At 34.7% G+C, this 72089-nt stretch overlaps 1 protein-coding gene across 1 annotated transcript; it reads left to right on the top strand.

The window, feature by feature from the left end:
* The first annotated feature begins 38559 nt into the window (after positions 1 to 38559).
* SLC6A1 (solute carrier family 6 member 1) lies at positions 38560 to 60139 on the top strand. The gene is made up of 14 exons (XM_015831582.1): positions 38560 to 38797; positions 41012 to 41143; positions 42546 to 42646; positions 45241 to 45350; positions 45456 to 45588; positions 45981 to 46115; positions 46268 to 46371; positions 47453 to 47577; positions 50050 to 50162; positions 51443 to 51574; positions 52471 to 52573; positions 54364 to 54464; positions 58308 to 58475; positions 60035 to 60139. Exons 1-14 carry the CDS (start codon positions 38560 to 38562, stop codon positions 60137 to 60139), a joined length of 1800 nt encoding a protein of 599 aa, XP_015687068.1.
* Positions 60140 to 72089: the final 11950 nt, after the last annotated feature.

Below are 72089 nucleotides of genomic sequence, written 5' to 3'. Positions count from 1 at the left end.
TAATTTTATCTAATTAAAATATTTCAAAGTCTGCCTCCCATTCTGTTTAACCTGTGTATTGTTTATATTTTGTTAATCATTACAAACAATGTAATTTTATCATTAGATCATTATACAAATACAATTAAAATACTGGTAATGTATATTTTTATTCCAAAGATCATTGGATCCATAAAAAGCAGTATTATTTGTGTTCTATAGGCTAACATGAGATAATCTCAGAAAAGGAGACTTTTTTTTAATTTTTATGCTCCTGTCAAGTATAAATGGAACAAATAAACATTTTTATGTTGATTTGATTGTGGTGTTTATTGATATTATAAATCTCATGGGGAATTGCCTAGGCAGTGAGGAATATGCAAATAACTACAATACTCCTTCTACATTCCATATAGTTAAGTATGTGCTACACAAATTTTACCTTCATTATTAAGAAGACCACCTATTATAAAGATAAAATTAGCTTTTATCTGATTGTATCAATTACACTACCAGACCTAAGGACACTTAATTGCAGAATATATTCCTTTTCGCCTTTGCAGCCCCTGCTTTTGTCACAAATAAGTTCTGGGAGGTTTAAGCAATCTCTGGAACAGAGTTGGAATTGTTTGGTGGGAAGCAGTAAGGAGGAAAGGAAGTGGAATACCAGTTGTGCAACCAGAAGCCTACTTCCATGTCACTGAATATAAATAATTGTTTATTCTTCTCTAAAACAATTCTAATTGTAGATTTTTTTTTCTCAGTAACAATTTAAGATGACGATACAATAGTACAGTGTTGTTGTTCTTGGACTTTTCAGATGATTCTCATTAATCAGAATAGAATCCCCTAATTCAAACTTAAAAGCTGTAGATCACTGTTACTCTCTAATTAATTTTCAGATTTATACTTTTATAAAAATGAATGCTTTGATTGCCACTAAAAATATAAGATGATTTTTAAAAATGCAATCTACAAGCTCTCTTCCATTATTTGTTTAATGCCATTCAAAAAAAGATTTTAGAGATGATAATAATAATAATAATAATAATAATAATAATAATAATAATAATAATAATAATAATAATAGGGTGCTGGTAGCAACCCGTGTCAACCATCAGCGCCAGCCAATTTGAATGTTCAGTTGACTGAGGTTCATGTTTAATGAATAAAAGATAATAATAATAATAATAATAATAATAATAATAATCAACAACAACAACAACAATATGATGATGATGATGATGATGATGATGATGATGATGATGTTGGAAGGGACCTTGGAGGTCATCTAGTCCAATCCCCTGCTCAGGCAGGAAACCCTATATCATTTCAGACAAATGGCTGTCCAGTCTCTTCTTAAAAACTTCCAGTGTTGGAGCATTCACAGCTTCTGGAGGCAGGTTGTTCCACAGATTAATTGTTCTAAATATCAGGAAATTTCTCCTTAGTTCTAGGTTGCTTCTTTCCTTGATTAGTTTCCATCCATTGCTTCTTGTCTTGCCTTCAGGCGCTTTGGAGAATAGCTTAACTCCCTCTTCTTTGTGGCAACCCCTGAGATATTGGAACACTGCTATTATGTCCCCCCCTCATCCTTCTCTTCATTAAACTAGACATACCCAATTCCAGCAACCGTTCCTTATATGTTTTAGCCTCCAGTCCCCTAATCATCTTTGTGGTTTGGTTCATTCAGTTCATTCAGTGGAAATTATAAATTATAAATTTCCACTTAGAAATACATTTTGTTGAAGGACTGTTAAAAGAGATGCATTCCTTTCCCTAAGATATAACTAAACATGATAAAATTTGAAGTGAGCCAAAAGCTCATTCAGTAATAAATGAAAATATTCATTCCTTTTCTCAGAAAATAATCTTTTCTAGGAAAAAAAATGAATGAAAAGTACCCTACATATGGCACTATGTATTTTATGTGTACTAAGTATATTTTAAAGTGCAAAATTATGTACCAGGAATTAATATTTCCTTCAATAACATTGCTTTCAAATATGCAAAGTAAAATCTCCTTCAAATCAAATATATCTCCTGGTGACTCATGATCATACTCCTGCCCCTAAACATACACATTTATTTACAAACAAACAAATATTTACAAACACACAAACATACTATTGCTAATTTGTGAGACCAAAGTTAACTGTAATTTGCCTACTAAGAATAATGACTAATAGAAAAAAATAGTTTAGGGTACAAGAAGCAGGCAGTGACTTCACTTTGTCAGTCCATTGCATTTAATTGTAATTACTTTTGTTATTATCTTACAAACAAGCTTCTAGTGTTTTTCAGAAGTCAAACATTACTGGCCCATATAATTTAATATTATGTTATTGCTAGTGTCTTTATCTTGTTTCATTAAGTATCATCTGATGTGGAAAATAAAATATTGGTTACTCAGCTATACTGTACTTATCATGACCAATGGGATATTCCTTAATGTTTCCTTCCCCTGAGTCTCTTGATTGTTTTGGAAACTATTAAGTTAAATTACATTGTTAAAGAGATCCATGTGGATATTGCTGATAAAATGGAATAACTGATAAATTATGATCTCAGTATTTTTCAATGATCCTGGGATTTCTTTAAAAGACACTGCTACCAGGTGAAATATTTATAAATATGTTTAACCTTATAGCTAATAAAGTTTGAGATATTTGAAGTACCAGAAGATCACGGAATTCATATACTGTATATTTTCATAAATCAGAGACTTTTCTTGCTAGATTAATCACTAATTAATTGTTGCATTCCCATTGTTTATCTGTGTTCCTTTGTTCCATGTAAAATGTTCAATGGTGTGTTAAAGAGGATTTTATAAAAGCTTTGTGGGAGATGTGTTCCCTGAGAGTGTATAGCATTCCTTCATTGGGCAACCTTGCCTAACTGGGCTATACTGCTGAGTTTATCCCTTTTCCATATGTCAAAAAAGATGAAAATAAATGTAATTATAAATATTGGGATTTATATTCCCAAGAATGGAAGGTAAAAACTTTAGTGACTTTTTTTCCTTCTTAATCTTCCAAAAAGCAGAAACAGAAAAATTCCCAAGGATCAGTCAAAATGCTTTGTTGTATAAAAGTTCAGTACATTTTGGACAAAATCTTTTGCCATGGACACTATAAACAAAATCATATGAACAAATGTGCACCTATGTAAAATATTGTAGCTGAAAGGCAAAGGAGGTGAAGCATATTATTTATAATAATGCTAATTTTAACTGCAGTGCTAGAATAATATGCAGAAATCTAGAGCGGGTATAAAATTGTTTATGTAAATGAGAAATATCCATTGATGGTGGAAAGATTACATTTACAAAGAATCTTTCAAAAAAAAATCTCAGGAACTCAGGAACTTGTATCACTTTATTTCCACCATTTCTTTTACATAATGCCTCATGAATGCCTAAACATCTTTGCTATTAACCCAATTTCTAAGATGGAAGTAAAAAAAATGTACAGAAAATACAATACAACTATTACCTATATTTACTGACTTAAATATGTCATTTAACTATCACTTAGCTTCTAAGTTTTGAAGTGAAAAAAACAGGTGTAAATATATTTATGTGTGAACAAAATGGTGAGGACTCAGTATTTTGTTCAGCCAAATGAATTGATATTTTGTAAATAACAGTGGATACTTTTTTGTACAGCTATCCATTTAGTCTGGTTAACTAAATGGTTAAGATAAAGCAATGGAAATGTATCCAGTTTCGTCATGATTCTTAATCAATCTCAATTCAGCAGTGATCAGTGACAAAATCAAAAGGGTATGTGAAAAATATGTGCATGTTTACACATCTAAATTTTCCATATTATAGCTTTCAATATATATATATATATATATATTGAGACATTCATGAACCCCATTCTTAATGCTGACTGAAGCCCAGAAAAAACTCTAAGTGACAATAATAAAAATTAGAGCCAAGATATAAAGTGAAAAATGAAGTAAAAGTCATATTTCCAAAGAATCAAACTCAGCCTCAGTGTGATGTGGTACTATTGAGAGAAAGAAATTGTTCCATTAATATGGATGCTTCTACAATGCCATTCATTAGATAGGTGGGTTTTTCAGGCAGCAAAATTGGATATCATAGTAAGGCAACTAATGGTTGCGTTATTTTATTAAGTTTTTTATTTTAGTCATAGGAAAAGGTCTTTTGCTGGTTTTGTCTTATAAACCAAAGTAATCTGGATAGTTTTACATATAATGTATCATTATTTAAGTAAGATTATTTGACCAACATTTCTTGGGCCATTCTCATATATACATGACATGCTTCACATTTTTGAGTTGAAATATGAAAAATGCTATAAGATATCATTCTTATGTAAGGAGTTTTAATTGAGGCCGCTTGTAGGTTATAGTTTATACTTTATTGAAGGATTTTTGTCACGTGCTTTGCGTTATATTTATTTTGTACTGAATCATTTTAGTAAACTTGGTATACTAGGTATTTTGTTTAATTTCTTGCTTAAAACACTGGTTGTAAAGTTGAGGCTAAAAGTCCCAGGAGAAAGACTATATTTTGGATAAAATCCATCTGGGAGCTCAAGACCCACAACTCTTATTTATTGCTAGGTTTGCATCCTGTTTTTATTCCCTGAAGTGAAGATAGTGTATATAATACTTCCTCCTGCTATCTTATACCATTGGAACAGTATAGGATACGTTTGGCTGATAGACAGTGATTGACCATTTGTCACTCAGTAGGTATGGGTTGACTTGAATTTGCGTGTCCCAAGTCATAGTGCAATATCTTAAAATTATATCATGTTTTCTTTCTTATTACCAGGGTTAATCAAATTCAAAGAATGCTACAGAGTTACTTAAGTTTTTCTTATAGTAAAATTTCAAGAGGTAGTTAGAGGCAATATTATTCCTAATTTATTTCCTAAGGACCTATCTGTGCTGCCCAGTTGCCAGAATGGGCAGGCAAATAAGCAATTGGCATTTATTAAATCTCCATTCACCTTTAAACCCATTCCTAAACCTTAGGAATGCTCCGATTGTGAAATATACCCCTTGAGTGCTTCTGACTATTTGGGTAGGAACTCTTCAACTAGTAAGAGTAACCTTAGCAGTTTGTTTGCTACTTTGCAAAGGAAAGACCACCACTCAACTCATCCAATGTTTATTATGAATAATCGTTTCCAAGAATGACTCAGTCCTAGATTTTTAAATCCATTTAGAATTAGATTGATCTAAGCACAGAACAGGACTAGATCAAATGTACGTATGTCCTAGGTCACTCTTATATTTAAAACTTTGACAATTAACTAAGAGACTTTTCTTTTCTTTGAAAAGCAAGTTTGGTAGACCTGTCCAACTCTGTTTTGCTGTCTTCCACAAGTGATTTTGACAGCAGCTGTTATGTATGGAATCCTAAGCTATAGATATTTAATACATTTAGAACAAAAACATCCATTATTTTGGTTTCCCTTAACACTGAATATATTTCAAATGCTAGAATAAATGTAGCTTAGAAATAACTGCTATAGGTAATTTGACGTGGGTGCTTGTAAAACAGGAAATAATAAATTGAACTTTTTTGTTTTGGCTAAAAAAAACCTTGGTTAGTAATTAAAATGAACTCTATATTCTTAAAAATCATAATGAGGCTCTTACAGTACCGTCATATACAAATGCTTCGATATATCAGAAGGAAATGGACATATAGTTCTAAGATGGTGGCCACAGAGAAAGCTTGGTTACATCGTGGGAAGAGAAGTTGCTATTAAACTAAGTTATCTTAAACTAAGACAAAACGGTAGGAGAAAAGGGAAAGAGGGAAAGATAAGTCAGAAAAATAAAAAGACCGAAGAAGAGAAAAAGAGAAGAGGGATCTGCAGAGCAGAGAGAAGAATCAGCTGTGGGCGGAGAGGAAAGCCAGCTGAGGGCAGCGCAATGACCAGCAGAGATGAGAAATAGGAGAGCCGGTGAGATAGTGGAGAAGGGAGGAAAGCCAGCCAGGGAGAGAAGAGGAGAGCGAACCATCCAGGCAGCCCTGTTTGCTGAAGGAAGCAGAATACCAGTGCAACGGACCAGCAAACAGGAGCCACGTGGCCGTGGAGCTGTTGGTGGGGGTGATGAAACACTGCAGCACAGTAAACCAGTGCCTACAGACAGCAGCAGACCAAGTACTATGGATGGCAGTAGATCAGGGCCTACAGACAGCAGCAGACCAAGTGCTATCGATAGCGGTAGACCAGGGTCTGCAGACAGCAAAAACCAAAAAGAGAGATTTTCAAACAACAAACTCATGGAACAGGTGACTGATACTATTGTGGTATGCAATACATGTTCCATGTATGTGCTTATACCCAAAGAACACCCAAACTATGCATGCATAAGATGTAAACTATGTAAACTACTGGAGGAAAAAGTAAGGAACTTAGAGGCAACTCTTGCCAAACCCCAATCTATGAAAGAAAGTTATACCCAAACTGAACCAGTTAATGAACAAATAACTACCAGAGGATTTGACCCTACTGATAAACCCTTGAAGGAACACAAGTGGAGGTATGTCACACATAGAAGGAAAGACAATACTCAAAGAAAGAAGCAGCATACAACTAACAAACCCCTTCTGCCCAATCCAACCCAACCAGAAACAGCCCCACTAAAACTGAGCAATTGATTTCTCCCACAACCCCCCCTCAAGGAAAACATGCAGATGCCTAGCAAAGAAACAACTTCAAATATCCCTTAAAAAGTCACTTCAAATATCCCTTAAAAAGTCACATCAAGAAACACACCAGAGATAAACAGAAAAGCACTCCAGACTGCAGCCCCCAAAAAAGGAAGGCAAGTGTTGGTAATAGGAGATTCTATCCTCAAAGGAACAGAATCATCCATCTGCAGACCGGACATATAATCCAGGGAGGTATGTTGTCTCCCTGGAGCAAAAATCAAAGATGCAGCTGAGAACCTAAACCAAAATAATTAGGCCTATTGATTGCTACCCTTTCCTCCTCCTCCTCTACATTGGGACAAATGACACAACAAAGAACCTGAGTACAATAGTGAGAGATTACAAATAACTAGGCAATAAATTTAAGAAGCTAGGAGCACACGTAGTGTTCTCATCCATACTCCCAGTGAAAGGACAACACCCATTGAGGGGGAAAAGAATTCTAGAAATAAACTATTGGCTAAATGGTTGGTGTCACCAAGAAAACTTTGGTTTCCTGGATCATGGACTGCATTTCTTGCATGAATGACTCCTGGCAAGGGATGGGCTGCACCTCATGAAAACATGGATGAAAATCCTAAAGGGGAAAACAACCCAAGAAGCGTGTGAAACTCTGAAAAATGCGATCATAAAAGCCCATACCAGCACAATACCACTGAAAAATAAAAACAAGAAATTCACAATTATTTGCTGCACAAAGATCTCTCTGACAAACTGAAAGACAAAAAGGACAAATACAAAAATTGGAAAGAGGGGCACATAACTAAGGCTGATTATCAGCAGACAGCCAGAACATTCTAAGATGAAGTCAGGAAAGCAAAGGCTCAGAACGAAGAAAGACTTGCAACAGAAATCATGGATAATAAAAAAAAGTTTCTTCCAACATATTAACAACAAGAAAAAAGTCAAGGAAACTGTAGGTCCACTAAAGAGAGAAGATGGCAAGGAAATAACAGGCAACAAGGAGAAAACAGAGCTCTTAACTCATACTTTGCATCAGTCTTCACCCAAAAAGAAACTATAGCCCAACATAACAAAAAAAAACCTGCAAAAGACAAATTAGAATCAAAAATTAAAATAAGCAAGAAAATAGTAAGAGAATACCTATCCGACCTTGACGAATATATATCACCGGGACCTGACAGATTACATCCCAGAGTTCTGAAGGAACTGGCAGATGTTATCTCAGTACCACTGCACCACATCTTTCAAAAATCCTGGAGCACAGAGGAAGTATCTGAGGATTGGAAAAGGGCTGATGTGGTTCCCATCTTCAAGAAAGGGAAAAAAAAACAGACCCAGGAAACTACAGGCCAATCAGTTTAACATCAATACCTGGAAGATCCTAGAAAAGATAATCAAAAACCAGATCTGCGAACAACTAGAAGCAAACAAAGTTATAACTAGTAGCCAGCATAGGTTTGTTAAAAACAGATCATGTCAAACCAATCTTATCTCATTCTTCGACAAAGTGACTAAACTAACAGAACAGCGAAATACTGTGGACATAGTATACTTAGACTTCAGCAAGGATTTTGATAAAGTAGACCACAACCTATTCCTTGGTAACCTAGAAAAAGGTGGAATAGACAACATCACCACCAGATGGATCTGTAGCTGGCTGGCAAACCGTACGCAATGAGTAGTCCTCAAGGCACTACATCCACACGGAGAGAAGTAAGCAGGGGGTACCACAAGGTTCAATCTTAGGTCCAGTACTCTTCAATATCTTCATAAATGACTTAGATGAGGGAATTGAAGGGGAACTCATCAAATTTGCAGATGACACCAATCTGGCAGTAGTAGACAACACCCCCAGAAGACAAACTCAGGATCCAAAAAGATCTTGACAAACTTGAACAATGGGCCCTATCCAACAAAATGAGTTTCAATGTAGAGAAAAGCAAAGTTTTACATTTAGGTAGGAAAAATCACAGGTACAAGTACAGATTGGGCAAGGCCTGACTTAAAATCAGTAACTGTGAGAGGGACCTTGGACTCCTAGTGGATGATCACTTGACTATGAGCCAGCAGTGTGCAGCAGCAACCAAAATCTAATACAATCTTGGGTTGTATAAACGGAGGCATAGAATCAATATCACGCGAGGTATTAATACCGCTTTATAAAACCCTAGTAAGACCACACCTGGAATACTGCAGCCAATTTTGGTCACCATATCACAAAAAAGATGTTGAGAGTTTGGGAAAAATTCAGAGAAGAGCAACTAAGATTATCAAAGGCCTGGAGACTAAATCATATGAAGAACGGCTGCAGGACTTAGCTTTGGCTAGTCTAAAAAGAAGAAGAAATAGGGGAGACATGATAGCAGTATTCCAGTATTTGAGGGGCTGCCACAAAGAAGAGGGGGTCACATTATTCACCAAAGCAACAGAGGGCAGGACAAGAAACAATGGTAGAAACTGATCAAAGAGAGAAGCAACCTGGAATTAAGGAGAAACTTCCTGACAATGAGGACAATTAACCAGTGGAATAGCTTGACCCCAGAAATCATGGGTGCTCCATCACTGGAAATTTTTAAAAAGAGGCTAGACAGTCACTTGTCTAGATGGTATGGGTTCTCCTGTTTGAGCAGGGGGCTGGACTAGAAGACCTCCAAGGTCCCTTCCAGTTCTGCTCTGCTCTGCTCTGCTCTGCTCTGCTCTATTCTATTCTATTCTATTCTATTCTATTCTATTCTATTCTATTCTATTCTATTCTATTCATTAGTCAATAATTCTTTTTCCAAATATGAAAAGTTTTATGCCATTATGTAAGCCATACTCAGAGAGAATTATAATGACTTCCATTTTCATAATAGGAACATGAACTTTCAATATTTCAGGGAAAGCATTAAAAGGTAGGAGCTATCATTTCAAACCTATATTTTATTAATATATTTATTATTTGATGACTATACTGGTGGCTAATTAATTTTTCGCTGCAATAGATGTGCAATGAGATTTTGTCCTTAAGGTAATTATGAAGCAAATATGGTTGTCTTGTTCAACAGTCCTAAATATTTGCATGCTTATTCCTTGCAGAAACCTGAAAATCTGTGGTGAATTGTCATTACATTTATTTGGATTAATAATTATATAAATTGCTTCTTTCTAGCTGATTTAGTTTCCAAGATTGCCATTGGCATATAAGATTCCCTTTATTTCCCTTTATTTCAAAAATAAGATTTCTCACCAACATTTTTAGAATATTTTTAGCATCTGAACTTAAGGGTTATTAGTAAAAACCAGTTCAGAGTGATGGTGTGGACACCAAAAGCCTTAAAGCCTCTAATAGCCATAATAATAGAGCTGGGTGAAGGATACTGGTTGCCTTGGCAACGATGCACGTGCCACACAAGATAATGTAACTGCTCTTGTGCAGAAATCCGTACTGCATTGCGATTTCAGAGTTTTCTGCCATATTGCATTTTATCCTCCAGCCTAGAATTCTGAGATGGCAAATTATGTAGATAGCTAAACAAATGGATTCCTGTGATAAAAACAAGATAAAGGGCATAATGATTACTTGTTTGTATGTTTGAAAATCAAAGCGCAATTCATACGCTTGAATTTCCGTCCATTTATGGGTTCTGAATAGTTCTTTCCTTTTCGCCGGAGCACCAGCAGTTCAGTACGGCAAAATATGTTTTTAATATATCCTCGGTATTAGAATTGTGTTAAAAAGAAAGAAGGCATTTTGCTAAAATAAATAAAACATGCAAATCCAGTCTATATGTGGCAATAGTTTTCCTGGATTGCAGCTAACTGATTCCTATAAAAATTTATTCCATTAAAGATCTATGTGAATCCAATTTATATATGCATTTTAAGTCAAATGCCACCATTGACTTAAGGATATGATCTCACTCTGAATTAGTAATTTATTTATTTTTTTAATTAAAACATAATGCTTTGAATTCTTTTTTCATTTGTCTCTACTAGGACATTTCATAGATTCTTATGTCAGCCAGTTTACAGTGAAAATATTTTGCATTTATATGTACAGCATAAAATAAACATTCATTTTTAACAAACCATCTCTTCAGAGTCATTATGTTAACAGGACATTTGGGCCATAGAGCGAATTAAATGATAATGAAACTTATAAGTTTACTTTTCTTTATGACTATTAATAGCAATATTAAAGATCTGGAGTAACCCCACAACTTTTCTGTGGTAGAATGCATGTTTTATCCAATCATTCACCACAGGCTTAAAAACAAAGCTGAAGCAAAACCCAGTTTTTCTTTTCTCTTTGCAATCGAAGAAGGTGGGTATGAAAGCTGCTATTTGAAGTACAAGAAATTAAAATTCAGAATAAAATTAGACTATTGACAAACAAAATTTCACTTGAATACAATCAAATAAAGTTTGTATAGCAACAATTTAAATGTGATTCATTTACAAATAAGTAATTTGATTCTTCCAAAGATTTTATGATTCATTTGAGAAAATTAAGCTCTAGTTTTCCCTTATCCAATTTTATACTTGTAGGTGTCAACGCTGCTAACATCGGATGTTCTTGCTTTGACAACGGATGGAAACGTAGCCATCTTTTCTCTTTCGTTTTTAGAGTTAGTTGATGCTGGGAGGGAGGATGTGGATGAGAGTCCAGTTAGTCATAACAATAATAACTCAGCCATGGGAATCAAGGTTATTGCGCCCAGAGCTGATAAAGATTTGGCAGGCTGGAGAGCTGGGGAGAAAGCCCGCGCTTCAAGCTAATTGGGGAATGTGATTTATGACTGTTAATTGGAGGAGGGAATTGTGCTTTGCTATTTTGTGCCCAGGGGAGGAGAATTCAGTTTTTGACTTTAACTATGTAGTGCCGATACTATGACTTTAACTATGTAGTGCTCGAATAAAAGATTCTTTAAGGTAAACAATGCCTCAAAGTTCTTTTGAAGAGTTTCATCTGTCGGAACCATGACAGTAGGTTTCAGAGTATTTACTAGACCTGATCTAACCAGGTTTTTTTTTTAAAAAAAAAAATATTATTTTGGTGCCCAATGCCAAGCAAAGGGAGCAAGCGGCAAACTGAATAGTAAAGCAATTCACTTTCCAATAAATCCTTTCACATGGGTAAATTTATAGCCATTAATTAATTATTCTTAGGTGCAAACAATTTTTTCCATAATCCTGAAGGAGATGTGGGATAAGTAATTTGGATTATGTCTTCACCAGATGAAGAATAAAAATTAGTTGGAGCAATGGATTTATGCTAAATTGCTTGAATGTCATTCCCATTGAAATTAATAGAACTTAAAGCTATCATACATTTCCCAATATGCAGTTATATGTAACATAGTGATGTAAGTACAAAAGGCAGGACTTTGCAGTGTCATATTAGAATGCAAGCTTTATTTTTGCATCATGTGGCTAGCCATGGCAAAACCATGATTAACTTTGATTCCAAAGTTAACTGACTTATTTAATCTATTTTATTCAACATACTGAGTTTATCAACCATTGCTGGCAGCTGTTTTTGGGTCTCTCTCTGTGTGTGTCATTGCATTCAGGTGAGTATTATAATATAAAGAATGCAAGCTGGTATACTACTTACTTCATTCTGCCTCGGAATACTCTTGATCATACCAACTTATCTTTGTCCAAATTCTGGGCCAATGGGCACACATCCAAATAAAGTCCTGGAATGCAGCCAGCTACTATTTTTATTCCCAACCTAGAAATATTCTTGGAAATAAAGGTAGTTGTAAGGACTAGCATCTGTTTTGCAGTTTGGCAGTGTTCTTTAAAAGAAAAAAAAATGCATAAAACAAAAAAAAGTTCACTGAGATGGGCCAGAAAGCTTCATGGATGCCAAGGGAGTTATCCATAGATTAATGCATCGTACTCTTGCAGTGTGAATTCTGAGTTGTGTTTTCTTCCAATCTTAGGTTCCCTATGTTCATCTGCTCTAAATGTTCCCAAAACGGAAAATCAACTTACCTTGTATGCTTTTCAGTTCAATTTCCATGTACGTCCACTTTTTGATCCATAAATAAAGAACAAGAGTTGGAAAGAGTAAGATGGGAATAAAACTTCACAGAGGAAGTGTTACACTCTTACAATGCACCTGTTTATCCCCATTCTGTTCTGAGGTCTATGGTTTCCCAGGCAGCTGCTGGTTAAGTAGGAAGTAGGATACAGGCCCCTGTGTAACTCACAGCATGCTATCTAAGGCATTACAAACTAAAATGTGGGTGATAAAAGAATTACTTGCCAGTGCTAGTTCTTAAGAGGAGGAAACTGCTTAAAATGTAGATAGCTCTAATATTTTGGAATCTGCATTTTTAATTATAAAAATCAAGAAAAGTATTTCTATCATCTCTAGAAGTATCAGCTATAACATTGTTTTGTATTTCATTCCATTTAGGAGATTTTCTTTAAGAAAGTTAGTCCTTAGTATAGAAAATCATAAATAATAGTTTCTGCCATTATCTGTTGCATAGTTATTTTACTTTAGTTATTAATCTAAAGTCATAAGAATACAGGTTCCATATACTCTTCCCTTCCTTAATCTCTTTATCTTATACTTAAATACTCTTAAAGCTATTTGGAAAAGAGTCTATTTAATTTAACAGCTAATACAACTAGGTTACATTTTAACTTGCTTTTTTGCAGTCAAATGACATTTGCAGTGCTGAATAGCTACCAGGTAGCACTTTTACATTAGTCTTTTTCTCACTGCTACAAGTATTTCCGTAACACTGTCAAACTTTTGACTCAAAATAGATTAACTTTTTCCTCATAAAACAAATATGTGGAGTCCTGCCACCCCAAAATTGGATTCCAATTTCTGTTAGTGGATGGTCTTTACTATTTTACAAGAAAAAAATTATCAAACCAAGATTCTAGAAATTCTTATTACTAAGGTGACAGCTATTACATAATGAAATACAAAATCACTAGCTTTTCCAGGCAACTGGTGTTCCAATTTTTGTCCAACAATTATTTAAGGCACCAGGTGCAAGCTGAAATTAATTAATGCAAATGTTTTCCTATGAATAATGTTATTAAACTTTGGTATGTTGCTCAGAATCCTTTTTTATTGGAATTAATTAATAGAAGTAATAATAGCATGTGTATCTATATGTATATATACAGACATACATTTACACACACGTGTATATACACATTTACACATGTATGTGTGTGTATCTATAAGAGTAAATGTTATATCCACACCTATGCTATTATGCAAACATTTCATAGCTAAAAACTGACCTCCAGTTTTAGGGTAGTAAGGGTGCAGAATAAAGAATCATCTCATATATGCAATTAAGCCTGGGCTTTAATGATTTGTGCCTATGTTTTATGTATATACTAATCAAATGTATATAGCCATCCATCTCACCAAAAGTGGGACAGCATACCATCATGTTTAGGTTAGTTTATCAATTTAGAGATTGTTTAGCACTGTACATTTCTTTCCATCTCAAAATGGTGCAAACCTTTGCCAACTATTTTCAGCAAATTATGAGAATAATTTTTTTTACAGAGTGTGGGACTGCAAGGAAAAATCCTTTCTCATATTTATACTTATATCTATATCTTTGATTTAAGGGAATCGGGAAGCTGAAAGCATCTTCAAACAGCAGATTAGCTCTCAAGGAATATCACAATTTCTTGCAGGTTCTGAACAGCAATATGAAAATGCATATAACATTTCCTTTCGCAAGAGGAAGACACAGTCATGCCAAGGCAGCTATAATCAATAGCAATCCCACTAGGCAGGAAATAAGCTATATCCAAGAGTATTATGAGCATGCCAGCTTGATTTTTTTTTCAGGACTCGGTTTACTGCAGCCATGGCTATCATTCTGGCAGACAGTGGTGTCCTCTGCTACTTGCTGCTGATAATATTGTTGGTTATCATGATGAAATTGGGGGTATTGAGCACACCACATACTTTTCTATACCATCAGGGCACCAGGGAGAAGGCTCCCACTGCTGCCCTCCTCACTTCTCCACTATCCTTCACCTGGGAAAGTATGTAAGTCTGCTAGCATATTCATTTCAAATAGGTAACCCAATCTTGCAACAGCTTATTAAATGACCAAAACTATCTGTTTTTTTCTGACGTGTCAACACTCACAGTTAAATCACATGATAAAATTATTTTATTTGAAATGAATTGCATTTTCTTGCAAAGCTTTGGAAGAAGGTTTTTGAGAGCTCTGTATCATGAAACAATAAGATTGAAGGAAACCTTTCAAGAGATATGCAGGGTTTTCCATAACTTGGGTTACAATTTAAGAGTGTATTTAACACTTTTTAAAACCATGGTTTAGTACATAACTTCCCCTTTGGCACCAGCTCTTTTAACAAATGCTTGAAGTTTTTTCAAGTTTTCTGACAACCCATTACATCAGGCATGTCAAACTCGCGACGTCATGTGACGTCGCACAACATATCAGAGCTTTTTTGCCATTGCCGGCAATGGGGTGGGCGCGGCTCCGGTATGATGAAACTGGCCCGCGGGCCGGCAGTTTGACACCCCTGCATTACATGGTTTCCAAGCCTACATCAGAAAATATTACACTTGGAAATATAGAGTTTAGCTTGAGTTTAGGTTTTTTTATACTGATATTTAAGTATTGCATTTTGCTAGAGAATGATCAGGCAAGGAAAGCATTACATCTTCCTTTAGAAAATTTTGAATGTTCTTGAGTTTATATTAGATAATTCCTTCTTGCTCCTTGTAGCTACTGTATGTTCTACCATAATCTTGAGTCTCAGCCATCTCAAAATAGTATATATCTTATTATTTTCTAGGGCCTATCCTATTAATTATCAACACCAATGCTGCAGGAGTTTATTAAATACCAGCAGAATTGTTTAAGATCTGCCATTAAGTCTGAACCATCAATGCTTCTCTTGATAGTGCATTGACTACTAGTTGGCAGTGGAGCAATGACTGGATTTTATTACAACAAATCAGAGGATGGATCTACTAATTATCAGAACAAAATAAAACAGAATCATTTATATTTGCTAAAAGATCATCTACTCTCCAAAATAAATAATTGCCCATTAATGTTACCATAAAAGTGTTTTAAGGTATCAATATATACAAGTGCCCCTGCAGATTGGTTCTCTACTTTTTCAGTGAAAGTAAATTTGACTACTTAGCACTGCACCTATTGCTAAAAGCTTTATCTGTTTATTCTAAATGGCAAGTGCAGTACTAAGGCCAAGAAATTTAACAAAAATAACCACTTATTAGCCAAGGAGAAGCTGTCTTTAAACTACAATGAAGCTTTTAAAATTTAGTTTAAATGCAAACCAATAACAATTTGTCTAAAAAAGGATGCTGTAACACTAGGGTAATCACAGGTTTGAAAACCAGAAGAATGCAGTTCACATTCAGAATGGAGAATAGTGTTTTGAAAGCTGATTATATGGTTTATGCAGAGAAGGTTCCTTCCAATAAATGGATCTACAGAGGATGGGCAAAGGAAACTCATTCCATTCTAACCAAAAGCTGGAGTCAAAGGAGGAAATGCAGGATGATTGGTGCAGCATGAATTGGTCTGTTATGCAAAGATTGTTTATCATCCCTGTTTATGAAAAATGCAGGTGTTATATAAATGTCCCCCCCCCAAAGAAAATCTGCTGAATTGCAATAGGGAAATGCAAAGATATTAAAGCTAAGCTCTTCAGTTATCTAATGTTATTTTGGTAGAACACAAGAGAAGCTGGGGAAGAAAAAAGAAATTAGTATCCTTTTCCAGTGACTTATCCTTTCTCTAAATTGCACTGTAATTGTAATTGAACAGCTCCTGATATCCAGTTCTCTGTGATTAGATGATTGATCCTTCAGTCACTCTATCCCATTGCCTCCCTTCCTCTCTGCACTCAAGACTTTTTAAAAGAAAAGAAGTAAAAATAGCTGGTGCTCCTGATTTTGTGAAGATTGTTTCTGCTTTTCTGCAGAATTGCAAGGCTTATATTATTATCTATTCACAACAATGTGTAGTCACACCTGTCTGTATTTTACTTCTTATGCTTTGAATTCTTCAGAAGAACCTAGGATGTCTTAATGTAACAGCATAGTATATTATGATTTGCCATACAGACAGCCAGATATTTAGACTGAGTTAGGCATTTTTATCCACTTATTAAGACATCCCCAAGAACTTGGGAAAGGCAGATTTTTTGCTGATATGAAAGGTATTATTGCAAACTATAACCTATTCCAAGTAAAACTGCATTTTCCAATTGACTGGTAGTGATTTTGTCAATGCCAATGGTGTTCCAGTGGTGCTACAGTTGTTTTGGGATTTGTTTCCAAGGAGTCTACTACTATTGGTACAAGTGTGATAAAGTTCTAAAGGATATAAAACAAGTTTGGGGTTTCACATGTGCTCTGCATCCTCAGATTGCCCACCTTGACTGTGGTGTGAATCACTGTCTATTCATATGCTCAGACAGTGGAAAACAAAACAAGCACAACCTTTCAGTGACTCCTGCTCACATCTGTTATCATTATTGCTGCTCTTCAAGATTTCATTCACACAGCTGATGGATGAAAACATTGGCAAGCAAGGGAGGTGAACAACCTTTTCTTTATAGGTTATTGCAAATCCAATTTTCACAATGCCATGCCAAAGAAGAAGATATCAAGGAAGCAACAGGAGCTGCAGCAGCTAATTCTGCTGCTTGCCAATCAGTGGGTGTACTGCTGATAGAATAAACTATGTTACCAGCAGTGAGTGAGATTATCATGGCCCCTCTGGGATGCTGGGAATCTTGATGGCTGACCAGCAATGCTAATTCCTGAACCTTGAACCTCCATGGAGTTCTTCAAACTTCTTATTTTCTCCTGTTTAACTAGAAACTCAAGAAATACAGTTGTCTCTTAAGATTTAAAAAAAACATTATATATTTGATGTGAAATCTAAAGAGAATTATAAGCCAGAAGAGAATGGGACAAGTATTGAGCACTGAGAAGATGATTCCCCATGAAAACTCTCAGTAATTGTCAGTAAGTGTTTGACAAGGAAACACTTGTAAAGGAGAGAAGGCAATTCCCATCTTTGTGTTACATAATGGGAAACAGTACCTACGTGCTCCAGCTATCAAATAGGATTGTGCAAGCTGCACTGTTGCTGACTATAGTTGACCTGAATCCAGAAGTGATATTTCTTTCTGCAACAGTATTCTATAGTATTCTTCAACTCCTCACATCTAAACACAGCAAAAAAGATCCCATAAAATAACTCCATTTTTCCCTGTTGTCATTAAGTTTAAGGGTCAAAAAGAGTGTACATATTTGTATACCACTTCCTCTTATTCCTATCTTATCTATTTGCTGAAATGATGGAATACTAGCATTATGACTACAATATACAAGAAAGTTCAGTTTAATAATGACTAAGTTATAAATTATAATTATTATATAGTAAAAGTATACTTATTGTGGCTAAATTGAATAAAGGTTATGCAAATTAAACTATTGAATTATGACAAATATATGAATATATCTTTCACAAAGTATATTTCATTTTGCACCATTATTTTGTATTGATTCTTTTAGTTAACAAGCGGCATACACACGTACAGATATAAATCTATGAAAATTGAAATTATTTACAATCTTTATGGACTACTATGCCTCACTTGATAAATGTCTGCCAATTTATTTTATCTAGAATGGCAGTTGATTATTTTGATATTTGTTTTCTGCTGATAAATTGAAAATAGGACTGTATTCTTCTTATTTTCAGTGTTAACGATGCAAGAACCAAATTAGGAAATATTGGCTTTTCTTCCTCAAGACTGTTAATGTAGACTAATTATTTCCTCCATATAATCTCCACATATCTTATACGCATATCAAGATTGAGAGATTGCAACAGCATTGAGTAAATATTATGATAATAATACTTTAAAAATAAACTTTCTGGAAATTAAGGCTATGGATTTTGGTGAAGAATGCCAAAGTACCCATGACAGATTTTTTTTCTGTTCAATTTTGTTTGATACTTGGACTTTGCCTGATCAGACTGCCTGAACAAGTCCCTTCAGTTCTCTTGACAAGTTCTTCAGAAGTGGTTTGCCATTGCGTCCTCCTAAGGCTGAGGGAAAGTGACTAATCCAAAATTACCCTAAGGTGGGATTAGAATTCGTGGTCTCCAGTTTGTAGCTTTTCACCTTAACTTTTCATATTAAACTGGGCCTCGCTTGATAGATAAAAATTAAACAAGCTTATTTTTTATTGCTATTTAGATTTCACAACTTCTTTACTGACATTGAGACTTATGTAATATTTGAATGAAAAAAGTGTTGTCAAGATTATAGCATTTGATTAATGGTTACCAAATTCAGCCCATGTTGCATTTATTGAAATCAGAATATATGCCATTTTTCATTTAATAAACTAAGATATATGGTTTGAATATGGTTTTCTTTAATATTGGAACTAATATTAGGTAACTCCAGAGGCATCTATTCTTTTAAGGACAGAGGCTGCAATATGATTTATTCATTCACTAGTTATTTCTATAATGTTTAATTAGAAATCTGACAGATTAATGGATACATTTGGGGAATTCCCTGATGATCATGCAGGTTGCTTAACTTGGGATCTATGGTCTCTGGCATAAAGAGATGATGAGATGTTTCGACAAGATTGCTTCTCCAAGAACTTTTTCCAATTGCAAAGGTTCCTTGGTTTATTATTTAGCTTTGGAAAAACTAACAGATGAAAATATACCCAGAGCACTGATAGCATATGGCCACATGAATGTAACTGAGCACTGGGACATGCCCAGGTTCATGCTTATACAGTGATGCTATCCAGTGGTATGTTAGATCCATATCCCACCAGGGTATTTTAGATGGATGGTGTTGTGTCCTGGGCCTGTTGAGGAAACTCAGCAGGACCAGAAAAGTTGCAAATGGTCCCGGGCATTGTAAAAACTGCCCGGGACCAGACAGAGTGGCACCAGCCTTGAGCGCATGCGCAAGGCGTGAAAACGCTGCGTTCTTATTGGTTAGCACTGACTAGGTTCCTGACCCTGTAAAAGGCCTGCAAGCCTTTTGCTCTGTGCTTGGAGTTGGAGAAAGAGAATAAAGAGCTATTGTTTTCCACAATGCATCTTCATAGATTGCGTGCGAACTGAAAACACAACAGATGGGGGGGCAGGTTTGGTTGGATTCAATGAGTACCTCTTTGGAAGAGAGAGGTTTAGCACTTAGCAATAGCATTTAGACTTACATACCGCTTCACAGTGCTTGACAGCTCTCTCTAAGCAGTTTACATATTGCCCCACCAATCTGGCTCCTCATTTTACTGATCTCAGGAGGATGGTGAGAATCAAACTACTGGCAGCCAGCAGAATTAGCATATAATACTACATTCTAACCACTGTGCCACCTTTCACAGTTTCAAAGAAGCAGTGTCACATTCTTTTGAATATTCATCTGTATTGGATAACTTCCACCCTATCCCCAACGTTTTCTTTCTGGGGATCCCTTTCTAGTCCTGTTACAACTTCTTGGCAGCATTAAACATCCTGGCAACCTTCCATTTAAACATGGGGAAGGTCTTCCATTTTTAAATACACTTTCAGTGCCTCAGATGTGGGGGCCATTATGTACTTTTAGAGTAAACTGAGTTTCAGTGCTAAATGAGGCAACTGGACTGCCTTTTTATTGGTCTACACCAGGGGTAGTCAACCTTGGCTCTTTTATGACTCGTGGACTTCAACTCCCAGAATTCCTGAGCCAGCTAAGCTGGCTCAGGAATTCTGGGAGTTGAAGTCCACGAGTCATAAAAGAGCCAAGGTTGACTACCCCTGGTCTACACTGTGGTTTTTTTTTCCATATATTTTATTGATTTTTTAAAACATAAATCACATAATAGTTGGTAAATAGCGTGTTTGCTGGGTTTACATTTGTAAAGAAAAATCATTAGCAATTGGTTTCTATAATCCATAATCCACATAGTACATTTAGTTGATTTCCCCCTTTCCCCAAAATGTCTTGTTTGCAAACCTTGAAATAATACAGTTCTTATTATTTAATAAATAACAGTTACATATATGATTTTTTCCCAATATTCCTAGAAATGATGATCATACCAATATAATATTTCTTTTCTATCGAATCATTTTGGTTGCCTCATCTTATATCCTGTTACAGTCCTTATTTAGATTTGTTTCTCCCATAAAGTTCAAAGTATTCTTGCTGGTTAAGATTTTCTCAACAGATTTAAAGATTTAAATCCATTTTTCCCATAGAAACCATGTCAACACTTTTACATTTCTTAAAGAATAGGTAAAAACAGTAAAGAAAAGGAAAAAAGAGCAAGAGTAAAGAAACATAAAAAGTAAAATACTACTTAAAATATATATTCCTCCTAAGCTAATATATATTCATTCCCAAAATTTATTATTCTTTTTAACCATGATTAAAAATATATTTAATCTTTAAATATTCCATTTAATGTGTCTAGTCATCTAATCCTTTAACTCTTATTCAAAACTTTTTTTTCTTTTTTATATATTATAATTTCCCTAAATTCAGACACATTTAATTATCTAAAACATTTCCTTCATCTAGGCCATTTCAACAGTATTATATTACTTATATCAAGAAATAAAATAAAAAGAGGGGAAAAAGCATACAGTATTATTTAAGGAATTCATCTCTCTTAGAATGACATATGTATTCAGAATCTTTTCTATTTCTTTAACCATATTCAAACAAATGTTTCTTTTTAAAATATTCTCTCTGGTAGATCCCATCATCTATTTTCTTAATTTTCACTTTGATCTTTTTCCTTTGACCAGTATCTTTCTTGATCAATGTGTTTTGCTGAATCAAAAAGTTTTTCCATATATTCATGACTGTTGCTGTAGGTATAAGAAGTAAATTGAATAAAGTGTCTTTATGTGAGGCTTTTGCCTTTCCATGTTTCTTGAAAATATTTTTCTTTTTCTCCTTTTTTGCTTCTCTTATCACTTCCTTTCTCTCTGATGTTTTCAACATCTCTACATTCCATTTTATCCAATCTGTTTTTTTGTCCTCAGATTTATTTTGTAATCTTAAGGGATGAGTTGTTTTTTCCATTTCTTGTAAAAAAAATTCCCACTAGGATTAAATCATGTTTTCTTGCTTTGTTAAGTTCTGTCTTTGAGTCTCTATTTTCAATTTTATGTCCACTTATTTGTTTTGTCTGCTCCTTCTCAGTTGTTGTTTCGTGGAAGTTTTTTTGTTGTAAAGTTAACTTAGAGTTTGATTGACTTGTATATTCAAAGTTATTTTGGATTTCTTTGTGATTTGAACTCAGTGTTATTTGAATTAATTTCAATATACTATATATCTCCTTCTGAGAGGTATTTACGTTTTCTTGGTGTGTTCTGTCTACATGTCTCTGATCCATGATGGCCAAAAGTTGGAGTTTTCCTTCTTATCTGCAAATAGCTTTAGAGTCCCAGTTAAATAGATATTTGTAATCCAAAGAGTTTGTAGTATTACCTTCTCAGAGGCTGCCAAAAACCCAGGCCCTCCCAGCCCCGTCCCCCTGTGTCAAGCCCTGCAGTAATGTTCTCTAGGGGTTGATAAGATGTCTCTTCCAGCCGGAGGTCATGCAGAATTGGGAGGTAGCAGGCTCCTGTCATCAAGGAGGGGCTTCCAGGAACGAAAATAACCAGTCACGATAGTCAATGCTATGATGATATCCAACAGCCCAAGGCTGTTATAGCAGCAGGAATTAAGGATTCCTCAGCGGTCGTTCAGAGTCAAGTAGGATGGAGGAAAACCCCGGCTCCAGATGGTAGTAGAAACAACAACAGTCAGTGTGCTGTAGCAATAGCTCACCCCCTAGGGCAACTCCCCCACAAAGTCTAAAACCTGTCCCAGCAACAATAGTCACAGTCCCAATAGCCTCCAGGCTTCGCAGCACAGTAGACACCACCAGTCTCTCCTCTCCTTCTGTTGCTTCTTCCCAGTCAGGTCTCGGCATCAAAACCCTCCCGCCTTTATCTTTATTGCTAAAATCCAAGGCTAAGAGCCTCAGCCAAGTCTTTTCTACACACTCCCTCTTGCCTCTGTTTGAGATATTCTCCTTATGAAGGAAGCAATAAAATCCCACACCCCCTCACTCTAGCCTCTGCTTAAAATATCCTCCTTACGAAGAAAAACAAATAAAACCTCCACTCCCTTTTTACCTTCACCTGACGAACTGCAACAGCCACCCCATCCCTTTCCTTTCCTTCCCTTTTCTATCTTTTTCTTCCGCCCACGCCGGCCACACCCAAAGCCAGCAGCAGCTGTCCCAATCTCTCCCCAACCAAGCTCCTGCAAACACTCTCAGGCAGTCCCACTACAAGTTCAAAAAAGATTTTTTTTCTAAAGTTTAGAATTCTGTCTTTGTCTGCAGCCCAGATTGTTGTCTTTTTTGTCACAGCTGTTCTTTATTATTAAAGCTTTGAAGGTCACAAACACAGATTAGCTTTTCCCAGGTTTTGGCAAGTTCTCTATGGAAATCATAGCTGTCATAATCTTCATCCACCACTAGGTGTCAGCATCTATTTAGTTTTCAATATGAACAATGGTCTTTAAAATGAGAGTCTTAACCATTCAACAATCTTAAACTTGTCCAAAGTTAAATTTTAGATTTCAAGTTTATAAATTTATTTCACTATCATATATTTTGATCCTCCATAGAAATTTTAATTTGTCGCTTCCAGTCAAGCACGCTGTTTACTGTAGTGCTGGTTAGTTCTTTTGGACTCCGGTTGCAAGTAGCTTGGGCTGATCAATGAAATACAGCTTTTCTCCTGTCAGGTTAGAAGGCTTTCCCCAAGACGAACGGAATGACCGCTGTCATTCCAGAGTCGCCGGAGCACCCGTCTTTCTTCGCTGCCTCTCCAGGGCGGCTTGGACCCATTAGGGTCTCCAGGCAGGATGAAAGTTAGCCGCAGGGGTTTGGCGGTCCAGAAGCCCACAACCAGTCGCTACCGCACAGGACCGGAAGTCTCTGGTCTACACTATTGTATACAGTTCAGAAACCTGGGACTGGGCATCATAATTCTTTTTAAAAAATACAATACTTTAAAATATGTAGCTTCTGAAAAATCAAATTACAAAGCATGGTTTTAAATGAGGCTTGAAATATAAATACATCAACCAATGTACTTGCTAAAATTAAGGTATAATTTTGTTTGTAAATATATATTGTTTAATGTTTATTATATTTATTTATTGAATTTGTATACTGCTGAACTACCAATGACTCTGGGTGGTTCACAGTTATATTCTGGGCTGTTGATGGAGAGGACAAAGCATATTCTCCTTTCAGTCAGTTTACCACATTGTGTTTGAATAGAGAAATCAAACACAGAATTTGATAAATAAAAATCCATATTTTTTCATTCCTTACCCTCACAAGAGTAAGTGTTCTCTATGGAGACTAAGTTATCTAACCTTTGTTTTGTTTTATTATTTGAAAAATAATTGTTGAGATACTTGATGAGATCACAGACAATGTGGGACCAATGCACATTAAAACAGTATGTATATGATTCTAAGAAATATTGAATGCTTGAAGTTGGCTGTTTGGGCTTAGGTAAGGTATGCATTTAATTTGTTTGAAATGTGACTGGGTGCTTCGGTGTATAAAGGTTTGTTCCTTACTTTGGAAATAACTGAATTGAAATAGCAGAAATAAAACACTATTAGCTAAGTGAAACAAAAGAATTTGTTAAGATAACAGTGAAAACTTTAGCCAAATTCTATGTGGCTATAGTTAGAAAAAACTATATAGTATAATATACAGTATAATCCCACAGAACAGTCTAAACAACAAAGAGGGAAACATGAGTAAAGGCAACCAAACTTAAAGTGAACTCCTCTACAAGAAAGTTGCAATGGAGTTTCATAGTTTAGGGAAACACAAAAGAGAATATGATAGAATTGTATAAACGTACACATCATACAAAGGAAACAGATAGTATTTATTTCCTTGGGATAATGTAATGAAACTTGTGTGGAAGATTTAGGGAAGACAAAAAGAAGCAAGTAATTGTAACCTTCCATCCCCATGATTTATCAATTAACTACCCTAAAATGTTCTGTATTTCTCCATTATTAATCCCATATTTATGCACATTTAGCTTCAATAGAAGATTGAATAGACTTACCTAGAATTGCACAGTAAAGTACTAAGACAAAATATAAAAGGATTCTCACTCCACTAAGTACTTTTTGGGTAATGTCTTTATGGATCTTTTATATATATATATATCCTTTCCCTTTGGATCACACACTGTTTTAACTATGTCAAGGATTTTGAATGTTTCTCTTTAGCTTTAGCTAATCTATCTAGAGATGTGCTAATCTTAGATGTATTTGTTTAGAAAACAAAAGCTTCTTTGGTGAACAGCTATAATTTTACAATGTTTTTAAAAAAGCTTGAGAAAACATTGAGATCTCCACCACTGATGCCTTTATTGAAGCTGCTCAAGTCTCATGAGGATAGATAACCTTGTGAAATGCCTATTAATTAGAGTTGGAAGCATTGATAACTTAATAACTGATTTTAATTTAAACCAATGGACTCTTCATTGTGGTTCTACACTGTGAATCAACCTGAAAGGTATTTAAAAATATTCAAGTAGGTTAAATGAACTTGCACTACCACTTTGTCTTGGAGAAGACTAAACCTATAGTTTATATTAATTTTTGTTTCAGTAGGGCGCCTTTCTTATTCCATTAACTATTTTTAAAGTTCTAAGCTATCTGAACAATATAAATATTAAGTTATGGTCAATGTATGATATATACTTTTCTGCCACTCAATGAACTAGCCAATTAATTAACAGATTTTCTGTGCAATTCTAGCTACAGTATGTCTATTCAATCTTCTATTGAAGTTAAATGTGCAGAAATATGGGACTAATGGTAATTATACAGTAATCCTCAAATTATGATTACAATTGGGAATGAAACGTACATGGCTAAGCAATGTGGTAAGTTGTGCCCAATTTTACAACCTTTTTGCCACATGAGTTAAATGAATCTGACTTTCCCCATTGTCTTTGCCTATTAAAAGTCCCCTGGAAAGGTCACAAATGGAATCACATGACTCTGGGATGTTGCAATGGTTGTAAGAATGGGGACCAGTCATAAGTAACTTTTTCAGGGCTGTTATAGCTTCAGGTGGTCATTGAACAAATGGTTGTAAGTTAAGGACTAGCTCTATCTAAAAGTGACAGGTGTTTTTTTTTAAATTGGAAACTGTAATTTTTAACAGTTAAAGTTTTATTTAATAGCATAGCATATACGAATTGAAAAGTACACCAACAATACTCTGTGCTTATTTTATTATTTTTTAAGTTTTATTGTAGTCCTTTTATTTAAAACAAAGAAATACTTTCAAAAAAGATATCTATGAATGATATTTGTAGACCCCTAAGAGAGTCTTGGGAAATCCCCATAGGTTATTGGACTACACTTCAAGAAACTCTTCTATCCCAAAGGCCAAGTGTGGTTTGCAAGGCCTTTTGGTTTGACTTAACAAGCCCCCATCCCTTCTTTGGACATCCTGAACCTGAAATCCTGTTTTTACTCTCATGGCAAATGAGACAGAAAGTCTAGTTTAATGAAGAGAAGGACGAGGGGGGACATGATAGCAGTGTTCCAATATCTCAGGGGCTCCCATAAAGAAGAGGGAGTCAAGCTATTTTCCAAGGAGTCTGAAGGCAGGACAAGAAGCAACGGATGGAAACTAATCAAGGAGAGAAGCAACCTAGAACTAAAAAGAAACTTCCTGATAGTGAGAACAATTAACCAGTGGAACAACCTGCCTCCAGAAGCAGTGAATGCTCCAACACTGGAAGTTTTTAAGAAGAGACAGGACAGCCATTTGTCCGAAATGGTATAGGGTTTCCTGCCTGAGCAGGGGGTTGGACTAGATGACCTTCAAGGTCCCTTCCAACTTTACATAATAATAATAATAATAATAATAATAATAATAATAATAATAATAATAATAAGTGAGGAACGGAAACACGATTACCTTGTAAGACATCTCCAACCAACGAGAGAAGAAGGAGGGTCCGCCTACTTAAAGATCATGTATTTTTACACTAGTGGGTGGTACCCTTGCTTTACCTGTGGACGTCGATGGAGACTACTGTTTTATGCATGTTGTGATGATATCAGGTATAAACTCCACATTTTCATACTTGCATCTTATCATTGATACGTAAGTCATGAGATTTGTCTCATGCTGCAGAAATATGACATGGCATTATGTTCTTGCCCAAGGATAATGTGTCGACATTTAGAATTGAGTCATTGGGAGTCAGATGGAATACAAGTTTTATAAATTAAATGAAATATTAAATATACTCCTTAATCTTGAGCTGATAATTTTCCTCATCAAGGTAGTAACAGATTATTCCTCTTTATCAAATTAAATTGTATTTATGAGTCAAGAACAATCAGATACTGATAGAATGGACAAAAGAATAAAATGCAGGGAAACATTTCAGAGATTTAAGGTGATCTTAAAGTATTAATCGGGGCAGCAGTTGCCTGGATTTCCTGAATGGAAATAAAAGCAGAACTAGTCTGTACATCATCTTCAGCCTTGGATCTACAGCCTCTAAACCTTAAGCAGCATTGCTTCTACTAAATGAAAAACAGAGAGGTTTTTTTATGGTAGAAAAGCACCAAATTGCAGACTCAGGCTCATAAAACACATAGCCTCTTTGGCAATCAAAACCAGCTGAGCCTAGGAGGACCTGCAAAACAGTATCAAACTGAGACAGTGTTTATTTCAGGTGACCCTCTTGATTCCCTAAGTCCAGAACCTGTCGTTGCAAGCCATTTCTTGGACATGATGACTTTTCCTGAATCACAACATCAGTTCTACCCCTGACCATTCTTATATCACTGTACTTAAGACAATGAACCAACTTTGCTATGCCCTCCCTAAAGGACTGATGCATTGTCTTTTGATCTTAGCAATGTGTCCTCTCCCCCTTGGTTCTCCCCCTGGATATCCGTAGCTTTGGGATGAAGAAAACATTTTAAAGCTTCACAGTAAGTTAAAGAAATCAGGAACAAACTGCTTCCTAATTTAATTCCATATAAATCAATTCTATATTTGGCATATTGATGGCAACACAGAAATAGTCTGATAACTAACAGCACAGGCTCTGCTAGGACTCAACCAAATAGAATTCAAATGTGGTTCATAACCTTAAGAATTCATAGCTACTTCACTGTGGCTCTGAATTTCAGGCAGCAATAAAAATAAATATATTTTGCATATATTAAGTTAATTTGTGATTCATAATTACTGCATGATACCAACCAAAGATATCTATTTTTATCCAGCAAGACGGAATAATTCCTTTTTGTAAAATACAATAATGTGGTGCCTGCATTTCTAAAATGGAGGAAAAAAGCATAGAGTAAAAGAGATTAGAATAGTTTCTCTTTTCCTTCCAACAAAAGTAGCACTTATTGAATACAGTGTATTTTACAATATTCATCTTGCAACAATAATTGGTGCCATATAAATAATCTCCAATGCAATGCATTATTTAATCAGGTTTAATGAACTATGACAACATTTAATATTCTTGCTTCTTATTTTAAAATTCAAGTTTTATTTTAATGTAAGTCATTATATTAAAAAACAAAAATTAATGCTGTTCCATAATATTTTTTAAATAAGAATGGACATCAAAGAAGAAAAAGAAAGCTTTGTTTAGTATACAGATAAAAATATAAGAGTGAGTAGAATACGTGTTGAAAGTAATTCAAGAGAAGTGCATTGGACTTCCTACAATATCAGTATTTCTCTGAAATTTATTTGGTATGATTTTTTTCAGGCTTCAAAAAAAAGTCTGAAACAAGATGCAGGATGATGCAGCAACCTAAATTCTCCTCTAAAACTCTCTTAAGGAAGTATCTCAAAAGACCACATATATCCAAATAGCTGGGAAATCTGAAAAAGAAATTTAGCAGTTCCCTTATGTTTGCCACTGGAATAACTATGTTCAACAAGGGGAGGTATTTATAGTGAAAGTTACCAAATTATAAAAATATCAGTTCTCTAAGGAAGTTCAACTCTTGAAGAAAGTTTTAGGTGTACTACTTAGATAAGGGCACACATTATTCATGCATATGTTGAATCAACATAGAACTGTTTTCAAATTTTCACCTTCAGCATTTCAATTATGTTGATTTTCTGGATTTTCCTATAAGAAAGTGTAGTATTCTGAACACATCGCTTGTTATTTATTTGTTAATTTTATTTGTCGCCTATCTCCCCGTGAGGATACTCTAGGCAGCTTACAATAAAAAGAAAAAATGAAAAGAGTGTAAACAATAGTTTGTAAAATTGTAAAACAATATTTCTACAATAGTTCACTTCTATTCCTTGGGTAAGAGATAACAGCATTCTTTGATCATTAGACACAGATTAAATTTTCATTTTCAGGGCCTGCCAAATATTTATTTAATTTATATGCCCCACATTTCACTATCAAAGTGAAATATGACAGGAATCCTGACAAATGTATTACCTTTCCAGTGCCACAACAGCAAAATTTCTACAGACCTATCTCATACTGTATCTGATTTACAAGTGGCTTAATGACCAAAGTAATTTCATAACAGGAAATCCATTTTTGGTGCAAAAGAGCCAAGACTAGGCCACTGGACAATCTGTTATACTTCTGAATGCTGACTTTGGTGATTCAATCAAGCAAGTGATCACCAACCATGTACTCATTTTCTTTGTGGCCTTTGATCGGTTTATTCCTTCAGAGAGGATGTCTTGCAGTTCTGCCATGACAGCCAGCTAATTGAACATTTTGAAACATTTAAAATGATGCATCTTCCTCTTAAAGAGGATTATTGTTGGATAAATTAAAACAAAATTAAAACAAAACAAAGCTATGCTTTCTTTTACCATACTTATTGCCATGCCAGATCTCTCACTAACAGACCGGAATAGTCTAAACCAGGGGTAGTCAACCTTGGCTCTTTTATGACTCGTGGACTTCAACTCCCAGAATTCCTGAGCCAGCTAAGCTGGCTCAGGAATTCTGGGAATTGAAGTCCACGAGTCATAAAAGAGTCAAGGTTGACTACCCCTGGTCTAAACTATATATCATTTCCCCTCCCTACAGGCGAAAACTTGATATAGTGTTGCCTTGGATTTTATAAGTGATTTACTGTATGTTAAGGGCCTGGGTGCCGTTCCGGTAGTAGATGATTATTTTCTCTAAGATGGCATTTTCATTTTTTGTCATGAACGCCAATTCAGATTCAGAGTCTGACTTCAACTCTGACATTGCTCCAGGTGAGCCTCTGCATTGTCAGTCTCAGGAATCATCAAGCCATGATCAATCACAAGCATCTCCTGATCAGTTGGAGCAGTTGGATGAGGAGGGATGATCCCCAAGCTCCAGTTGTCAACACATAAAGCAGTGAACAGAGCAATGCTACTCAGTGAGACTCCTGCCTGGGCAAAAGACAAAACCTGAATTGTTTCAGCCAGCTGATAGATTTATGCAGCCATTTTCCTTTCAGACTTCATTGAAATCAACTATTTGGGATTCCAACATGTGACTCTTATTCCTTGTTTCCTTGCTCTCAACTCCTTGACTATTGGACTGGTTTACTATTTGGCTCTTCGACTCTTGGAATGAATTTGGACCATTCTTTTGCCACTTGAACTTCAAACGAAATTATTCAGGCAAGCATTCCTTGCAAATGCCTCAAATTATGACCTTGCCTACCATTATATGCCTAGCTGTAGTAAATAACTCAATTCTTTAGCTGTATCTCTTTGTGTGTGTGTGTGTGTGTGTTTGCAACCTGAATCAGATTAGTCAAGACCTCTTTTTTCTGGAAAAAGCTCATCTCAAGTTTTTCAAGTCTTGCTCAAGCATTTTATTGGATGATGAGTTCACCTGTCCTTTGCATACCAAATACAGTCAAATGGAGGAATGGAGAGAGAAATCATATTGTAGAATAATATATTTTATGTAAATTAGCAGCAAGGCAATTGGTCTGATTATTTGTTTATTGGTGAATTCACTTATAATAACTCAGTTGAGTTTAAGAAAAACAGTGGTGTTGCAATATATACAATTGCCCAGAGTCATTCAGCATACAAATTTAATAAATTATTATTGGCAGTGTTATTATCATGGATGGTCCCACAGTTAGCCAGATGTTTAGAACTGGATTTGGCACTTTTATCCACCTATCAAATCCTTCCAAGATCCGGAGTAGGCAAATGTTGATGTTTGATGATATTAGATGTATCATTGCAGGATGTAAACTGTTCCAAGTTAGAGCTGCCTTTTGCAATTGACTGATGGTGATTTTGTCACTACCAATGTGTTCAAATGCTTCTCCAGATGTTTTGGGATTGCATTCAAGATGCCTGTTATTATTGGTACTATGTTTGCTTTCTTTTTTATTTTCATTTACAAATTTCCTTTTCATCATTTTTTTCTTGGACAGTAGATGTATAGCATTTATTTCAGTTCTACGTCACACTTATATCATTTTCATACAAATCTTTAAAATATTCCTTCCAGTGTTTCCTAATTTCAGTTTAATCCACCATCTTTGCCTACTTTTATTTTTGAATATTATCCACTTTGCTGTTCAGCCCTTTTTATTCATTACCATTTCCTTCTAGTTACCCTCAAAATCCTTCTGCGTTTTATCTTCCTCTTTTATTCTTAACTCTTCTTTTTCTGTCTCCCAAATAAGTTTGTTTGTTTTTGGCTTTCCCCATATATACAAGACAATAGTTTTTATCTCATCTTATTATTTCAGCATTATTTTCTTATGTACACGTTATTTCATCCACGTCTTTATTTCATTATTCCACCAAACATTCCTTTTCATACTTCCCATTAATGTAACTTCTATGACACTTCTTTCCTTCTATGGCTCTTTTTAGTAAGTAAGTATCATTCTTAAGATAACAAAAAATTATCTATTCCATATTCAGAACCTCTCATCATCCTTGTATTTCTCAGTCTTTCATTAATCAAATCAGCCATTCCTTTACTGATAATAAAACAGAATTATAATAATTTCTTTGCCATGGTTACAGATGGATAGTCTGATCTTTAAATCACATATCTGAAACAAGCAGATCTTTTTCTAGGTGGAAACTTATTCATTGTTGGATCTTTCAATGTCCTTCTCACTTTTTCTGTATCCCTAATTTTATTGCTTTCCATTTTTTTTTATTGTTTGCTCTTCTCACAGTGTAAGTCACAATATTTCATCACTGCATGGGCCAAACCCTGATACCCATCACAGTTTTGGTCAACTGAATCTTTGAAATAAACATTTTTAATAATACAGAGAACGTATATACCAGCCTTACTTGTATGTATAATCATGATAACATAATAACAGCCAGTTTTGACACATAATGGCTTTGCCACTAATGCTGCCTAAGATAAGAATTCAGGTTGAATCAATAGTATAATCATGCTTGTGCTTATTTATATGAATGGAGTATTGTGTTCTTTGCTGTATTTCTCATGTAATATCCTTAAGAATGAAATTATTATTAGTGTGCCAATGCATACATGGTAGTGACTAATTGGTTTCAGAATTCATGCCAGAGAGCAAGCCAACACCTTGTACATACTATATAAATCCTTACCTTTTTCAGCTTCTTAGAATAAGTAGTATATCAAAGCTGCTCCATTCCTTTCTAGGATTGTGTTTACATTATGCTAATAGAACAGAACAAAACAGAACAGAATAGAATAGACCTTGGAGGTCTTCTAGTCCAGCCCCTGCTCAAGCAGGAGAACCTATGACATGTTCATGTTTCCCTTTGTAGTTAACTTGTTTCCTTAATAGCTGCAACAACAGTATTTGTGGTCTTTTTCTAGTGTATATACATGCTGAAAACTGTTCTTGATCAAATTTTACATAAGATCTGTATCACCTGTGGCTCTTCCTTTTTGTTGGGATGCACTACACGAGTCAGTCACTATAATCTGCTAGCTTTGGGCTAATAAAGCAATCATTTGTACCCCCTCCAATTTGTTGGTTTTCTTAATATCAGGGCTTTTTTGTCATAGAACGCCCAGAATGGAGTTCCGGCACCTTTTTTGGATGGAACCTTGTAGGGTAGATAAGGCGGGTTGAATGACATGTGTGAGTTCCGGCACCTTTTTTTTTTTCTTTTTTTTTTTTACAAAAAAAGCACTGCTTAAGATTACTGTTATCCTGATACCATAAGTGAGGATGTACATTCAGTGTAGTAAAACACACTTAGGACAGGACATGTTTATTTCCAATATTACAATATAACTGTGTTTATTTAATAAGTCTATTTTCAGCAATGTAGTGAAGGGTGTTTTAAGGAAATATTACAACAGCTCAAACAGACTGCAATGCTGAAACTATGACAGCTACTGAGAAAAAATGTATGTATCTTTGTCAGTACATTAATGAAATTCAATCAGCATGCAAAGCAAAAAGCAGACCATTTTCACTTAGTGACTTTTTGCAAAAAATAAAAACTTATCTTAAGCCCTTAGTTTTTGAAGTGACATGAAAGGCAATGCCTCAGTTTATCTCTTACCTTCAGAGCAAGCTTACCGATTGTTTACTCTTATCACTTCAAGCCAGAAACTTGAAAAGATTGCTAGACACTTCAGCAGCACACACTATTAAATTCCTGATTTGACAGGAGGTGGAGATTTGTTATTTCCATTTAAACTGCTTTCATTTCAAAATGCAATCCCATTTAAACGTAAAGGTTTTGATTGAAGCCTGAGGATCAAAAGGAAAAGGGAAAAGAATGTTAGATTTAATTTGAATTTGTAGCTATAAATAACAGTTATATTTAATTGCTTTTTCCTTACTTTGTACTCAGGCCAAGTGAGGTTATCTGTCTTCTTCTGTGTTCATAATAGGAGTTCATATATTTCAATCTATCATCACCACTGTGATCCAAAAGAAGGAACTATCTGTAGCTCAGGGATGAACTGTGGATCCTTGGGGCTCTCTGAACTTGCTTACTCACTTGCAGATGTTTCATAACCCGGCTAGGTAATCTCTTCAGTACTGATTAGCCATGATTGTTGAAAACACGCTTTCAATAATTATAAACCCCATTCCTCAGGCAAGTAGGACAACACTGGTCTATTATTTCAAATAATAAATGCATTGTTGTTATTTTAAATTTTTGAAAGAAAAATCAAGTGTGACATAATTGCGTTTTCTTTGGTAGCAAATATGTAACTATTGCAACAATAAAAATAAGTCCTCCCTTTTTACAACCCTATAGTCCCTATTCAGTGTAGAGTTGGGGTGACTGGATGAATCTGAGTGTTCACTAGCTGGATGCCCTTCCTGATGCCTATGCTGAGTTCACAGGAAATATTTTTTTTCTTTGCACCTTAGGAGAAAAATATCTGCTGCTACCTAGGACTGAACTCTCAACCTTCCAAGTGGGAGTATCTTCACCATTATGCCACCACACCATTCTATTACAACCAATTGATTGCCCTAATTAAAATAACAGAAGAACAGATTAAATCACATGTAATGAGCAACCCAGCCCATAATGTGCAATTCACTTTTTGTCTACCCACTGACAAATATGGACCTGGGAAAGAAGACCATAACTTTATCAAATAATTTTATCAAAGTCATGCCAATCCCATCTATCGGCTGCAAAACCCAATAAATGCAATTCTGTCCTCAAATTGTATGAAATCATCTCCAACTAGTCATCCTAACTTCTGCCCTGCCAGTCTGTTCCATTAAAGCAGATGTCTCCAAACTTGACAACTTTAAGACTTGTGGACTTCAACTCCCAGAATTTCTCATTGTTTGAAGAATGTGCAGTTTGCAGTTAAAATATGATTTTACAATGATTAGTTAAATCATTTAAATATGAGTAACTATATTATACCATGTATAGAGCATGGGGTAATTGTTAAAAATATAGACTAAATAGTGTGTGTAGGGTTAGGGTTAGCGTCCAACAACTCTGAAATTTGCTCAGAACTATTTTATGTCACTATAAAATCCAAAATGTAGTTTTAATAAAGTTTCCTGAACTCAGAGCATTTGAGAATGAATTTGGAATACTGGAAGCATTATGCTCTATATATGCTCATTTTTTTTTGTTTAAAGCCCTTTCATTGCATTGAACAATCAACATTCCTTGCATATTATATTGGTATCTTCAAGCAAATTAAAATGGAGAAACTGTTAGAAACTACTTCACATAATACATCAAATGCCTTTTTCCTATCATATAACTGCTTAATACTCATCGGGAAAACAGTTCACACTGAAAGTGGTATGTATACTTAAACTGGTAGTAAACTGCATTAATCATTAATTATACTATTTACAATTCCCACAATCAGTCCCACATACGCCAATCTTATCTGAACCATTTTACTCAAGTATTGTGCTGCATTAAGTGTTGTTTTCAGATTCTGGCCACACATAAGATACGTTGTTTTAATATGGAGTTCCCAATGGGTCAAAAATTATGTATTTTTCTTTTTTGTGATTAATATATTTTCCATCTTTGCAGACTGTTCAAGCACTTGATTTCAAATCATAGCTAACAGTTCACTGCATATTTCTATTTTCCTTCTTTTAGCTTTCTCAAGTAGACGTAGCCATTGCCTGAGTAGTGGTTAGCAGCTAGGATTGCAAAACAAGGCAGAAAATAAAGCTATATTTATGTCAGGCTTCCTACCAGGCTTAATTACAATCAACTGTCAAAATTCTTAACCCTCTTATTCAGAAATTGGCAGATTTGGCAGAAAATTCTGAGATGTAACTCTATCTGGATACCCTGAACCCATTAATGAAGATATACACAGACTGTTTGCCTAGAATTCTGCTCTAGGTTTAATTTTTAGATTTTTTCTTCCCTTCCACATGAATTCAAGGCTTTGAGTGCCTAGATAGTCTCCTGATGGGTTTCTGTCTTGCCTGCTTCATTTCTTAAATTTGTGATACATAGGAACCTCTTCTGGAGCTTTTTGTAATATTTTGTGGCCTACTTGTTCATTGTTGCATGGTCTAATCCAGCCATACCATGGATACCATGGCAAATCCTAGATACTAAAAAGTGCCATTTTTCCAGTTAAATATGTTATTTTCTGATTTCTGAAGCCAAAACATAATAAGCAATATATTGATATAAAATAGCAATACCATGTGTGAAGTTATTATTTTCATCAATAGATGGCGCTAGAAAATTATTCATTGGCTACTTCTGACATGTTTCTGGTGTTGTGATATAACTCCCCCCACCCCATCCTCTTGGCCTAGAAAGGAAACTCACATTGATTCTGCATAGTATTAGAAGCATCCACAGTATTCTTCAGGGACAAATAAGGATTTTGTATGTCTAGTTGATATATGTTTCATGAGTGCTGTATTGCATATCTAGGAGAAGGGAGATTACCTAAGACATATTTCAAATTTTAAGTTGGAAAAAGAGTTTTTTAAAAATATGAAATTGAGAAAACAATGCATTTATAGGGACCATACAATTCACTGCAACTGCGGGTTATATTCTTGCTTATAGTATGTTATATGTAAGATAGATGTTTGACCATTTCCAGTGAATAAGAAATAGACTTTTTAATTTTTAATTTTTTTTTGCTTTTTATTGAGTTTGATAAGGTGGAGGGAATCACATCTATACATGTACACAGAGAAAGAATATATTCATTTCAAAGTGTAATTGGCATTTCGGGGAAAAAATGAATTCTTTTCATGTTCTAACTTTAGCAGCACTCACAAATTCCAGAATAAATTATTCAGGTTCCTCAATCAAAAATTTTTTAAAGTTGAGTGGGATTGAAAATGAAATTCTGGTAATTCATCAATTCAGCTTAAATCAGTTATACTTTCATTTCCTTTTTGACTTAATAAAATAATATGGAATTGATCTGATAAATATTGAGTAGGCTAAAACTACCACAGAAGTTACACAGGAAAATAAAATGGGAGATCATAGTAAAATTACTTCTTTATCAAGTGATTATAATGGATTAAAAAATCCCTCAAACATTGAAGAGAACTGTTGACCAGGAATAGTATGTAGGAACCAAGTAAAAGGCAACCAAAAAGAAGAAAAAAACTGGTTCCTGTCAAAAACCACAGTGAAGAGTCAAGAAGGGGGGCACCTCCAGAGAACTTTTGCAAATCAAATAAGGATCTGAGATAGTTATAATAAAATAACTAAGTTAAAAAATAACAAAGGGAGCACAATGGCTTAGCAGTTACGGATGCTGAGCTTGTCAGATGGAAAATGACATGACAGGGCGAGCTTCCATCTTTGCCTCAGCTCTTACCCCCCTAGCAATTTAAAAGTGTGCAAATGCAAGTTGATAAATAGGTAGTACTTTGGAAGGAAGGTAGCAGCATTCCATGCGTCTCAGCATATAGTCATGCTGGCCACATGACTATGGAATTGTCTTTGGACAGTGCTGGTTCCCTCGGCTAAGAACTGGAGACATGCACTGCCCCTTAGAGTCGTGCATGACTGAAAAGGGAAACCTTTACCTTTCCATTTTATAATAAAATGGAAGGCTTGCCTTTATAAATCTTAATCCACTAGTTTTCTGCATATATATTTTTTATTATATAATATAATCTTAATAATATTCAGCAAGGATTGCATTGCAAAAGCAATGGCAAATATAAAAAAAGGGCTGGATGCCAGTAGCTGAATACAGCTGTGGACAAAAAGCATGCATGCTAAATTGTTTTTGCACCCTTTTACTTTATCCAGCAAATTTGAGGTGACTTCTGCAAGAACAATGCATATGCTCTGAGATGCAACTCTGGAAATAAAGTAAAGAACAATTTAGCTTAGAATGATGGAAATAGTACTGATAATCAAAGTCTCAGTTGGCAACATAGAAGCACGACAGTATTGCAAAGCTGATTATTGATTATTATAATTGATTATCAGTAATACCAGAGTGATACAACTTCTTAATACATTCATTTTTTCACTATTGTACTTGTACTAATTATCAGTTATTACATATTTGTGTTTATTATCTAGGTCTGTGTTCTATAGTTATAATAGGGTGTCAAACTTGCAATGTCACGTGACGTGTCGCGATGTATCACGACTTTTTCCCCATTGCCGGAGTTGGGGTGGGTGTGGTTTCGGCATGACACATCCAGCCCACGGGCCAGCAGTTTGACACCCCTGTTCTAGATGAATACTGAAGCTATTACAATTTATATTCATGTTGAACAACAGAAGTTTGAACACTGTAGATTTTCCCAGTTAATATTGTTACAAATTGTAAAATATTCATGAAATTTAATAGTTAAATTCTTCAGTCTCAGAAAATACCTTTCAGACAAGAAACAATTGCATGCTTTTTTTTTTGAATAAAAGTACAATTACTAGAATTTGGAATATTGGAATACTATTGATATAGTCTATAAAAACAGAAATTTGAAAGTCTGTCAACATTTTTCTTTCTTTCTTATACCAAAGAGAGTTAAGGCAGGGTGATCCTGAGTTTCTTACATTTTCCTGTTTTAGTTACAGTCACTGCATACTGTCTTTATTATATTGTTCTACTGCTTCTTAACAATTTCTATAGAAGTGCAAGTAAAATATATATTATCATTTGTATTACAGATTAATGCAGACACCTATGACTGGACATCTGGTCTGAGTTCAACACAACCAAGGATCACTTGTATTGGTCCTTTAACAAATCCATCAATCCTTAGTTTGGTCATCAAGAACCGCAAAACTGCTGTCCACGTGGACTGGTGCTGACGTTTCTCGTCCATCTGCAAGGGCCTCTCCATCTAAACCTAGAGACATGGCCACCAATGGAACAAAAGTAGCTGATGGGCAAATCTCCACAGAACTCAGTGATGCTTCAATTACTAATGATAAGCCCAAGACTTTAGTAGTGAAGGTGCAGAAGAAAAAAGGAGATATTCCAGACAGGGATGTCTGGAATGGAAAATTTGATTTTCTTATGTCTTGTGTTGGCTATGCAATTGGTTTGGGGAATGTGTGGCGGTTCCCATACCTGTGTGGGAAAAATGGAGGAGGTACATATTTAACTTATATGTAATTAAGTGTGGTAACTATATTGGATGAATATAGACAAGGGGCACATGATTAATATAACATACCTTAACCTAAGTATCAAAATGTATGACAGGAGTTTTAGCAAAACCAGCCAAATAAATTTTACACTTGAAAATGCTACTGCAGTTGTTCCACCCCTCATTATCTTGTTCCTAACAGGTGATCATCTCATTTCTCCTATTTGCAAAAGTATTTGATAAGTTTGGCTTGTGGAGAACTTGTGGCCCTTCCTGGAGAACAAGCCTCTTGAAAACTCATGTCCTTGTCACCTCTTTTATCTATTATTGCAGTGCACTCTGCTTGGGGCTACAGCTGATATAAAATACTGGTTGGGCAGAGCTAATATAGGTATTGTGACCTTTGCAATGGTTACCAATTGGCTTCCAGGTACCATTCAGAATTGTATAAGCCCTAGATGGCTTGACAATCAGGTACTGCATCAGCTGTCTGGTTCAAACTTTTGTATAGTGATGCTAAAAGAGTATCTGCCATAGGGAAGACTTGGAGGGGTAGAAACCAGTGCATTTTAATAGTAGCCTTAATTTCATGGCATACCCTTCTCTCTTGATGTTTAAAAAGGCCTTGAAAATACTGCTATCTAAAGAATCTTTTAATAATTGAGGATGTCTTGAACATAATAATGCATGTAATGATATATTGCTTTTATTAGTTTGTTGTATTAGTTGTTTTTTTATTGAAAATTTTATAAAGTTTTACAATATAAATCCCCCCTCCCCCCAAACCCAACCCTCCCTCCCTCCCCCACCCTCACTTCCCAGAGCCAATCACAGGATTAACAATAAAATAATCATAATCTAACTAACATTAATCAACTATTAGTCTAACAAATCTATAAGTTCCTTTAACTCTCTTTTAAAACAAATATACAATTATTAAACATCATTTTGACATAATTTTAAATATTAAAAATCAGAAGTTCACTCAAAAACCNATATTTTTTTGTTCCATATTTCAACTCAATATAAACAATCCATCTTCTCCAAACCAATATATATCTTTCTTGTGAGTAATCCTTCACATAAGCGGAAATCTTGGCCATTTCAGCTAAATTTGAGACTTTAACTACCCACTCTTCTATAGTAGGTATACCTTTCAATTTCCAATACTGAGCAATTAGCAATCTTGCCGCCATTATAAGATTTAACATCAACTCTGTTTCTTTTACATCCAAATCTTCCAAAATACCCAATAAAAATATCTGTGGTTTAAACTTTATCTTTTTCTTAAAAATATTTTGAATGATTTGGTGTTGTATTAGTTTTTATATTGTAAATACTTATGAATGAGTATACTTATGAGTGAGCATGACAGTGGAAAAAAGCAATAAACCAATCAGCGATACTGCACCTTGGAACAAATTTACATTACAAACAATGTATTTGAATTATTATCTATGTTTACATCTTTCAGAGAGGAATAGAAACAATGCCACCAGTAATCAAAATAACAGTAGCTGTATAATAGTGGCTTTTTTTTTTACTCTTTGTCTTCCATATCATGAGGACTACTGTGGCTGCTTCATATAATGATATATAATTATCATGAACAGCAGTTAATTTGTGTCTTGTTTATTCTGGAACCATCTGCTATAGTCTTTTACCAGAAAGCAAAACTAGACTGGCAGAACTGATTTCTGAAAATTAGAAATTGTGTTGCTTGGGGGGTCAGGATTAAATTGGGGTGGCTGCTCAAAGCTCATCCTCAATGTGAGAAAAGCAGTGTCCTTGTGCCTGCTAACTACTCTTGTTTTAAACTTTGCTCCACTATTCTGAATTGAAAAAAAAAACTGGAAGGGAATTCAGATACTAGGTTTCTCCAATTTGAAACATAAGTGTTCCATATGTAGGGGGAAGTTGTATCGAAAAAGTCTATCATGATCATGTTATCAGTTCGAAAGCTACAGTATATAATCCCAAGCAGTGCCTCACGCACACAAAAACTCAATGGATCTAGAAAAGGCTTATTTTAGTTGCATGGTGCACAAAATAAAAATAAAAGGAATGAGTTCCCACATTCCATAACGAGATGGGAAAAGGGAATAATCTAAATTGTATAAGCAATATTTTTTTATCTGCATTTAATGTTAATGTTCTTTCAATAATTTTTCTGCCTGGTATTTTTCACTCTTAAGAGCCATTTTTGTATCATTTCAGGGGCATTCCTGATTCCTTATTTCCTTACTTTAATTTTTGCGGGAGTTCCCCTGTTTCTTTTGGAATGCTCACTTGGCCAGTTCACATCCATTGGAGGTCTTGGAGTCTGGAAGCTCGCACCAATGTTCAAAGGTATAATTTTGTATTATATGCATTCCTATTAACTCTGAGATGGACTTGCAAATCTAGGGAAGACCAGCTGTCATTGGAAATGAAAAAAACATATTCTAAAACCCTTAATGGGCTGCAGGAATGGAGCTGAATTCTTCAGCTGAATTCTTTCCTCTCAGGAGGGGGAGTATTGTGATATTTCAAGATTTCAGAATAGTGTCCCAAGTTTTCAGCTCTGTTGCTGCAGGCTGGTTAAGGATTTGCTCTCCATTACAGTATTTAAGAGAAAAGGGCTGCCTGCCAGGAGGATTTCAGCTCCATGTGAAAGAGTCCACAAGTCTTAAAGTTGTCAAGGTTGCAGACCCCTGATCTATACAGATCAATATTATGCAGGCATTAATTTTCCCTTGATGCTTCATAGAAGTGAAAGTTGAAAAAGCAAGACAGAAAGAGATTGATGCTTTTAAACCTTTATGATGTTGGAGAAGAAACCTGAGTATACCATGGATAACCCAGAAAACAAGTAGGGTCAGGAGCTCTTGCTTGAAGCGCAAAGGACTCTGCTGGAATTATCATATTTCAGATGCATCGTGACAGTGGTTCTCAACCTTTTCTTCAGCACAGACCTCCTTTAAATACTCTTTGTGGCCATGGCTATGGACTACCAAGACTTAACTCAAGATTTAAAGCACTAGACTGCATCAAGCCTTCGTGGATCCCCTGTGAGGACATTGTGGCCCACCCAGGGGTTCCGCAGACCACAGGTTGACAACCAGTGCATTATGAAAAGATTTAGCTCTCTGAAGATGATTTTAATTCTGGGAAAGATGAGAGGAAGAGGACAACCAAGATTAGGATGAAAAGACTCCGTTGCAGCAGTGATGGATAAACCATTAGGATTATGCTAGAGACATGCCTTCTGAACAAAATCTATGTGTTTGCTAAGAGTCAACATCAACTTGATGGAACATAATCAGAACAAAGAGGACTTCAATGTAGTTCCCACCCAAGAATCTCTAGTCATTCTTTCAGAACAACAAACTATTCCCTTTTATTTCTGGTAGTTCATAAATGTCCAACCAGATTTCTGCCCACTTTCATGTGATTACTGAATGTCATTTTATAAATATTCATTCCCTCTTATTCTCTTCAGTACATATAGTCTCATTTAATTTATCTAGCCCTTTTTTACTCTTTGAACACAAGCAGAAGGTGGAGTTTAATCTCATTAAGATGTTTTGGAATGGTAATCTAGATACTGTTCTGTTAAGAATGGCTATAATATTCAATCTTGATCTAAATATAAATGTAGAAAAAGAAACTATTTTTTAAAGAAGAGTCTTATAAAAATAATAGCCTTATGCTCTGCTATTAATAATGAATAAATAAATAAACAAATCAGTAATGTTAATTTTTCCTACAGGTGTGGGATTAGCTGCTGCTGTTCTGTCCTTCTGGCTTAACATTTACTACATTGTGATTATTTCCTGGGCCATATATTACTTATATAACTCTTTTACTACAGTAAGTGACCTTTCTTCTTTTATTTTAAAAATAACTGTTTAAAAACAGCTTGGTTTGATTCATACTGCCTTAAGGTATGTTAAGTTACAGACTTAGATCAAGGAATTATATTTCTATCCATGTTGAACTTGTCTATTTCATTGCTTTAGGCTAGATTTAATCAAATAATGTTAATTGCCATGAATCAGTCCAGATAATTTTATTTGTCTTAGCAATAATATGTATATTTACAAAAAGAAGAGAAGCCATACTAAAGCACTACCTAAAAATGGCAATCAGCAAGATATAAACTAAACAAATAGTATTACCCTATTAAAATATTCACAGGCTAGGCAATATTAGAACATCATTTAAAATGGGATGGCTAAGTGGAAAATAAACTTCTCAGTCTATCAGCTATGTCTTATACACAAGCAAGATTCAAGTTTATATTTCTAACACACACAGAGATACACATACAGACACAAACACAAACACACACTCATCTGCTCTTAGTCTGAAAGTCATGCTTGTGTTTATTCATTCATTTATGTAGAGTCCCAGTGACACTGAAATTTGCTTTTGGCTGCTTGCTGAGAAAGTTATTATGAGCAACCAAATAAAAATTGGCATCCAGCTTTGACCCTTTTGCTCATGCTAATCTTTCCTGCTGAAAAGGTGAGGGGTAATTCATTGCCCAAGGCCACCTAGTGAGTCATTTGCTGACCTGAAATTTGATTAACCTGTCATTTTTGGGCCCATACAGAACTGAAAGATATTTTCCTCATTATAAAGAAGAGTAAATATATTTTGGTGGCAAAATTGTAGCTAAGTTCAAAAAAAAAATAGTTTGGAATAAATATGTTTTAGAAGTGATTAGAATAATACAACTTTTCCACTTTCTCTCTTCAGTGAGTTTATTGCAAAACTGTATTTGTGCAGAGACAAAAAATAGGATGTACCAAACACTTATGATTAATAGGATCTATGCTGCTTATTTATCCATTCATTCAATAAGTATGGCCGCCCATATCAAATCTAGGTAGGTAACAATATTTAAAAGCAATATAAAATCCACCAAATCAATTGTAAAAAAAAACTATAAATACTGAGAGAAGAGAATATTTGTAGCTCAAGGTTGAACTGTGAGTCCATGTTGCTATCTGAGCTTGATGGCTTTCTTGCAGGCGTCTATATACCATTCAAAACAGGTAAAAAAAGACCAAAACACCTCCTCACCAGCCATCAACACCCATAAGAGCAGAGATTAACACCAAGAGTAGCACTAGACCAGGGGTAGGCAACCTTGGCTCTTTTATGACTCGTGGACTTCAACTCCCAGAATTCCTGAGCCAGCCATGCTGGCTCAGGAATTCTGGGAGTTGAAGTCCACGAGTCATAAAAGAGCCAAGGTTGCCTACCCCCTGCACTAGACCAACAATCAAGAAATAAACAATATCTGAATTAAGGAACCACCAAGAACATTCCCAGCAACAGTGACAGGGAAAGCTACTAATATATAAGAATAAAAGCAAACCCCACTCCCTTCTAGCACTGATGATGTTACCTACTTTATTAATGAAAAATCTGCAAGAAAACCACCAAGGTCAGTGAGGATCAAGAACCCCACAAATTTATAAATGTTTATAATTATAAATATTTTCTTGATTACTGAAAATTCTATTTAATTGATTGAGGGTCCACAAAACACAGAATAAAGAATAAAATAAAATCTATTTTTTTATCTACAGAATCAGTCTACAGTTATACCCAACACACTTACAGACACTGAGGAAGGTCCCATTTTGGTACACGTCCATAAATAATTATGTTTTAAAGTAGTGGAGTAAATAAGTTTCCAAATAAAGGAACACCTTTAAATTATGAAATATTGCAAGAGACAACTGTATAGTTGCACCCTGTTTGGCAGTGACTAAAAGGATGGATGGATGCTCTTAGGTAGCCCCAATCTTTCAAATTAATATATGTAAAATGCAGAAATGTAGAAGAAAAACTACAATATAATCATGAGCTTTGGAAAGAAAAAGGTCTAATTCATAGATGTGATGAATTTGGGGGAGAATTTGGCCAACTCAGAAAATTCCCAGAAGGACATCTGGATCGAGATCACGCAGTCCAGAGCTGGAGAGGAGAAGAGGGAACAGGTTCAAGAAAGCCACACTCTAGAACAGTGTTTCTCAACCTTGACAATTTTAAGGCATGTGGACTTCAACTCCCAGAATTCCACAGCCAGCATTGCTGGCTGTGGAATTCTGGGAGTTGAAGTCCACATGCCTTAAAATTGTCAAGGTTGAGAAACACTGCTCTAGAATCTCTCAGAATATATCTAGTAGCTTAGAAAGTTATAACTTTAATTTGACAAGATTTTGTCAAATTAGATGTAAGCAAATAAAGGTTTTATTTGACTGGATCTTACTGTCTCATCTCTGGGCTTGATCTAACACTGGTGAAATAAATGCAGGACTCCATTATTGCAGTAATTCATCCTTTCATCTTGGTTACTATTCTAGAAAAGCAGATAAATTTAAGTTATGTTGTTCTCTCAAACACTGTTTTTATTCTTCTGTTCCAATTCTCTCTGTTTTTTAAATCAGACTCTTCCATGGAGTCACTGTGATAATCCCTGGAACACAAACCAGTGTTTCTCCAACTACAGCATAGTAAATAACACCAACATGACAAGTGCTGTTGTGGAATTTTGGGAGTAAGTCAAGAAGTCTACACCTTTTTACTTTCTATAAATGTCCATTGTCACTTTCTCAAAACCAAATAGAATATAATTTTTTCTATATTTGTTCTCTGCTTTTAGGCGTAACATGCACCAAATGACAGATGGACTGGAAAAACCAGGCCAGATTCGATGGCCATTAGCAATTACTCTGGCAATTGCCTGGATTTTAGTATATTTCTGTATCTGGAAAGGAGTAGGCTGGACTGGAAAGGTAAGAGAATATAAAACATTGCATTGCAGACTGAATCAACACAGTATTCTGAAAAATAGAGGTACAGGTTCTCTTGATGTCTTTTGATGAGACATCCCCTCAAGAGATTTACACTGTATTTTAAATGCTGTAGCATTTTTAATATTTATTTTCCACATCTATAAACGTAATTAGTACATATGGGTTTCATTTATCATGGCATTGTATTGCACAAGGTGATACTATTGATATTATTGTAGATACTTAAAATAGTATTGTATCTTTCACATATTTCAAGTCAGAAAATTAGGAACATTATGTATTGTATTTCTTAAATCCAATTTTAAATTAATTGAGAGAGAGAGCTTAACATAACAATTACTTTCAAGTTATTCTCTTATTCTTTACATTAGGTGGTATATTTCTCTGCCACATATCCATATGTCATGTTACTTATCTTGTTCTTCCGTGGAGTAACATTACCTGGAGCAAAAGATGGTATTTTATTCTATGTAACTCCTAAGTTTGAGAAGCTTACAGACTCTGAGGTAAGTGGTCCCACAAATAATTTTGTTATAACTATTACTGACAATCTCGTAGCTATTCCTCCCACTGTATTCATCATTGACATTCTTTCTAATTTTGAATGATTAGCTACCTATCCTAATCTTATTGGAATGGCTTTATAATTCTTCATTAGGTCTGGTTGGATGCTGCCACACAGATCTTTTTTTCCTATGGTTTGGGTCTTGGCTCACTGATTGCCCTTGGAAGTTACAACACATTCAAAAACAATGTTTACAGGTAAAACAATTACCATTCTGTACTAGCCTTGTGTCCTAGATATTAAAGTCACAGGAAATTGATCCAATTCATAGAATGTATAGTGTCGATGATCTACTCTAGTTATTATACACAAGCACTAGTGAATTCCCATATCAAACGCAGAGCCCTATTGAATATGAACCCTTGTTAAATAGGAAAGGGAAAAAATTAAAATAGAAGGCAAAGTTGTCATTCAAATGTTGCTCAATTGACCACCATAATTGTTGTTATTTCTGCTTGGCCCCCTTTAAAGACAAAAGTCAGTCCATACATACATACATAAATACACACACATCTATATATACATACAAGGGACAAAAATATAAGCAAAATCAACATTAATGGCAGCATTAACAGAATATACTACCAAATAAAGGTCATTTAATACACTAAGAGAAAGCTTCAAGAGGATGGGAATAATGAAAGGTGACTCTCCCCCACCCTATTTTGAAACTAACCTTTAGTGATCAATGAACACACAGGTCTGAAAATGTAACTGGCAACAGGCAATGTGCAAATAATGTGCAATTATTTTATTATTTTATTTAAAATATTAAAGTTGACTCTTTATGCAAGTTTTTGGAACTCAGGACATTTAGAGGAATAATGACAGCTTTGTATGATGCAATACCTTGGCTATTCCTGGGTGAGGTTCATTATATTAAACCTGTAATAACAGATGAGTAGTGCATGTTTTCTCCACAAGCTTTAAAAGTATGGGGGCTTTTTTAATAGAAAAAACTTCAATAAAGATTAAACAGGAATACACTGCAGATTTTTAAAGGGACCAATTGAGGGAGATTCACTCCTTCAGTTCTTCAACAAGTTGGACTAATTGAAGTCAATGAAGCTTTTTATCATATCAAATCATTGTAATTCATCTTCACCTGGCAAACATTTCATAAGTTTAAGGTCCCTGCAACTTTCACACTCCTATTAGAAAAATCATCATCCAGTGTTGCACGCTACAGATAATCTTCCCTGGCAGTAGGAATATGAATAAAATATCTGGTTTTTGAAGTGATAATATCCCTCCATCCCTCTCTCACTTTTCTCTCAGGGATTCTATCATAGTATGCTGCATAAACTCTTGCACAAGCATGTTTGCTGGTTTTGTTATTTTCTCCATTGTTGGATTTATGGCTTACGTAACCAAACGGCCTATTGAAGAAGTTGCAAAATCAGGTATGTTATTCCTTACTCTGTGTTATTGTTTTAGTGGTAAAAAAATTGGTAAACTGAAGTTTTCTAAAGTTTGCTAAGTTCTTCTAAGGGACTATGGTTCAGCATGTGTTTTTCTAACCAGGTAATGTTAAACTAGCTGACTGTTCAAATGTGGAAGCAACAAAATGAACAGGCAGGATCCTAATCTTAAAACTCTACTAAATTGGAGAGCAGTGCATCCCAGATTTACTTCAAAATATCCCTTAGACCGGAATCTTCTCTTTGAATACTTCCTTCTACAGAAACTGTTTTACTATACTATGCAAGAGAACTAATGTTTGATAGTTGAATGGAGTTATAAGAATGAAGACTCAGACTATGTGCTTATTTATTGCCAACTAGGACCGCTTTTATCTGCATAAGTGGAACATCAATACCGGTTGCATGCCTAGCAAAATACACAGTTCATATTGACATGTGGCATCTTGGCCATCAAACTTCAGAGGTCTGAAAGCAAAATGTCAATCAATTATTCAGTAGGGATTCAAAGATGAACTGGGAAATAATAACACATCTCAGGAAGAATATTGTTGAGAATTGGGCAGCATACAAGCTTAATACATAAATAATATAGGATGGTGGATATATCATTGCCCCTTATATGGATCACAGTTAAAGGAGCTAGAAGGAACTTGTTTGTTTGCTTCCAGGGGACAAAATAGTTAGCTTCTACTAACTATTAACCTACTCAGTTCAAAGGCAGCATGCATTAATCCAGTGTTTCTCAACTTTAGCAACTTGGAAATATGGTGACTTCAACTCCAATAATTCTCCAGGCAACATACTCCAGCCAGCATACTCTAATTTCATCTATCAGCCTGGCATCCACTGTTATTCAACAGTAATATGTGGAAGAGAAGATCAGTCATTTATCATAAACTGTAAAATTAAATAATGACTTACTAGTTGGCTTAAACCAGTGGTCTCCTTCCTTAGCTTCCGTCACACCTCATTTCTTTTCTTTCATATGCCTTATTAACTTTTTGTAAAAAATTACAAGCTTCTTTTTGCCAAATTATGTGAATTATTGGGAGAGATAAAACTAAAATAAATCAAATTAATAAGTGATACAAAGTCATGCACCAAATAGTACAGTTACTCTTGGAAATTATACCAATTACAGTTCTGGGTGCAAATGTAGGTTTTGAAAAAGTTTCCCAAAGTTTTAACTATTTTTAATATGCAGCTGTCTTACCAGGCCCCAAAATTATCAATAGTTCACAGGCATACTCTTATCTAGTGGGAATAACACTGGTTATTTAATATTATTACAGACTTTAGGTTTCTAATAGAGAGTAACTTCATAAAATGGAAAACTAGAAGCCATTCTGGTGATGATACTGCACTGCAGCATCAGTATTTAACATATTATCTATTGAATGAAAAAGCTCTTTAGTGATCCCCTATAATGAACTTTATTTTGGTTAATCATGATATTGCAGCTACTGTAATACTCATAAGTATTATATAATGGAAACATAGTATTAGGTGGCATCTTTCCAACCAAAACTGAATCATGAATTTTGTATTAAATTTATTTAAGGAACAAAAGTGTTCAATACTCACAGGTACATAAAAAAATTAACTTTGCAAAAAGTTAAAAATGAACATTTTCCATAAATTCAATCAGGGATGAAATGGAGTAAGACTAACATGATACAGAAGTGGAATGTCTCATCTCTCATCTATCTCCGATTGCCAGGATTTAACTGTATATCAAGTTAGCTGCAGATGGAATATGGATTAATGTAGTCAAACAGTTTAGAAATGCGTGAAATAAATGAAATGATTAGATTAAACTGCAGAGTATTTTTAATTAAGATTTAATAGCTGTTTTGGATAACCCAAAACTAATAGTGATTATAAAAGCAATGATTTGGTTCACATAATGCTAAACTATTATTTTTATTTAAACAGTATTGAAATAGATTGGTGAAGGTTTTGACTTGGTATAAAGTAGTTTTGTGGGTTGATATGAAACAACTTCATAGAATAGAATAGTGTAAATTATATTTACAGAGTTGTCCCAAAGGTGCTTTTTCCAAAAGGCAACTAGAATTGCCAAGCCATAAAGCCAAAAAATGGTTTTTTCTTCAAAAACATTTTGTTTCTTATCCAAGAAACTTTTTCAGTTGCTTTTGGAAAAAGCACCTTTGGGACAACCATAACCTGGATGATTGAAAATCTCCATAGATATTTACAGTGTTGTTGTTACTATGTGAACCTTTGAAAATTTAAAAATGAGCTCTGTAACATTAACTGCATTCTGCTTTTGTTTACATTTTAATTTGCATGCCATTAGTCACTTATTTCAATTCTAATAAGTAAATTTATCATTATATTTTGAAATATACTAAAAAGAATAATAAGGTCAATAAGTTTGTGTTCCAAAAGAGAACTTCAGAGACAATGAATTTTTCCCTCCATTACTAGGTCCAGGACTTGCATTTTTAGCTTATCCAGAAGCAGTGACACAACTTCCCATCTCTCCATTTTGGGCAATACTGTTCTTCTCTATGTTGCTTATGCTTGGAATTGACAGTCAGGTAATATTTTTCTTCTTCTTTATTATTATTATTCATGGGCCCATTGTATATATTCCATCTCATGTAATTATTTCTGGGCAATTTATATGACATTTCAAGTAAGATAACCTTTGGCATAGAGACTACAGGCAGCCTGAGAATGAATGCAGGTGTTCACATTGATGAGAAATTTAATAGACCCTTTCCAAAATAATCAACACATGCAGTCCCACCAACCAACACAAAAGAGCAGCTTCTGCCTCTATATTAGAAAATTCTGAGAAAATAGAGAACCTTCTGAGAACCTTCTTGTACCTTTAATCTGAGAGACTTGCTCAGAGAATCAATTGAGATTTAATTAAAGAGAAATTAACTCTTTCTGCCTATATTCCTACAAGACACGCTGATACGGAACCTTTCACAAAAAATTCCAAAATGGGGTGAACTGCAGAATCTCTTATGGGAATGTTATTATATTATGGCTCCATACCCAGCAGTTTTCATCTGCTAAACCAGTGGCCCCAAACCTTTCTAGTTTGGTGTACCGGGGGGCGGGGAGAAGAGAGTGGATGTTTTCATGTGAGAGGCAGGTGCACACATTTGCAGCTCCGTTTGCGCAAGCGGCTCCATTTATGCAAGCAGCTCCACGGCCTGGAGATTGGGGACCTCTGTGCTAAACCATTAAGAAAAAAAATGAATTAAAAATTTCCAAAACACTGAAAAACTACAAAGCAGGATTGTCCATGTGGATGTCCAGTAAACAGAAACAGTGGCACCTGGCTGAGAAATACCATGATAGGTTAATCAAAGTTTAAATAGACAAAAGTAAATACCTGTTCCCACTTCTAGAAATTTCATTTCTTGCTAACCAAAATTCTCCATAGAAATTGTTTTATCAGTATTAAAACTTTCATTAAAAATCAATAAAAATTAAGTAGAATAAAAATCATTACACTGCCAAGAGACATTTCCCATAGAAATAAAGTTTGTCTCATATGCCAGATTAGAATTATACCCTTATTTTCTTCTACCAGTTACTTTTTAACATATGTATAAAAGTTGCCCGATAAATAAGCTTCTAAATGGTTTAAAAATATTCTTATACTACTTATGAAATAGTCAAACATTCATTTTATCAAAATATAGGAGAAACAAATTAATTGATCAGCTACAGCACTACAAAAACTAACAGTCTATACCCCAAAAGCCTTCCTAATGTCAACCCAAATTAAGGTGAATGTTTGTATACCTAAATCTAGTTTCTTTGTTTGATTTGTGTGTAATTTCTACTTCCATTTTAGTTCTGTACTGTTGAAGGATTCATAACAGCACTAGTGGATGAATTTCCAAAACTGTTACGCAGTCGAAGAGAAATTTTCATTGCTCTTGTGTGTGTTGTGTCATATCTAATAGGATTGTCTAATATTACTCAGGTAAGTCATATAGTGGGGATTATCTGTCACAAATTTGATATAATTGCATTTTCTCCTTTGAACGAAGAGTTAAGAGTTACATTCATGATTTTTAGATGAAGTTTTTACAACAGAAATCAGGATCAAACAGAAGAGTAGTTGAGAAATGGGTGAAATAAGCAAGACTTTCCAATTCTAGTTCCTCAGAGTTATAGGAAAGTCCTTGAAGCCTGCAAAGCTCTTTCCTCACAATACAGAGATCCTCTGGCGATATGGACCTTTGGTCAGCCCAGAGTTTGTTAATAGGAGAGATTTCAGCTTTTAATATTATCTAAAGAATTTGAGATTAGCACAGTGTAGTTGGTTACAGTACATTGAAGCATATTTTATTCAAAAACTAAACATGTTTCACAAATCCTATTCTTAGTAAGAGGACTGCAGCAAAATCATTTCATTATTAGCCAATAAAGTCAGCTAGAAGAATCACATAAAGGCCTTGTTATTATGAATACTGTAAATTCTCCCATTGCTTAGTTTGAGAATAATATAAAATATCAATTTCTTGTAGCATGTTACATAATCCAAAGTAAATACTTCTTATATAAATATAAAATACACAAGTAAAATCATATTTACCTTATTTTCAAAGACAGTTCTGTCTATTTGCTTATATTAAAAGCCATAATCAAGAATTGGGTGGAGAGGAGAATATACATATAGAACATTAAGCAGCATATAATGAAGTCATATATTTGGGAAATCAAACAAATGGGTGTACTTGTCTATGAATAATAAATAAATTATTGTAGTCCGTACTACAAAATAACATAAAAGGAACCTCAATGAAAAGTAAGCATAAACAGAAGTAGACATCTTAGAAAACAGCTTATGACTTGATTATCACTTTCCCATTGTAGGGTGGACTCTACGTGTTCAAACTTTTTGACTATTACTCAGCAAGTGGAATGAGTCTTTTATTCCTTGTGTTCTTTGAGTGTATCTCCATATCCTGGTGTTATGGTATGTCATGTTTAGTGTTTTATTTGATTAGAGTTCAAGGCAGTACATAAGAGTTTTTCAGTCATTTTATCCCTCAAACAATCTTATAAATCAGCCCAAATTTTGAGGGGAAAAATGTCTGCCCTTAACTTAGTTCAATAGAATACCTGAGCATGAAAGGCAATTTTAGTCTATTGCAATTATTGATTTTCATTCTGTTCACCCTCAAACCCAACATTGATATTACCTGCCCCAATGCATGAAAATATGTGTAGTGCATCTCTCAGGATAATATCTCATATATCTAAGGAGATGTATGACACACCACTGCAGCAGACCTCTGATGGACAAGCAACAATCCCATCTTACGAGGGTTCAATTTAAGCCAGGTTTTTCCCATTCCACTCAGACTCTCACATCCTGCAGGTGCTGGGAAAGGCTGCCCTGAGGTAATGATGTAAAAGCTGGGTGCCATCAGTGTATTGATAATACTAAATTCCAAATTGCCAGGTGACCTCTCCCATTAACTTTATGTATTTAGGAGAGGGGAGAAGACAAACCCCACAGCACCCTGCAAAGGACTAAATATTGGGGTGATCTCTCTTTCCCCACCATCACCTACTGAGGAAGGAATGGAACCGTTGCAACAAATTGTGCTAAATCCCCAACTCCTGCAGATGGTTAGGAGGATACCATTTCAATTATTCAGATCCAATTGCTACAGTTTAACTTTGTCAAAGGGCTATAATCAAATGCCAAGATTATAGCCCAGATAGTTTTTATGGTCTGTCAGATGCAGAAGATTCACAAACAGTGCAAAGTTCTTTTTCCCCCAAAACACTATTTTCAGGGCATCTCCAATAGATTTTAATGTTGCATTTGTTGATTTCTCTGTTTTTGTAATATAAATGTATCTTAGATACATACCAAAAACTCCATTTTCTTTAGAGAATGGCTTGCATTTGATCTTGCTTATATTCTCTCTAGACAGCATTGTATTTACAAAAAGATTTTAATATGGATAACAGTTCCTAATGTTATTGCCCCTAAGGAACTCTGTTTCTAGAACACTGGACACAAATTGTTGTTCAGACTACTATATGCTGTAAGAAAAGTTAGCTATATATTAGATATTATTTGGACTGCTACTCTTCATTTCTTGCCTCTTTACAAGGCACACATGTCTTCTGTCAACTCTACAATGAACCTGGCTGCAACCATTTTTCTCTTCATTCTAGGTTGCTACATAGAATGGAGGGAGGGGGGCTTGCCCAGGTGCATCACTAGTCAAAATAATTTTCTGTCCCATGGGAACCAAGGTCATCTACTGCTCCCATGATCAGCGACTGGGCATTGTATAAGAAAGCTCACCAAATGAATTTATTGGGAATCGTAGTGATGGCATAGTTTTGTGGGTGGGACATTATACTTTGTAACTGGGAAATTTTTAGTGGGAATTTCAGACTTGGTTTCACTTTTGATCGTGCCGATACTTTGTAACTAATAAACATGTTCTTTGAGGAATTTTCAAGTCTCGGAATTCTGCTTTATTTGTCTCTGTCTGTCGGAACCATGACATCTTCCATTGTTAAAATCAATCCTCCCTTCAATCGTGTTCTTTTCAGCAAGATCTTGCTGAAAGTTGCTCAGATATCTCCTGGGTAAACATTTAGTTTACTGTATAGATTACATGGGAACTACTGCTACTATAAGAGTTGCTATAAAGATTCTATAATGTATTGAATTAAGCAGATACACATACATTCATTATTGAGGACAACTAATATTTATTTGTTATTTTATTTATTTAGGTGTAAACCGCTTTTATGACAATATCCAAGAGATGGTTGGATACAGGCCCTGCATCTGGTGGAAGCTTTGTTGGTCTTTCTTTACTCCAATCATTGTGGCAGTAAGAAATAAAATAATTATTTTATCATATGAATGCTAATAATTTACCTTACCATTATGCAAAAGTATAATTTTAAATAAACCTCTTTCTATAATTTTGTAACTTACAGAACATTCATATTCAAAATATATTAACTGAAGAAGGATATAAGAACATCTCCTTTCTAAAATAATACGTCATATTTCATGACTGAGTGATTAATGTTTAAAATTCTTTGGAAATAATTATGTGTTCAACAGAGAAAAGATGACACCTTGATATTCTCCTCTTGCACGGATGAGGATTCACTCTTTAGATATGTACCATAAATGTAAACGTAGAATTCATCTTATACCCTAATTATGCAAACAGGAGAAAAGTATCTGTGGCCATTGTTTCTTCTCATAGACTCCAATATTCAACACCATAGCAGAATTTTGTTATAGTTAAGATTTAAAAAAACAATCTAGCCTCCCAAAACCCTTGGAACTTTGCCATAGTAAAAAAAAAAAAGCTCTTTTTTTAACTTAGATCAGGGGTGTCAAACTGCCGGCCTGCGGTCCGGATGCATCATACAAAACCACGCCCAACCCATTGCTGGCAATACAAAAAAGTCACGATACGTCGTGACACATCACATGACATTGCGAGTTTGACACCCCTGGCTTAGATAGTAACATATTACTTACTTACTAGAAACATTGATAAATTTGTTAAAGGAGCCACAAATAGGTACAGAGAAAGAAGGTATCTTCATATTATCCAAAAAGAATTTTCAGCCTTGGAAAATAAGAGCTTTATAAATTGCATTAAAGAGTTTATTATTTTTAGTAATATTAATTCCCAAGTTTTAATTTGTGTAGAAAAAGACAAAAATCTAGTTTTTCTTCATGTGATAAATGTATAAGCATAACTTCATATTTCATATTAATTTTTAAATCAGCTCTAACTAGGCAATTATAAAATTGACATAGAACAACATTTTGTAAAGGAGAACTCAACCTGATAGAGATTTCATTGGGTTCTGTCAACATGGCCAATTATGAGGCATTATGAAAGTTTCCTATTTTCCAACTAAACCCCAACTTTCAGGGTCTAGAAATACAATACAAATCTTTCCAGTAAGGTTTAGGCAGTCATGAAGTTTATTATTCTACCAGAAGTGATGGAATCCTACCCCTTGCCAACTATTATCTGCCAGAGTTTTCATAGTAGCTGCTATTCTTTTCTTCCTTTCTAAGGCCACTTGGCATGTGAGCAAATAGGTCTTCAGAGATATGAAGCAAGGAGGGACTAGCTTATCTTACTTAAATCAGTTTATAAAAGTCTGGGTTTTTTCCAAGCATCAATTCTGTGCTTATGTCTTAGGCCCCAAGTTTGAATATTCACAACAATCCTAAAAGCATTACAGCTTCCATATCTAATATAGAATAATATACAAGGTTCAGTTCACTTTATAAGAATCCCATTTTTCTTTTTCATTTGGCAATATGTCTTTTTACAAAATATTCCCATCTCTACAAGTCAGGGGTGAATATTGTTAATTCACATTGATATAATATATATATATATATTGAAATTTATAACAATAATTTAAAAATTATTTGAAAGACACAAATCTAACATGATTTTGCTCTTCAAAATGAGAGATATTAATCATTAATATTATAGCACACAAAAAAGAGTTGCCAACATACAATAAAAGCAATAAATAGATATTTGATGCATCTCTTTGTTCTCCCCCATACACATATACATAGCTATGTTCTACTGATGTATAAAGAACAATAATTTAAATATCATGTAAGCCAGGGGTGTCAAGCTGGCAGCCCGTGGGTCAGATGCATCAGGTACAGGCCATGCCCACCCCAACTCTGCAAAGGCAAAAAAGTCACAATACGTCACACGATCAAGTTTGACACCCGTGATGTAGGCAAACTATTGATAACATTAAAAAGAATGTTATAGTTTCCCTGAAAATATCAGAAAATATATTTTAATATCAGATGCAAAGGAAAGGCCATGTAGATTTGAATATAAAATATGTTACATTTTTTCTGTTTATAGAAAAAAAATATTTTAATAAGGACTCTCTAGGTGGACAAAAATGCCTAATCCAATCTAAACATCTAGCTCGGAGGTTCCCAAGCTTTTGAGCACCAGGGGCCGGTTACCTGGAGAGAGGTTTTTCCATGGACCGTGCGGACTGGTTGCTGGCATGCCATGGACTGGTACCGGTCCACAGACCAAGGGGTTGGGGACCCCTGATCTAGCTGACTGAGACTTGGCACTGGCTAAGTGTAGAAAAGTTGAAGAAAGAGACAGTGTGGCTAATTCTGGCTGCATAAGATCAAGTCTTAAAACAAATGCATGCAAAGGTAAAATTGAGAAGACAGCAACAGATAGCAAGTGCTGCATCTACAAAGAAGCTGAAGAAACAGTGGACCACCTGGTTAACTCCTGCAAGAAGATCACACAGACTGACTACAAACAACAGCATTTGCAAATAGCAACAATGGTGCATTGGGAGATCTGTAAGAAATATTATTTTCCTGTAAACAAGCACTGGTGGGACTATAAAATAGAGAAAGTTATAGAAAACGAAGAAACTAAAGTGTTCTGGGACTTTAGAATTCAAGCAGACGGGCACCTGACATAGAACATCCCAGAATTAACAGTTAGCAGTAAGAAAGACAAAAAAGTCTGAATAGTGGATATGGCAGAAGGTGAAGACAGCAGAATGAAAAAGAAAAAACTGCAAATAGAAGACCTGCAAATAGAATTAAAAAAATTTAAAAACCTGTGTCAAAAGAAAGCAAAGGTAGTACCAATAGTAATAGGCACCTTGGGTGCAATCTCAAAACAATTGGAACACCACTTGAACACCATCAGCATTGACAAATTCACCATCAGTCAATTGCAAAAGGCAGTTTTACTTGGAATAGTTTACATCCTGCGATGATACCTGTAGTGCCATCAAACATCCACATCTGCCTATCCATGGTCCTTGGAAAAGATTTCATAGGTGGATAAAAATACCCAATCTAGTCTCAACATCTGATTGATTATGCAACAAACCATAATAATAATAGTAAAGAAATGTTTAATTATTTTCTTTCAGTATTTACAACACACATTTGGTTGAATTCAATCTTCCTCCTCCTCCTCCTCCTCCTCCTCCTCCTCCTCCTCCTCCTCCTCCTCCTTCTCCTCCTCCTCCCTTACATGAGCCAAAACCAGAAGACAAAAGGCCTGAAAATTGAAAGAGGAATTTCAGCTTGTGCAGCATTAATGGATTTCTTACTCCTTTTCTGTAGCAAAATCATGTTGATAATTGGCTTGTGAACAGATCATTTTGTGAACAGATGTTAAAAGATGACAATCTTATGCAAAAAAACATACACTTTGGGAAATCGTACTCTTTGAGCACAATTACCTAAGATGTTATGCTCTGGCTTCCTGCTCCCATTTTAAAGTCATAGCATGATTCTGAACTGCAGAGATTTAATCCCAGAAAAACCAGACATTCCATGGTGTATGGTAAATAATATGAATAGTTCCTTGATTGCTCTGTTTAGAAGAAATATTAGAAGCATGGAATTTAGGGTCTGCAAACCTAATTTTTCTGTTCCTGTTTTTTTTCTGCTATCACATTGGTAAAATTTTCCTTTTTCCTTCCCCCCCCCCTTTCTCTTGATTCCGTCATTTGATTGAGTGTTTAGAATAACGGAAATAGTTGGTGTGAATTTGTCCAATTCTCACCATTTAACTGTTTCAAACAAAACATGATACTATATGAACCAGTGTATCTCTAAATTCTAAATAACAGCTTGCATTCTAATTAATTTTTTGAACATTTTGCAGGGTGTGTTTATCTTCAGTGCAGTGCAAATGACTCCTCTCACTTTGGGGAATTATGTTTTCCCGAAATGGGGCCAAGGTGTTGGCTGGTTTATGGCTCTCTCTTCTATGGTGCTGATTCCAGGCTATATGGCATACATGTTCCTTACTTTAAAAGGTTCCTTAAAACAGGTAAGCTGTCTTTCACACAATACTTCAAGATTCTAGATTTAGTGAGCACCAACTTCTATTATTTTTTTAATAAAAATATGAAAATATAATATACCTGTTACAATGTATTTTGGTCAGCTTTTTCCCTTAAGCTAATATTCCTGACCAGTAAAATAATAGTAATGATGAATATATTTTCTATGAAATAATAGTCAAATACATATTTTGATAAAATTACAGATACATATTCTCTATAAATAGAAAAAGTCGTAATTAAGCTCAAAGTATGTTACAATATAGAATGCCTATAGGTGTTCATTCAGTTCCTTTCCTTAGTAATTGACTTCTGAAGGCGATTGTGCTGAAATTGATTTAGTTAAACTAAAACTGTATTCCCATTTTATCCACAAAAATAGACTGCAGTTGAATGCTCATTTAACTTAGTCTTGCTTCTTTTCCTTCATTTGTTGGGATACCTTCCAGCAGATTATGGCACCATTTCCTCATTTCTTAAGAATCTTACATCTTTACATTCCTTATCCTAGTCCATCAAAACCTCATGGCAACTATCAAACATTTATACAGCCTTTCCTGATTCAGATAAATAGGAAAGGTAGATTAGAATATGCTCCAGAAACTGATTATTTCAGATCCCTAGATTATCATCCCCAGTGATGTTTATAAGCATTTGGGGGGGGGGGGGAAATGTGACATTTTAAGAACTGTCGTAGTGCCACGCTCTGATGGCAATGCTTAGGTAAGAGTCACCATAATCCAAATCCTCAAATTTCCATCCCATTGAACTGCTCCAGTAAATGATGAGATGTCCAAGGTTCTAAGAAGTCCAGAAGAATCAATATTATAGCACTTTGCATTTCTCTCATATGAACATCATCAAGTTGATGAATCAAGCCTGTTTCCATGCTACATATACATGTGGAGCCCAACTGAAATAGTTATGGAAAGTTGTCCTGCAAGCATGCTTGAAGTGCTTTGTCTAAGAAAACTCTTGTCCAAGAAAACTATATTTACATAATTTAGAAAACCGTATTTCCAAAATTTTGGAAAATTTTGTTTTCCAGAAATTTAGAGACCAAGATGTACTTCCTCAAGAAAAACCACATTACCATCTTTTTCATTTTAAAGACATATTGATCATTCCCTGGCCCTACCCTGCTGATTTTAACAGTCACCATAGAGCTGCAGTCTCTAGGGTTTTTGTGTTTGCAAATTGCCAGAGCTATACAGACAAATATACGTGGAAGTGAAAATAAATACGCATAACCAAAATTCACCTCTAAATACCACTCTAAATATTAGCACATGAATACAACAATTATTCTGATCATATTTAATTTTGTAAATCAGTTGCTGGTCTGGGACCACTGTTGCTTTACGGCTTCCTCCCTTAAAGAAACTCTAGTCTAGAGTCATCTATAGCAAATTGCTGGTAAAGTATTTCCTTGTTCTATCCATCTGCCTGAAGAAGGAAGCGAAAGCATATAAATGAAATTTAAACTGAAAACATTCAAGTAATAAATAATGACATTGTTGTATTTCTCTTTTCCTATGTATGTTAGCGTATCCAAGTAATGATTCAACCAAGTGAAGACATTACTCATCCTGAAAATGGACCAGAACAAGCCCAACAGAGTAATTCTGCAAACAAAGAAGCATATATATAAAATCAGTCTTTGAAGTGATTCTTCTGGGGGCAAATACACAAACACAAACACACACACACACAACAAATACACGAAACCCATGGTTGAATATTACCACAAATTTATGTCTGAGAATAAAATAACCTACCTCTAGTGGCACAAAAGACCATCACCACTATATAGGAAGCAATGTGGTATGATCAAACCATTTTGTGGGCTTAGTTGTTAACAATGTTTTGTGTTTCTGGTAATCCATAGACTGTTAACATTTTTATTCTCTCTCAGTAAGTGTGGAGTATCTGGAATTTATTAAAAGCACACATATGTAGATCATTTTTAATCTTTACATTTTAGTGCAACAATTTGAACTTTTGTGCTAGTTTTTATTAATAAATTTCTTACTATTTGATTCCCAAGCTGTTATTTCTGAGAACAGTTAAATTGGAAAGCTGTTTTATATTCACCAGCAAAGTGTTTTTATGAAAGAAATTTCCAGTGAAAATATTGCCCTAGAAATATTGACCAACTTAATTCTTGGGTTGGTTTTTATAATTTTCTCCTTACATGAAGCTATGTTTTAATCATTCTTATATGACTGCCATAGGCAATACTTCCACTATTTAGTAATATCTTTTGGGCCTCTGGCATTTAATATATTACATTATTTTGTAGTAATATAACTATCAGAATATTTTCAGTATAAGTATCTTTCAAAGTACTAGATGTTTTTAATAACACAAAAAAGTGGCAATATGACTACCTATTTCAAACTGTGATAAATCCCTCTCGAAGGTTAGTCCCATATAAACTGCATACATTATCATTTAAGCCATGTTTTACTTCATTTTATGTTATATAGTTATATCACTGATAAGTGCAACATATATAGCAAAAAGAACCAAACCAATAGCTTATATATCAAAACACTTCCCGTAGAATATAATTTAGGGCTTTAAACTTAGCACTTGGTTTGTTGGAGATATATCAATAATGAAGTTTTTGCTGGGAAGAAAATTGTAAAGCACTCTGAAAAAAAGATTTTTTTAATTGTTTATTTTATGTATGTATTTTTTATGGTAATGATGGAGACAATGAAAAAAATCTTGATGGGCTCCAGCATGCATTTTCCACAGGAGTTTAAAATATCTCTTCCAATGTAGAAAACTGCAAAGCTCTGAGAGATCTCAATAGCAATTCTTGTTTGGCAGCTATGGAACAGACGGTGGGGATCATAGGAAAATGATTTTAAATGGCAGATAAATTGTGCAATGAAACATACTTTTCAGCAAAATCTTGTGCAACATACAGTGTTAGATAACATACATTTTATGTAGACCTACTGTGTGAACAACATGTTAACTGTGAATGTTGGGTTTTTTGTTGTTTTTGTCTGAAGGTGACAAACATATGTTTTTGCAATAAGGTATTATTCTCAGAATGTCAAGCACATTATTGTAGCAAATATACATACATATATAAATATATATAAATATATATATATATACGTGCACACACATTTCAATCTAATAATAAAGCTTATAAAAAGTATTGTTTAGTAGGTTCTAAATTGTTTCATACAGTAGATCAAATGTAAATTATCAAGAAATCTATAAGAAACTAAATGTCTATAAGTGAAGTCTCAGATCCAAATATTGTAGATTTTCAGGGTTTAGAACAAAAAGAAAATGTCATATTTTACATGTTTCACATACATTACAAATTCATACTTTCTCTTTATTGTTTATGTAATCAGGTCCCATGTTGTTTCAAGAATAATGAAGTATTCAATGTTTGATTGTATAACACTTATAACAGATGTTTGACAGATTTGCTCTAGCAAAATTCTGCACAAACATATCATATATAGCACAAAAATAGTGTGGTAGAACTACTGTGTGTAAACTATGAATAGCTGTAACTTTTTGTAGTATTTACCCTTTTAAAAAGAAAGAATATATGATCATATATGGTTTTGCAATAATAAATTATTCTCTAAACATTAAGCAAATTTATCTCTATATAAAAATATATGTAATATATACACATTCTAAAATATATATAGAACCTGTTTTAAAAGAGATACAGTATAATTTAAAACAATTGCAATGTTCTATGGACCAAATGTACAATATTTATAAATTAAAATGCATTTTAAATGTCTACAAATAGTGTCTTAATTAAAGCACGGTTGTTATGTAACTTTCCAAAAGCTAGAGAAAAAAATAAAGATTATATTATACATTCTATGATATGGCTTTAATTTTCTTTTTTGAATTAGGCAGGGGATTGTATGTGCTTATTTATAATAGTGTGAAATAAATTTCAATATCAGAAATACCTTTTACTTCAGATATAACAATCAAGAAATGAAAAACTAGTTGAATAAGATTTAATTTACATTGTGATATTTTTATATTAATCTAAAGGAGCATCTTTCTCCATCCAGAAGACATCCAAAAAGCAAATGAATAAGAAAATGCAGAGAAGGTCATTTATTTCCTGTGGGTCTGGATCTCCCTGAAGGAATTCATGTTCTCAATTACATGGAACATTAATTAAATTATTTGTGCTTTAATCTTAAAATAAGGTTGATTTCAATCAAATTTATTTTCAAAAATAAAATCTCATGTGAACTTTAGAGTACATGATCTAACTTTAAATAATGAAGGATCATCAAAATGTGTTTCTGATCTCCTTTGAAATGTTTGTCATCTTACAACCTCTTTCATACACAAACATCGTTATCTATTAGTCCTTTCTGCCAAAATATGAGAAAAAATAATAAAATTTACAATAATAGTACCCATTTCTAAAGATACTTTCTCCTGTAAGTTGAAAACTCCATTTATGTGAATATTAGGTATATTGTGTTATGATAATTTGGGGCATATTAATGTTTTAAACTGATACTCTATTATAGCTTTTCTTTCTTTCTTTCTTTCTTTCATTCATTCATTTATATTTCATACTTCTTAGTGATCCATCTCTCTCAGTGAGAAGCTTTGCGAGGGATATACTCCAGCTGGTATATTCCAGGTGAATATACTTTATATTTGAAAATCTATTGCAGTCTTAATTATTCTATAGGGCAAAAAAAATGCATAGTACCATCCAGGGAAATGAGAAAGAAAAAGCAGGAATATAATCCAAATAAAACAAACTTACTGTGTAGTGAGGTAGGGGACTGAATATTTTGGATAGAGTTATGCTTTTCCTCAGTGAGCAGATTTTGATCTAGTAATATTCTTTGATTTCCCAGCTATTATTTTACCACAGGTGGCAAGGAAGATGTCTGCACAATTATGCCCAGTGCACCACTGAAGTTGTACTTGCTGATGGTTTTCAATACCTTGGTTAAATTCCATTCTAATTACCGTAATTTGTTTTATATGCAGCCAATTGTGTAATGAGTTCCTGAAAATGATACATCCATATTCTCCTGATGCTTGCCTCAGCTTATACTGTACCATGTGCACATATCAGGAAGAAATGAGACTACATGAATATATTTCCCATACAGATTGAATCTGCCGAAATACAAAATTGTCATCATCATACATGTGATACTGTAGCTCATGTGATTCAATAAAGTCTCCCAATGCTTGCATGTATTTGTTAAATATGAAAGATGAGAATATGAGCCTTGTGGAACTCCACAGAGGAAGAAATTGATGAAAATGTGCCATCATTTCTGAATACAATCTTTTGAATAGGACTGAGACCATGCAAAACCCTGGTTATTCTCTTCACCAGCAACCTGTGGTCAAGAATATAAAACATCAGCTTATGGATCTGACAGCAGCAGGATAACAGGCTGGTCTTTGTCCAGAAATTGAATACAAACAGATGTGACAGAGTACCATACTATATCCAAATCTAAACCAGATTGCTTTAGATTAAAAAAAAAACAAAATGAACAAGAGATATCATTCTGAAACCACCCAAACACCTTCTCAATTTCTTTAAAATTAAAATATTGAGTCTGGCTGCTAATTCAAGGAACAGTAGACTAAAGAGACCCCGTTCCTTGAGTAGGCACTACTTATTAACAATGTTCAAACCTCAAAAAGTGTCTTCAAGAGTGGACATGCCAGTTGAAATAGGCAAGATGGACAAGGGTCTAACCTACAGGATGGTTAAAACTATTGCCAGTTCTCCCAATGAGAATTGCCTGCTACAACATTCAGAGAAGATCCTGTTCCAGACTTTTCCATGGATGACTTTATAGATTCTGTAATCTATCAAATCTGACTGAATGTAGCAGCAAAGAAAGTGATAAATACTTCATAGTGAAAAATGGATATATCTGCTTGGATATGAGTCTAGATTTATAAGACTCTGCAGGTCCACTGGATGGTTCTTGCTCCATATGTGAAGAGAACATTATTTGTTCTATAATAGCCCTACAATATTCCAAGCAAAATACTATAAATCTATGATGATCAATAGAGTTGTCTCCAGCATGCTCAAGCCTCCATTACCTGTTTTACTTCTTGCAACTTATCTGAGTACTCAGATGATCTATAAGGTGTCCCTGGATTTGATAGATGTACTCCACCAACTGTTAATGATCTCTTCCGGAAATTTAGCAAAATGCTGAGACTCCATGGGGTTTCACAAGTCCTGAAAATAAGCTGAAAACCTTTCAGATTCAAGGTGTTCTCAAGCTGACTGAAGTTTTCAGTTCATTGCTTTTGTAGGAGAAGAGGCTCCCCTAACCAGATACTAAAATAAGGATAAGTCATAACCTGATCAACCTATATTCCCACATTACCAAACCTCTAGGAAGAAATATATGTTCCCCTATGTGTAAAAGGCCTTCAAAAAATTCTAAATAGTCTCTCCCATTATGAGCCTGTCCAATTGGTAAGATTATCAAGATAAACCATTCTGAAGATGCATTGCTATCATAGACTTATCTGCAACCTTTCAATCCTCTGCCAGACAAGCTATAATATAAATAATTATATTTATATAAATATATTTATAAAGGTATATAAACAAATAATTGCTTCCTGATACTATTTAACACTTAATATTCTGAATCCTTTTACCTTTCTCTGATTATGCTACATTTTTAATGAGACAATTTTGTCAATTCTTTTGCATAATATTACCATTTTAGATTTCACACAGACAAAGATGTGTCTCATTATGAGTGATTTTCTTTCTTTCTTCCCCCATTTGCCTCCTATGTGTCAGTGCTAGGATGGGGAAGAAGAAGTTTTTAACAATTTTTCCATTAACTTACATTCAGGCTGACAAAGAAGATCCCTGAGGTCCCTTTCAACCTTATGATGCTATGTTTTATAAGCATTTCCATTAATCAGCTGAATTATTTCACTTTATCTGCCTTTCTTCAATTGTTTTCCTCATGTAATTTCAGCCAATGCACAAATGAATCAATTCTTTATTCCTGGTAATCAGTAATCAACCATCTAAAATACCCTACAAAAACTAAAAAATGGGAACAGCAGTCCATATTTACCAAGAAAAATATGCATCATACCTGGAAGGAAGCAAAATTAACTTTATTATTTGTTCTCACTTCTACATATCACTACATTTTTTTATTGCAGTAATCTCATGGGGCCAAACTTCTGCAACAGGCATGGCCACAGAGTTGTATGCAAAGGCTGCCCATTGGATATATGATTGGCTAGTCTATGATATTACTTGTTATAAGCAGCCATGGACTATTAGTAGCAAAAGAAGCAAAATATAGTAAAATGTGGTGGTGATGTTGACAAAATTTCTCTTTCTTTCTCTCTTGGGAAATGCTGTGATCTGGACAATAATGCCAGCATTAAATACTGCAAATGTAATCCCGGAAGAGGAGAGGCTATTTCACCATTAGCAACTACAAATGAAAAGTGGTATCTGGAAAAATGTAGTGATGTATAAGTGGTGAGGTGGAAGGACATTTATACAGAACAGCAATTTGGAAGGCAAGGGAAAAACACAGTACTATACTTTCTCAAGAGAATCATCAGTGATTGAAAACAAAGATCCAAAATAATGAATAGCGTTAATAGTCAACAATGTCAAGGGGAACAACAGAAGAGGAAGAGGAGGGAGGAAGAGGAGTTCTATTCCAGGCCAAATTTAATTTGCCAGGAACTATTAGAGGAACCAGACCCTTTGGGCAGAAATTAAGCTTTACCAGAGATTACTGTTCATCAGACAAGTCTGTAGACACATGAGGGAATTGGAAGCATTGAGCTCACATTGCACTGTTTTGGAGGCACCTAATTGGGATATGATCCTAACAGAACATGGTATAATAGTTGAACCAGCAACTTATCCTCAAATAATTTAGGTATGCTTTAGTAATATGTCATCTAGCATATTTATCTAAGATAGATCCCCATCATCAATATATATCTGAGTCTATTCACTCTGCTCAATTATCTTTTGTAACTATTTATGAAAGATGTAGAGGAATAACATCTTTTAAAACAATATTTTCCCAAAGAAGCATTAATCTGAGGAACCGTCTCTCTCACATAGGTCCTGTAAGATTGGAGAATTGGTTCTTTAATGTCAGCCCTACAAGGCAGACCAGACTAAGAAATGTAAACTCCATGGAAGACTAAAGATCTTACATGTCTGATTGTGCACTTTCTACTCTCTCTTTTTTAACTAAATGAATAATAATAATAATAATAATAATGATGATGATGATGATGATGATGATGATGATGATGATGATGATAAAGTTGGAAGGGACCTTGGAGGTCATCGAGTCCAACCCCCTGCTCAGGCAGGAACCCTACACCATTAGGAAGTAGTCCAAAATATTTGTGCATACATTGTTTTGGACTTAATCTGTGTTCTGTCAGGAGCAAGTAACCAGGAAGAGGAGTTGAGTTCAAAACACTAGAAGTTTATTACGCTACCTATGCACAAGAATCTAATCTACTAATGGTCAAAACAAATTGGCACTAGATAAAAGTCAATGGAATTCATGGGAGGGGCTGGACTTAGGTCTCTTGTGGCTGCAGAAGGATCCCAAACTTATGACATGTTTGACCCCACCTTTGGGCTCTGCCTGGTCATGTCCTACATGTACATCTCTTCCTAAGCCCCTTTCTTCCTCAAGGCCATCCCTTTTACGTTTAGAATAACATTAAATTATTAAAAGCAGGAGGTTTATTTATTACTCAGCCCACAACCTCAATGGCATTGCTGGTTTTAAATTATATAAAGTAATTAAATTAAATCATTTATCATTTTAAGATGTTGTAATGTCATGAAATTTGAGAAATTCTAGTTTTAGCTCACTTTCAAAAAACAAAACAAAACAAAAATAAATCCACTGCTTTTTAAACCACTGCTTTTAAAACAAATCTAGCTTTTTTTTGGTTTGGCCAAGTGAATATGTGTTACCTACAACAACTTCCTGAAAAGCTATTTCTCACTGCTTATGCCACTTTCTGTTGCTAAGCAACACAGGGTTATTGATCTTAAAAGCAGGATTCTGGGACCCCATTTCAGTTCATTTTGTGGAGAAGGTGATTAAATGTAGTTACGTCTATCTTCAGTGGTACTTAATCATGATTCAGTTTTTCTTTCAAGAGCAAAGTAATAAATAGCTATCTGGAGTGAAGCAGAAGTATTAGGTTCTGCTCCAGAATTTTTTCGGAGCCATAACTATTTATCACACACTAATATGTATCTTCAAATGAAAAAAAATAATTATTTTAAAAAAACTAAAATCTTACAACATCTAAAACAGAATAGTAGCATTCCAAATTTAGCCTATAATAATCTTTCATATAATCAGTTATGATTTACCTATTAAAGTCAGTAGCAACCTAAGAATTAAAAGAACCTACTGAATACAGTATAATCAAATATCCATTTGTTCAGTTTCTCTGACAGGAAGCTGACGAGCCTGGACAGGCAGGTGATAGCCTTCTTTCATTGTCATCTCTACCAGCTGGCATTTAAAGCATCCTTCTGCTGATTCAGGAGGATGAAGTTATCAAGATTAAAAACCACAGCTAAGTTTATGCAGACCTCTTCAAATTCAAGTTAATCAAACATCTGATGTAATAAATGCCATACGTTCTAAGTTTGGAAAGCCTGATACTCTGGGAGAGAAAGAACAGCTTCTGTCAGCCCATATTTTCCATATATCATGGAAAATGGTTTTATATATTTCTATCATGTCCAAAAGACATGATAGAAGGTACAGTACCTTTTCTTATTGGGGAACTACTTTAACGCTTCTTTTATCTCTCTCATTCTGACCTCCATGTCATTTCCAAGTGGCAGTCCAGTTCTGCTTCAAATCTTGGGCAATTTTTTTGCTCATGTTTCCAGCATAAAAAACGCCTATTCTTTCTATTTCATCTTTTAAAACCAGGTTTCAGTTCATGATAACATTGTTCTCTTATTTCTTGCCTAGTGAAATCTCTTATTATTAATCTTTTGATTGTTTTTTTAAATTTCACTTTCCATCTGAATTTCACTTCTACCAGTCAGGAGAGCGAAAGTATATTCCTAGAATCAACATTGTTTTGGGAACTGATATTCTGTATCCAAAACCATCCAATGGATGAGTCTGTCCCATATAAAAATTTTAGTTTATTAAACTCTATGTCTTTTGACACCTAAACTGTATAGAATTTTCACCAAAATCATCTGGCCAATATCAATAAGGAAGTTCAATTTGTTATGCCTCTATGTAGAATTATTGCTGGTATTTCCTGAAATAATTGTTTCATCTGCTTACAAAAATCTTGCTGCTGCAGCAAAAGTGCTAGAAATATACATAAGGATTACACCTAACATCAAGACAGTATAAACTGAGGAAATCCTACTGGAAAATAGAGGGTGATTTAATTTAGAAGTGTCTTTTAGACAACCAGATATATTTCTATCACAACATACACATTCAAGTGCTTTTACATTTTTCTCAAAACAGAATTTAATCAAATTAGGAATATATTAGTTGAATTTATAAATGATCCTTTGTATCGCAAAAGACATGTCAGGATTCCTTTAAGAATTCTTTTTACCTAGATGTGGAAACTTCCCTAAGGATACATATATTTTAATTTCTAAAAGAGTTCTTCAGACTCAAATTAATAGAGAACATTCAGTAAATAACAAATTACACAAATTCTTGACTGCATATTTTCTTGACATCCATTAGCACTTTGCTGGAGAAATCATTCCCTTTAAAAATTATTTAACTAAAATGAAAGATTAGCATAATATCAACAAATATGTAAAATATATAAATGTTCTAACAAAACACTGTAAAAATTTAACAATTAAGAGAAACTCATGAAGACTTCATAGAATACATTTAAAGGTTGGGAAAATGTATCTGTGAACTTGGAAAACTTCCTTTCACATAAGTCTTGAGTTCTGCTTTATGTGAAAACGTAATACTGAAGAGTTAGAAGCTTTGTGGGTTTTAAAACTGAAAAGGGTATATGTGTATGTTGTAAAGAAAGTAAATACAGAAAAATGCAGGTAGCCAACAACTATGCAAATCTCTTTAAATTACTTGCATAAGCATGTAACCTTGATCTTGACTATAATTGTTGCTTGATTGATTTTCTAATCCAATAGGAAAGAAAGGACTGGCTTTATTTAAAAGCTTACATATTCTTTTAAGCCATATTGAAATTGGTTCCATAAGGATATTCACCCTAGTGCCTGATGTATATTCATAGGATCAATATGGGGACAACTTTCTATTCACTTCAGAACATCTGTTTCCCTTCCTCTGAATGATACAAAAGGTCAAATGAATAACTTATGATAAAGTACTTTAAACACACAAAAAAATCCAACAAAATAAGAAAGCAAAACTAAATGTAAATGAAAATTATTTGCCTTCCCACCATGCATAACTTTTCTTAACCCTTTCTATTTTCAAATGGCTTCACAAAATTCTTTGATGTATCATCATCAAAGTATAATTCAGCCTTTAGTGGGAAATTGCCTGTTTCACTTTAGCACATTAAAGTCACATCTGAACTTTTACCTAACCACTCATTCTCCTGCATGACCTCTGATTTTATAGCGAAACAAAATCTCTCATTGCTCCACCAGAGGATTGGTGTGCAACTGCCCTGGTTTTGTTTATTTGTTGCTTGCAGACCAGGTGATAGGAAGAAAAAAACTGGGCTGTTTTCTGTGTTGCTGGAAAGGGACTTCCTAAATTTACTAACCCTTCATTTCAGCAGTGAAAAGTAGCAGCTTAAGGCTGCTAATGGAAGAGCTCTAAGACCACAATTTAATACATGTCTCTCTAGGAGTGAGAATTTCACAGAAATCATGTTAGAATTCCCCACCTGATTGCAATCTATTTCGTGTTTTTATTGTGTATAAATTTCTGGAGCACAAGATTTTATTTGGATGAAAATCTGACATTATTGGAAGAAAAAGTAGATATTGTCCTTAATTTGTCAAACTTGTATCTTCCTTATTTGCCAATGAAAAGACAGTGTTGTAAATGTCAAAGTCGGGATGATGCTTATTTAGTCTGACAGCTTGCATGCACATACCATTTGATGGAGATACAGTTTAATCTTTCTCTAGAAGTCTTTCCCCCTTCATCCTACAGTAGTTCAGTAATGGCTCTGTCTTCTTTGAGAAAATTTAGCCCCATTTTGATAGCAATACTGCTATAAAGTTCAGGCTATGAATAATTAGAAGCCAATAAAAATCCATCAAAATACTATATAGTATAAAATGCAAAATTTTCTGCAAACATACAATCAAAATATGTATGGGATGAATACTTGCCTCTGTCCCTACTTTCCCTGCAGATGCTCTAGTATAGGGGTATCAAACTGCCAGCCGGTGGGCCGGATGCATCAGGACGAAACCGTGCCCATCCTATTGCCGGCAATGGGGGAAAAAATCACAATATGTCGCGACATGTCATGTGACATTGCGAATTTGACACCCCTGCTTTAGTAGGTCTTCAATGAGCAGTAGGTTGGATTTGATATGATTCTAAGCTCCTTTCCAACTCTATGATTCTGATTAGGTAAACTGAAGAATTTCAGTGGTATTTTTTCTTCCTATTACCTGTTGTCATTATTTGCAGAACAGGAAAAGAGATAAGGGATCCCATCCTTTAACCCACTTATTGTGTCATAAGAAGTAGAAAGGCAGACAAGAAAACACTAATCCCTTAGACAGCTGCAAGGTTGATAACAAATGATCAGCAGTCTGATCTAGATGTTGTTGTCTCCTCTATTTCGGTGGACAAAGAACAAAGCAAGAAGCCTTATTTATCCAGATAAATTGGCTGAATTTGTGGAACCACCTCAGACATCTCCTCAGCATAAATGAGTGAGACATATAAAGAACGGTTGCTGGAATTGGGTATGTCTAGTTTAACGAAGAGAAGGACGAGGGGGGGTATGATAGCAGTGTTCCAATATCTCAGGGGCTGCCACAAAGAAGAGGGAGTCAAGCTATTCTCCAAAGCACCTGAGGGCAGGACAAGAAGCAACGGGTGGAAACTAAGCAAGGAGAGAACTAAAGAGAAACTTCCTGACAGAACAATTAACCAATGGAACAACCTGCCTCCAGAAGCGGTGAATGCTCCAACACTGGAAGTTTTTAAGAAGAGACTGGACAGCCATTTGACCGAAATGGTATAGGGTTACCTGCCTGAGCAGGGGGTTGGACTTGATGACCTCCAAGGTCCCTTCCAACTTTTTTTATTTTATTATTATTATTATTATTATTATTATTATTATTATTATTATTATTATTATTATTATTATTATTATTATTATATTTGTAGTAGCTTATCTAAATTTGATCAAATTAATGTCATAGTTCATTGGAAAAAAATGTAACAGATTATTTTGGGTTTGTAGGGTTTCCTGCCTGAGCAGGGGGTTGGATTCGATGACCTCCAAGGTCCCTTCCAACTTTATTATTATTATTATTATTATTATTATTATTATTATTATTATTATTATTATTA

The sequence above is a fragment of the Protobothrops mucrosquamatus genome, unplaced genomic scaffold, assembly GCF_001527695.2.
Source record: "Protobothrops mucrosquamatus isolate PMUCROS unplaced genomic scaffold, P.Mucros_1.0 scaffold_263, whole genome shotgun sequence".
Lineage (NCBI taxonomy): Eukaryota > Metazoa > Chordata > Lepidosauria > Squamata > Viperidae > Protobothrops > Protobothrops mucrosquamatus.
This window is presented reverse-complemented; position numbering and strand designations above follow the sequence as displayed.

Bases quoted from the DNA above. Each gene is read 5' to 3' on its own strand.
- SLC6A1 (XM_015831582.1), top strand. From the start codon at position 38,560: ATGGCCACCAATGGAACAAAAGTAGCTGATGGGCAAATCTCCACAGAA. The intron at 45,351-45,455 runs GTAAGTCAAGAA...CTCTGCTTTTAG, and splicing joins GCTGTTGTGGAATTTTGGGA to GCGTAACATGCACCAAATGA. The intron at 46,116-46,267 runs GTAAGTGGTCCC...ATTCTTCATTAG, and splicing joins AGAAGCTTACAGACTCTGAG to GTCTGGTTGGATGCTGCCAC.